General features: G+C 36.5%; 11 protein-coding genes across 28 annotated transcripts in view; 6 read left to right on the plus strand and 5 right to left on the minus strand.

Moving 5' to 3' along the window:
• Positions 1-261: 261 nt before the first annotated feature.
• Positions 262-2,884, minus strand: LOC111809793 (putative trehalose-phosphate phosphatase J). 2 transcript variants are annotated; one of them, XM_087117741.1, is made up of 11 exons: positions 2,342-2,884; positions 2,109-2,249; positions 1,957-2,028; positions 1,754-1,838; positions 1,597-1,673; positions 1,413-1,514; positions 1,211-1,288; positions 1,057-1,126; positions 899-969; positions 713-805; positions 262-584 (listed from the first exon to the last, which is right to left on the minus strand). In XM_087117741.1, the coding sequence occupies exons 1-11, from the start codon at positions 2,630-2,632 to the stop codon at positions 513-515; spliced, it is 1,152 nt and encodes a 383-aa protein (XP_086973867.1). In that variant the 5' UTR covers positions 2,633-2,884; the 3' UTR covers positions 262-512. The 2 variants fall into 2 exon arrangements, with proteins under 2 accessions (XP_086973867.1, XP_086973868.1); XM_087117742.1 differs by having other exon boundaries at positions 1,597-1,653; positions 1,743-1,838.
• A 14,772-nt stretch (positions 2,885-17,656) lies between these two features.
• Positions 17,657-23,075, plus strand: ACX2 (acyl-CoA oxidase 2). 4 transcript variants are annotated; one of them, XR_015411710.1, is made up of 9 exons: positions 17,657-18,163; positions 19,548-19,663; positions 19,743-20,626; positions 20,729-20,908; positions 20,987-21,153; positions 21,235-21,358; positions 21,439-21,635; positions 22,030-22,119; positions 22,226-23,075. XR_015411710.1 is itself a non-coding variant. In XM_023696436.2 (8 exons), exons 1-7 carry the CDS (start codon positions 17,715-17,717, stop codon positions 21,592-21,594), a joined length of 2,076 nt encoding a protein of 691 aa, XP_023552204.2. In that variant the 5' UTR covers positions 17,657-17,714; the 3' UTR covers positions 21,595-21,635; positions 22,226-23,075. The 4 variants fall into 4 exon arrangements, 3 of the variants coding, with proteins under 3 accessions (XP_023552204.2, XP_086973589.1, XP_023552203.2); XM_023696436.2 differs by lacking the exon at positions 22,030-22,119; XM_087117463.1 differs by lacking the exon at positions 22,226-23,075 and having other exon boundaries at positions 22,030-22,182.
• On the minus strand, positions 21,802-25,882 carry LOC111809946 (uncharacterized). Of its 2 annotated transcripts, none has more exons than XM_023696430.2 (6): positions 25,536-25,882; positions 23,884-25,128; positions 23,713-23,799; positions 23,415-23,617; positions 23,068-23,291; positions 21,802-22,646 (listed from the first exon to the last, which is right to left on the minus strand). In XM_023696430.2, exons 2-6 carry the CDS (start codon positions 24,854-24,856, stop codon positions 21,986-21,988), a joined length of 2,148 nt encoding a protein of 715 aa, XP_023552198.2. In that variant the 5' UTR covers positions 24,857-25,128; positions 25,536-25,882; the 3' UTR covers positions 21,802-21,985. The 2 variants fall into 2 exon arrangements, with proteins under 2 accessions (XP_023552198.2, XP_023552201.2); XM_023696433.2 differs by lacking the exon at positions 25,536-25,882 and adding an exon at positions 25,425-25,440.
• A 2,752-nt stretch (positions 25,883-28,634) lies between these two features.
• Positions 28,635-30,200, plus strand: LOC111810642 (putative ETHYLENE INSENSITIVE 3-like 4 protein). The gene has a single exon (XM_023697383.2). The coding sequence runs from the start codon at positions 28,690-28,692 to the stop codon at positions 30,049-30,051; it is 1,362 nt and encodes a 453-aa protein (XP_023553151.1). The 5' UTR covers positions 28,635-28,689; the 3' UTR covers positions 30,052-30,200.
• Positions 30,201-32,705: 2,505 nt separating this feature from the next.
• LOC111810620 (uncharacterized) lies at positions 32,706-33,375 on the minus strand. The gene has a single exon (XM_023697351.2). The coding sequence runs from the start codon at positions 33,221-33,223 to the stop codon at positions 32,795-32,797; it is 429 nt and encodes a 142-aa protein (XP_023553119.2). The 5' UTR covers positions 33,224-33,375; the 3' UTR covers positions 32,706-32,794.
• Positions 33,376-41,671: 8,296 nt separating this feature from the next.
• Positions 41,672-46,955, plus strand: LOC111810495 (uncharacterized). Of its 2 annotated transcripts, XM_023697203.2 has the most exons (10): positions 41,672-41,862; positions 41,990-42,573; positions 43,321-43,527; positions 43,632-43,871; positions 44,818-44,884; positions 44,986-45,177; positions 45,312-45,403; positions 45,747-45,929; positions 46,013-46,149; positions 46,276-46,955. In XM_023697203.2, the coding sequence occupies exons 2-10, from the start codon at positions 42,076-42,078 to the stop codon at positions 46,454-46,456; spliced, it is 1,797 nt and encodes a 598-aa protein (XP_023552971.2). In that variant the 5' UTR covers positions 41,672-41,862; positions 41,990-42,075; the 3' UTR covers positions 46,457-46,955. The 2 variants fall into 2 exon arrangements, with proteins under 2 accessions (XP_023552971.2, XP_086973832.1); XM_087117706.1 differs by lacking the exons at positions 41,672-41,862; positions 41,990-42,573 and adding an exon at positions 42,722-43,000.
• A 1,254-nt stretch (positions 46,956-48,209) lies between these two features.
• LOC111810542 (histone H3.3) lies at positions 48,210-49,704 on the plus strand. Of its 2 annotated transcripts, XM_023697252.2 has the most exons (6): positions 48,286-48,359; positions 48,583-48,635; positions 48,739-48,810; positions 48,910-48,986; positions 49,083-49,173; positions 49,275-49,704. In XM_023697252.2, the coding sequence occupies exons 3-6, from the start codon at positions 48,739-48,741 to the stop codon at positions 49,443-49,445; spliced, it is 411 nt and encodes a 136-aa protein (XP_023553020.1). In that variant the 5' UTR covers positions 48,286-48,359; positions 48,583-48,635; the 3' UTR covers positions 49,446-49,704. The 2 variants fall into 2 exon arrangements, with proteins under 2 accessions (XP_023553021.1, XP_023553020.1); XM_023697253.2 differs by lacking the exon at positions 48,583-48,635 and having other exon boundaries at positions 48,210-48,359.
• A 1,582-nt stretch (positions 49,705-51,286) lies between these two features.
• On the minus strand, positions 51,287-57,184 carry LOC111810221 (uncharacterized). 8 transcript variants are annotated; one of them, XR_015411747.1, is made up of 5 exons: positions 56,376-57,184; positions 55,997-56,107; positions 54,907-55,063; positions 54,024-54,122; positions 51,453-52,049 (listed from the first exon to the last, which is right to left on the minus strand). XR_015411747.1 is itself a non-coding variant. In XM_023696862.2 (3 exons), exons 1-3 carry the CDS (start codon positions 57,015-57,017, stop codon positions 54,980-54,982), a joined length of 831 nt encoding a protein of 276 aa, XP_023552630.2. In that variant the 5' UTR covers positions 57,018-57,184; the 3' UTR covers positions 54,166-54,979. The 8 variants fall into 8 exon arrangements, 2 of the variants coding, with proteins under 2 accessions (XP_023552630.2, XP_023552629.2); XR_002817384.2 differs by lacking the exons at positions 51,453-52,049; positions 54,024-54,122 and adding an exon at positions 51,287-51,437; XR_002817383.2 differs by lacking the exon at positions 54,024-54,122.
• LOC111810413 (uncharacterized) lies at positions 52,049-54,004 on the plus strand. Its single transcript, XM_087117597.1, has one exon. It carries the CDS (start codon positions 52,055-52,057, stop codon positions 53,891-53,893), a length of 1,839 nt encoding a protein of 612 aa, XP_086973723.1. The 5' UTR covers positions 52,049-52,054; the 3' UTR covers positions 53,894-54,004.
• A 1,450-nt stretch (positions 57,185-58,634) lies between the features above and the next one.
• On the minus strand, positions 58,635-61,648 carry LOC111810737 (polyadenylate-binding protein 2). 2 transcript variants are annotated; one of them, XR_015411611.1, is made up of 7 exons: positions 61,445-61,648; positions 61,232-61,334; positions 60,851-60,921; positions 59,409-59,600; positions 59,145-59,266; positions 58,926-59,060; positions 58,635-58,821 (listed from the first exon to the last, which is right to left on the minus strand). XR_015411611.1 is itself a non-coding variant. In XM_023697506.2 (6 exons), exons 1-6 carry the CDS (start codon positions 61,544-61,546, stop codon positions 59,012-59,014), a joined length of 639 nt encoding a protein of 212 aa, XP_023553274.1. In that variant the 5' UTR covers positions 61,547-61,648; the 3' UTR covers positions 58,635-59,011. The 2 variants fall into 2 exon arrangements, 1 of the variants encoding a protein (XP_023553274.1); XM_023697506.2 differs by having other exon boundaries at positions 58,635-59,060.
• Positions 61,649-62,631: 983 nt separating this feature from the next.
• LOC111809728 (ATP synthase subunit B) overlaps positions 62,632-67,610 on the plus strand; it is a 7,164-nt gene continuing 2,185 nt past the window's right edge. The window contains exons 1-9 of one of the 3 annotated variants that reach the window (XM_023696125.2): positions 62,633-62,870; positions 62,996-63,067; positions 63,171-63,219; positions 63,412-63,557; positions 65,549-65,650; positions 66,528-66,584; positions 66,675-66,775; positions 66,875-66,956; positions 67,041-67,133. In XM_023696125.2, coding sequence (XP_023551893.2) covers positions 62,748-62,870; positions 62,996-63,067; positions 63,171-63,219; positions 63,412-63,557; positions 65,549-65,650; positions 66,528-66,584; positions 66,675-66,775; positions 66,875-66,956; positions 67,041-67,133 — 825 coding nt within the window. In that variant the 5' untranslated portion in view covers positions 62,633-62,747. Of the gene's footprint in view, positions 62,871-62,995; positions 63,068-63,170; positions 63,220-63,411; positions 63,558-65,548; positions 65,651-66,527; positions 66,585-66,674; positions 66,776-66,874; positions 66,957-67,040; positions 67,134-67,610 lie in introns of all 3 variants that reach the window. The other 2 variants (XM_023696126.2, XM_023696127.2) reach the window with 2 other exon arrangements.

Genomic DNA, 67,610 nt, shown 5'->3' on the forward strand with positions numbered 1-67,610 from the left:
ACGCTGACCTTCAAGGGGTGGATTGTGAGATTCCAAATTGGTTGGAGAAGGAAACGAAACATTTGTTATAAGGGTGTGGAAACCTCTCCTTAATAGACTCGTTTTAAAAACCTTGAAGGGAAGCCTGAAAGTAAAAGAAAACCCAAAGATGACAATATCTACTCGCGGTGAGTTTGAGCCGTAGCTATGCTTATTTGATTGTTGAGGATGTTTAAAATGACGAGTTTAACATCGAATTATAGACCCCGAACATATTTCTCGAGAGACAAAGATTGGTACGTTACAATATATATATTTTTTTGGTCTTAAAACAAAGTTAGTTTACATATATGTGTAGTAGAAGAAGGGCACTAAGGCCAAGAAAAAAAAGTTACAATTTTTCTGGTTTTCCCCACATCCCCTTCTCCTATTTTTCTTTGGACTAATATAACCCCTACACAACAAGCAAATTACATAAGAGTTCCCCCCACCCCCACACTCAAACACAAAACATTCCCTCCAAGACTGCCCTTTCAAACCCTACAATGTCTTCTTAGCAAAGGCGGTCGCTTCCATTGCACCAAACGTTGTAAAAATTGCATAACCTGTAACAAAAACGTCCCAAAACCCATCAGAAAACACGTAACAGACCAAACCCACTACTAGCAGATATTATCCTCTTTGGGTTTTCCTTCTACACCCAAAAGTATATATATAAGTTTCGTAAACTTGCCTCGGAAGGTTCTCGTAAAGAATACGAAGCATGAGTGTCTTTAGGAACTTTAGACACTAAAATCCCAAACCCTTGAGCTCTTTCCCTTAAAACCTACCATATTCAAAAACCCATAATCATTAGCAAAATCATTGACAAAACCAACTTTACAACCTTAAACCCGACAATAACAACATAATACAATACCTTAAACGCATCCTCGTCCGTCCGATCATCTCCAATGTAAATAGGAAACACGTCAGAACAATTTGCATACCCTACATTAAAACATTTTACATTTCATAAGTTTAACAGACAAAGATCTACATTTTACATTCCATTCGAGATCATCATATTGAACCAACCTAGCGCTTCTAACAAAAACTCGAGCGCCTTGCCTTTGTCCCACTTGATGGTCGGACGGATTTCTAGTACCTGTAACGGTAGCTCGTTATAAGCTTTTCTCTCTATATATACTTGGAAGATTTGTACATAAAAGAGAGTGAGAATTGTACAAACCTTTCTTCCTTGAGTTAGTCTGAGCTTTGGGTAATCTTTAACCACTGATTTAACTTCTTGTGCTAAATTATTCCATTGCTGTAAGTATAGAATAATAAAAAAGTGTCACAATAATAATAATAATAATAATAATAATAAATTATAAATTATAATAATAATAATTATTATTATTATTATTATTATTTATTATTATTATTATTACCTTTTCATCAACACAGCGAAAATGCACTGAGATACAGAATTTATTGTTCTCTACTTTAGCCCCTGGAGTTGATTTTATTTTCTCTACCAATTTTTGATAAACCTGTAAAAATAAATAAATAAATAAATAATTTATTTTTTTTTTTAACTAAAAAAAAAAAAAAAAAAAAAAAAAAAACATGAACCTCGTCTATCATGGGAAGAAATTCGCTAGCTGGTTGGAAGAGCAGAGATTTATTATCCTGAAAAAGAACAACCTCGGATTAGTCAACAAAATTAATCGCCTAATTAACGTTAATTTTGTTTAAATTTGTTGTTGTTGTTGACTTACAGCTTTCTTGAATTTGGAGCTTTTTGTTGGGCCTTTAATGTCCATGCCATGGCTGCCGGCGTAGTAAAGCTCCGACAGTTGTATGAATCCGTACACCTGTCGTTCCGTCGCACACGGCGGAGATATCGCCGAACAAGAAGTGTGAGTTTCGTAAAAGGAAAAGGAGATGCTTTTTTTTTTTTTTTTTTAATTTATGATTGTTGTAGAAAAGTACCTTGTCTCTGCATCTGCCACTCACGATGGCGGTCGGAAAGCAGCTAGCGAGCTTTTTAACCGTCTTTCTCATCTGAAATTGAAAGAAAAAACGGTGAGAAACAAGAAATCGAAAGAATTTAAGAAATGGGTAATGAAATTGGGAGAACTTACGGCTTCCGACATGAAGGCTTTGTCGGGATCCTCAACAATTGGAGAAAGAGTTCCATCGTAATCCAAGAACATCACGATTTGTTTCCCTTTGGAAGCCTCAATTATCTGATCGAACATGTCCAGTGCGGAAGGATGATGAAGCTGAGAAACAGAGAACTTGAATTCAATCTCAAAGAAACAAAGACTTAACAAATGGGATGAAAGAAGATGATAAGAGGAGTCTCTGTTCTTACAGTCCAAGAGTTATGGTGGTGGTCGTCGGTGGCGGAGAGGGAAGAGAGAGATTTAACATGGGTGGGAGAGGAGGCTCTCATTGATTCAATCCATCCGCCATTAACATCGAGGTCTTTGAGAATCTTTGTACGGGAAATGGAGATGTAGCCACCGCCACCGCCACAACCGCCAGGAGCCGGTGGGGGTTTTTGGGCAGTGGTGGCGAAAATGGAGGAGTTAGAGACGGCGACGGTGATGGACATGTTGATGCCGGATTCCGAGTTCGAAATTACCACATTCTGGTTCGTCATCTCAATAACAATTACAGTACTCTGTTTTTATCCTTACTAAAATTGGGTTTTCTCTTTCTTCAAATTGGGATCTACAAGAACACAGAAACCGACCCAATTCTTGTCTAAGAAAGATTGAAAGTTTAAGAACGGAAATTTGGGGAATTGGTTGAGGAATTGAGGAGGAAGGGGAAAATACAGAGTAGAGAGAAGAACAGAGCAAGAACAGAGTAAGAACAGAGTAAGAACAGAGCAAGAACAGAGAGAGAGAGAGAGTTATGGTGGAGAGTGGAGAGAGAGAGGAAGATGAGTGGTGGATTTATAGTGGCGAAGGAGAAGGGGTAGTGGAGGAGATAGAATTCAGAAGAGGTGGAGTCCACAGCCGGAAATCCAGGTGGCCCACCACCCCAACCCGCCGTCTTAACTCTTTAAGCCGTCACCGTAACCGCACCTCCTCCCTCTCACCGGCGCATCTTAACAGTTCAAATCCACGTGCCCGACATTCCATGGTCTCAGTCAACTTACTGTACATTCTTGCCACGTGGATTTTAATATACGACGACACTTTTTGATTCCTTTTGGTATGTTCATACTAGCGGAGAATCCGACCAACCTGAATTACTCCATCCAAACCACATTTTTATAAGGTTACATTAACTTGTGAACGTTTAACCGTATAAATAAAGTATAATTTTAAAAAAATTAAAAACAATAACGAGACTAAAAAATAGAAGATTGGATTGGATTATGAACTCTATTCAAATTATTAATTTCGATCAACCGAGATAAATTTTGATATCTTAACCATTAAGTAATAAGACATAAGTTATCGTTTCAAATATCGAGACATGTCATTTTAATAATAAACAAACGCCCCTAGTTATTTCCAAGCAAAACAAGCTGCCCATTTGCTTCAAATTTATGCCTTCTTATGTTTCTCTCTCTTTGGAGACCTCAAAACTGGCTTCTCTCTCTTGTTTACTTTTTTAAACAACCACTTTGCACTTATTTAGAATCAATATTATTCAATTATTTGTCATTGGTCTTAAGAATGCTGGTTTTAAGAATGAGTGACTGCCCTTCTCCGACCCTTACAGCCCAATTGGATAGCAGATAGCTAATGCGTTCCACTTATTGAACAGGGTTTTATGGTCAGCCCGCGACCCCTGGATACCAAAGGCGTCCTTGGGGTGATCTCGTAGTTCCTACAGGGTAAAAACGATGGGCTCGGTCCATGGATTTTCCTTCCTTTTGCTGCACTTCGCTTGAAGGGTTGAATGGAGATAATGCATCAAACTGTTTGTAGGGGCCAACTTGATCCTCTTCCCCGAGGATCCATCTAAGAATGTTGACTAAAGGTTTATATTGATGATTTCAAGTATTTACCTTAACAGAGTAGGCAGAAGTACATCTTTTTATATAGTTCAATCTATTATATATATATAGTTTTGTTAGATGTAACCGTCTACTATATATAGCTATCTACCATATATTATCATTTGCATATTTACTATAACCATTTATACTCATAGCTTAACAGACACGTTACCATCATTGCTCGTTTGTTTTCGACATATATCTTTAGTCAAAATGTCAGACATTCAAATTTTCAACCATACACATTATTAAAATATGTCTTTGTTTAACGATGTTAACTCAAAATATGATGATCCTTATTTTCTCAATTGCTAGTCACTCAACTCAACTATTCATCATACACTCATATACTTACGATACTTAACATCTTCAGTCTCAATATTCTATATTAAATCGAGGTATTGATTTTAGTATTGTAATAGTCTACGACTACCGCTAGCAGATATTGTCCGCTTTAGCTCATTACATATCGCTTCACGATTTTAAAACGCGTCTACTAGGTAGAGGTTTCCACACCCTTATAAGCAATGTTTTGTGAGATCTCACAATCCACTCCGCTTGGCACACTACCCAGTGTCTAGTTCAAGTTCACCGCTAGCATATTTTGTTCGTTTCTCTGAACACTCGCTCATATTTTCTAAATGCACCCAGCTTAATAACCCTAAAGGACATACTTTGTGTCGAGTTCGGTAGTTAAGCCTAACTCAAATACAAATATTTGATAATGTGACAGCACAAAAGTTATTTTTTAAGCAGCATCTTCCTAGATAACTACTTTGTGTTGTGGTACGATGGTTGGCTTTATGTCGTCTCATAAAATGTATAGACAACATTAGAAGGAAAGTTGATAAAGCAAAGGAAGCAAAGTGGTTTTGGTTAAAACTTAAAAAAAGGATGAAACGACAAGTCGTCCTCCTAAAGCTTCGTTCTATTCTCTGTATCTAACCCTTTCAAACCATCTTCCTCAATCTTTATTTCTTTTAGAGCCTAAGACCCTAAGGAGAGATAGAGAGACATCACAAAAGATTCTTAAACACGTGTTCGGAGATCGGAGATGGAGAACTCGAACCTTCAATTTGAAAAACGATCATTGATGTTTTTAGTAACTGAGTTATATTCGAGTCGAATTGTTATCAGTCAATGATGAATGATTCGTATTTAGTAATTTGCATTACAACTTCAGGCTGGTGTAGTGTATATATAGATCAGTTACGGTCGAGAAAAATTAAATTTTGAGTACTCCCCTCTTCTTTTTCATTCTCTGTTTTGGACAACACGGGTTAGATTAGATTAAATCAGCATATCTAAATAAAATTTTTCGATAAAATAAAAAACCCGAAAGCAAAACAATAAAAATTTTAATAATATAGAGCGAGAGAAAGCATCGTGAATAAAATTTGAATAAAGTTATTAGATAAAAACAGTGAGTGGATAGAAATGATGGGTGGGATGACAAATAATACAAAAACAAAAGAATGGTAAGGGAAGGGCAGAGCATGGCATTTTGTTAGCCCGCCACGAATACCCTTTCTCAACAACAATACACTGTATCATTCATTCGTTCGTTCCTTTCTTCTTTCTTTCTACTTTAAACATAAGCTATCGTAGTTGTTAGAAGAACACGAGTCTCCACAATGGTATGATATTGTCCACTTTGAGTATAAGCTCTCATGGTTTTGCTTTGGGCTTCCCCAAAATGCCTCATACCAATGGAGAGAGTATTCATTGATTATAAACCCATGATAATTCCCTAGATTAACAGACGTGGACTTTCATCATCCAACTATAATTTTGCTTCAAATTTTTGTAAAAAGTAATTAAATTAGGTAACGTGGGACTCTCTCACAACACTTAAACCAGTCATAGGTCACAAGTTCCAACAAAATTGGACCAATTCCTCGATCGACTCCACCTTTATTCCGAGTCCGGGATAGTGTGAGACATGCAACCAAACACTACCTCAAAAAATAAATTATTATTATTATTATTTATTAAATAAATAAATAAATAAATAAATAAAAACACTCCGAAAGTAACCGCCATCCAACCAACTGTACAATGGAAGTTCGAGAGATAAAACTGGAAGTTTCTGTTAAGATGTAGGGCCCAATCGAGGAATAGCCACGCGTCACTTAGACAGGGTCCCACCATATTTCAAGTTGATTGGTTGGATGTGTGACACGTGTGGTACCCCACCAATCCTGATCTTTCTTCTCCTCTATGGTTCCCACGTCCACCTTAAGGTTATCGTAGGTCCTACCTTTCATTGTTAATATTTTTTTTTTCCCTTTAAAAAAATAAAATAAATTATTTTAATTCTATTTTTTCCTGCCCCACTCCACGTCCCTCTCTTGATAGTTACAAATTTTATAAAATTTCCCCTCTTTTTTAATTACTTCACATTTTTAGCCCATATACCCCTAATTTTGTCCCCATGTTAAAAATAAATAAATAAATAATATAGAGTTTTGATTAATATCTTCAATAAATATATATATTATATATGTCATAATTAATTTTTTTTTTATATGAGATTTTCTTTTTATCTAAATTATTTGAAAATTCCCTTTTATTATTCCAAAATAAAAAAGAACATCGAAGGTCATATTCTCGAGATTACAAATTCTTGATATATAGATATAAATATTATTCTTGAAGTATATGACATGCGTGCATGAATGATAAATTAATTAAATATTTCTTTTAAAGAAAAAAATTAATATTTTATGTTAATGTTGACTTTAGAAATTGGTCTACTTGACCCATTCAAAACGCTATATGTATCAAAGAATCATATGCCACAATTTGTCGAGAATATTCTAATGATACACATGATATATATATATATATATATAAATAATAAATAAATAAAGCTTAAATATTTTTCATTATTATAGTAAATCAAGTTGTTATATTAAATTTGGTAAATATAAGCATCAAAGTTTTTGAGGTGATATTCTTGATGTCTCCATATTTTTTATTTAATTAATAATACATTTTTTTTTTTTTTTTTTTTTTTAAAGATTTGATATGAATTTGGGAATTTAATCTTTGGTGCATGATATTTAAGAATGATTGACCAAAACAAATCAAATTGGGGTTCTTTTGGAATCAAATTTTCTAAATACCTTATGTCATATTAAATTAGAATGAACATTATTGTTACGTTTTAGGCACGGGAAATCCCGTTCTTCAAATTCCTTTACACTTTCACACGCAACCATTATGTAGGGCGATTTGTAGATATGAAGATTTGAAACTTCAATCTTTAGTAAACGAGTACATGTCAATTATTGTTAAGTTATACTCGTATTGGTCATAACCTTAAATTTTGATATCATATAATGTTATTTTAACTCTATGAGTTTCTGTAACATCACACCTCCATGATTCAGAGATTTGAAATGTGGATTCAATACCTGATGACATCGACATTCTCTTGTATCTCTTGCAACATGACCATGTTACCTACTTGTCTTCCTTTATTGATAAGGATCATGGTGCTCCAATTTTTCAACTGGATCTATTACACGATGCAAAACAAGAAAATTCAACAAGTATTCATTCTTTATCTACAAAATTAGATAGACTCGGTTTAACCTCTATTTCATGTGTTATAAGCTGATTTGATTGATGAGGGACCATGTGAAGGTTCGAAAGTGAATATTTGGACGGTTGAACCGGTGGATGATTGATAATTTATTTAAAAATTTTATTTATTATTTTAATTTCGTAACGGCCAAAAAGGTGGGAAGTTTTAGTGGACATGGCCACTAACTTCGCCACTAACTTCTTTTAGTAGGCTTTTGAAGAGTGGGATATAAATACTCGTAAAAAAAAACTTTTTTTTACAAATGGAGTTAAAACGTCTTTGTCATTTCTAAGTTTCAAGTAATTATTGTAATAGATTGCATCTGAGTCATTCAATCAAACTTTGATCAAGTTCGATTGTAGAGTGACTTAATTTAAAACAATGTTTCAAATCTTGCTTCTATATCTTATCAGATAATCTAATTCTAGCTTTATCTCTTGATCGATCCGAATTTTGTACAAAGCGGTGTTAATTTCTTTAATTCAACCGTTCTTACTCAACAAAAGCCTAGATCGTTGGACTAAGGATCAAAATTCTCATATCAACTACGTTTAACAGCAAACCAACATAGGTGATTGTAGCATCATTACTCATATACTATCATTTCTTAACCATCATATCTTTACGATCACTCTCGTTCACACGTATTTTCGGTTCATTAAACGTACCTTTCCTTTTGTATATAGTGGTTATATTAGGTATATATTATAAAGTTTGTTATTTAAAATTAGATAGTAAACTAATACTTAAGCATGATAATATTAAAAAAAGGGTAAAGAAAGTGCAAATAATAAGGGTTTAAAAAGGCATGATAATGTTGTAGCAAATTGGGAGCATAGTATTGGCAATGATATGTCTTTTTTTTATTATTAACCCTTTAATGTCCATTGGATTTACTCCTTTTTTTATTATCCATTATTATCTTATCTTTTCTTTTCATTATCTCCCTTTTCTAAAAAGCTTTGATAACTTATAACCTATATATCCTTCATATTTGTATAATCACAAAAATAACATATTAAGCTACCTTTTTCAATCTCGATATCCACACATAAATAGCGTGTTTATGAATAACGTCATGACATCAGTTATGTCGATAATGTAGGTAGCAAAATTGATTAGTTTGTGTCAAATGAAATGAAATGTATAAATATCAGCTTCAATAAGACTCGATATATGATAATATATGTATGCAAGAGATATTAGGGTTGCACTTAATTTGATAATAAAACGCTCTTAATTCAGCTTGGTAGAACGCGGGTCTCCAAAACTCGATTTTGTAGTTCCAAATCCTACTGAGCATGATTTGATTGTTGTCTATGTTAGTGGGCTTCCCCAAAATGCCTCGTACCAATGGAAAGAGTGTTCTTTGTTTGTAAACCCATAATCATTCCCTAAATGAGCCGATGTGAGACTTTCATCATCCAACACCTCCCCTTAATCGAGGCTCGACTCCTTTGGAGTCCTTTGTTCGACATTTGAGGATTTACCAATCTATTGACACGACTAAGTTTAGGGCATGGCTCTGATACCATGTTAGACGAACACGACTCTCCACAATGGTATGATATTGTCCACTTTGAGCATAAGCTCTTATGACTTTGTTTTGAGCTACCCCAAAATGCCTCATATCAATGGAGATAGTATTATGTGGTTTAAACCCATAATAATTCCCTAAAGTAGCTGATGTGTGACTTTCATCATCCAACCGTCTAAACGATCAAATCCCAAAAAATTAAATAAAATATTTTAAAATCCATAAAATAATGAATGCAAAGTACAATCTACTGATTAGTTGTTTAATGTTCCATGTTAATAAATGCTGGTCGGCAGATTTGATTTTGAATATTTTAAATTTTAAAATGGAGAATTATATTTTTTTAAAAAAAGTTAAATAAATATAATATTTCATCTCATAAATGCATTACATTTTTATTTAATTAATTATACAAAATTCATAACCTGTAACACATCTTCATCAATTAATTAATAATAACTGATATTTAACCTTATATTCATTTGATAATTTGAACTATTTTTATGTTTTTATTAATATGAAATAAAATAACATATTATTTAATGATATTTCAGATTATGTGTCCACCAACGTTAAGCTTGTTTATAGCTAAAGATCATGTGAGTGAAGACAAAACATGTTGAAAAAACTTGTATTAGTTTATGGGGATAGTCTTAACTCTTAACAGTGATAACTAGGTAACGCTCATCTCTAGCAGATATTGTCTGTTTTGACCTCTTACGTATCGATGTAAGTCTCACCGTTTTAAAACATGTCTGATAGGGAGAGGTTTTCACACCCTTAAAAGCAATGTTTCGTTCTCCTCTCCAACCGATACGATAATGGTATCAGAGCCAAACACCAAACAGTGTGTCAACGAGGACGCTGGATCCTACATTGGTTGGAGATGGAAACAAATCATTCCTTATAAGGGTGTGGAAACCTCTTCCTAACATACATGTTTTAAAACAGTGAGACTGACGTCCGTACGTAACGAACCAAAGCGTATAATATCTACAAACGATGGGTTTTGGATGTTACAGTAGTCATGTCGTAAAAAATGTTGGAGAATTAGGTGTCGTATCTAAAAATTTCGTGATTGTTAGGTTAAGTAAGTGTTCAAATCCCAATTTGATTTTGATATTGAATGATTATAATACTCCCAAATTTCAATCTCCCACCACCTTTCACAATTTATTATTATGGGTTAGCCAAAAAGGGGTATATAATTAGTTCAATCCATCATTTGGGTGCTATTTTATAATTAACTAATAAAAAGTTCCAAATTTTTAATCACTTTTTTAATATCTTTTCAATTTGACATATGATCATGAGCCATTTCCCATCTAAATTTGTGTCAAAATTATTGAACCAATGTCTTTCCATGCCTCTTCTCCCCTTTTCCAGCGGATCATTCTCCCAATCCTTCGTGTAATCGCATTCTTTTTTTTGTTTCCTTTTCCTTTTTCTTTCTAAATTTAATACTAAATATGAATGTTCCGGGCGGTGTGCCAGCGAGGACGCAGGACACCCAAAGGGGTAGATTTTAGCGCATAGTAAGATCCTGTGATGTCCCACATTGGTTGGGAGGAGAACAAACCACCATTTTTTTATAAGTGTGTGGAAACCTTCCCCTAGCAGACGCGTTTTAAAGCCTTGAGGGGAAGCCCAAAAGAGAAAGCTCAAAGAGGACAATATCTGCTGGTGGTGGATCTGGGTTGTTATAGATCCTATATCGGTTTGAGAGAGGAACGAAGCATTCCTTATAAGGGTATGAAAACCTCTCCCTAACATGCGTTTTAAAACCGTAAGACTAACGTTGGTACTTATGTAATGGGTCAAAGTTGACAATACATGCTAATAGTGAGCATAGGAGCTTAGGATGTTACAACTAACGTTGATACTTATGTAATGGGTCAAAGTTAACAATACATGCTAACAGTGAGCTTAGGATGTTACAACGTTGGTACGTATGTAATGGGCCAAAGTTGACAATACATGCTAACAGTGAGCTTAGGATGTTACATTAGGATGTTACAGTAGTCATGTCGTAAAGAATGCTGGACAATTAGGTGTTGTATCGATTATAATACTTCCTAATAATAACTTATAAAATATCCATCTCAAGCGTGATATTAGTCGTTTTCAGACCATGATATTTTTATATATTGAACGATTAACATTAGTCGATAAAACGTTAACGTGATTAGAAGGAGAATAATTACGTCTTGATCCATTAACTTCAACCTTATTTGAATTCATATCTCGCCCAATCTCCGATCCATTAATCCAGATAAACACGTCTCGTATAAACTAATTTTAATAAAGTTTATTTTATTTTATTTTTTTATCATTTCAAGGAGAAAAGGAATGACAAAGCTTGATTGGATATTTCAATGAATTATTAAAACAAAAAAAAAACAAAAAAAAAAAAAAAAAAAAAAAAAAAAACATGGGAGCTGAAATAGTTGGTAATTTTAAGGAAAGTGGCACATTTTCCTACTAAGGTCCAGGTAGATATAATGGACGTCCACGTTGTCCGCATCCCTGTCATCATTATTATATAATACCAATTTCAAAATTAAATATCATTTTTTAATTTATTTTCTCCTCTACTCTATTTTTTTAAAAATAAAAATTCACTTACACCGTCTTAATTCATTATTTTAAAAAATTAGCAATATTTAAATATCAATAGAGATTAATTAGAATCAAAATTCAAAGCTGAAAGATAAAATAAATAAAGGAATCTGACCTAAATTTTTATAAATAAAATAAACTAATTTGTTTTTACTATAATAAAATAAATTGAACTGTCATTATCAAAATAGCCAAAAATAATAATAATAATAATTTTAATTTTAGCAGATATTTTTAATTAATATTATTTTAAAAAGTTAACTAAATAATAATTGCATTAAAGAAAAAGCTTGCGACACTGTACCAATATCGAGTATTTTCGTAAGAATATGTGAGGTCTCACGTTGATTGGAGAGGTGAAAGAAACTTCAGTGTAAGGGTGTGGAAATCTGATTGACGGCAACACGTAACGAGTTAAAGTAGACAATATTTGTTGGCATAGGAATGTCCCGATACAATGAAACCAATGGGTTGGCAGTGATAAAGAAAGTGAAGAAAAGGAAGAGGGTTTTGGAAAAGGGTCAAGTTTATAATGACCCTTCAAAAAAGAGTTGGTGAGTTTGATTCAAGAGACAAAGAAAAGGAACACTTTGACTTGGAATTCTCTTCATGTTTTCAACTATTTTCAAATATTTTAGAACATGTTTTTGTTCATCATTCCCATGTTCTCATGCCCATAGATCTAAATCTTTTAATGACATTTCGAGATTCGATAAGCTAATGTAGGAAGCGTTTTTCGATCGGTGAATGTGTATTGGTTCAGCTCTACTTAGCTTTAGACATTTGGAAGATTACCCTAACGTTTAAAGAAGATTATTCTTATCAAATTACATATACTTTCTTGAAATATTGGAGAGAATGTGACGTTCGAGAGATACATGAATGAATCGATACCATATCTGAATAAGAGCGATCCTAAGGATACTTTTATTGTTGTTCTTTTTGGGTTTTCCATTTCGGGTTTCCCTTCAAGGTTTTTAAAATGTGTCGATTAGGGAGAGGTTTCCACACCCTTATAAAAAATGTTTTGTTCTCCTCCCTCCCTAGCCGATGTGGGAACTCACAATCCACTCTTCCCCCCTTCAGGGTCCAACATCCTCGTTGGTACTCACTCCCTTTTCAAATCGATGTGAAACCCCTAATCCACCCCCTTTGGGGCCCAACGTCCTTGTTGGTACACCGTCTCGTATCAGGACTCAGTCTCTTCGCTAGCACATCACCCGTTGTCGAGTTCTAATACCATTTGTAACGGCCCAAGCCCACCGCTAGCAAATAATGTCCTCCTTGGACTTTCCCTTTTGGGCTTCCCTTCAAAGTTTTTAAAATGCATATGCTCTTATAAATAATGTTTCGTTCTCTTTCCTAATCGATGTGAGATCTCACATTTCTTATCTGTGTCTCAGTCATAAAAATTTCAAAGTTAAGTATATTCAACTTGGAACAATCTTACCAGTAGTGAAGTTTTTTCTAAAAACATGTGAATAATGACAAAACATGCTACAAAAACCTATGTCGGTTTAAAAACACGTTAAGACGAGTAGACAATGTGGTCATGTTTTAAGAGATGCAGGAAAATGTCGAGGTCAAATTAAAAATAAAATACAAAATTTATTTAAAGAAAAAGATAACTAAATGATTAGATGAAACTGGTTAAAATGTTAGGTAAGGGTATAGTTGTAATTAGGTTTATGCTTTACAGTTGTGAGTAGTGGCATTACAGGTTTCCTTATACACCCCCTTGACTTTCCAACCAAAAGCACAAAATTACAAAATTTACCCCTCATGAGTAATCATAATAATATTATTAAATTTTTTTAGTTTGGGTCCCACAAGGGGAGTTGGCAGGAAAGTATAGTCGGTGTTGACTAGATTATGTGCCAAACCGACTCTTTATTGGACTGGAAAATTAAATGTTTTTTATTTGTTTTTAATTTGGTCAAAAAGCTAAGGTCGAAGGTCTTATTTGTAATTTCACGACCGTATGATATTGTTATCTATTCTATTGTATGCTCGTGTGGTTTTTCTTTACGTTTAATTCAAAAGATAACATTATAATAATTCAAAGGAGCAATCTGATCTAAAATATTTTTGTAGGAATAGGAACGGAGATTCATCGTGGAAAATTTGTGGAGATCGTGTCTCTGAATAATTTTTCCTCGCTTATTATATTTAAAAAATAGTTATTTTAAAGTTTTTATTTTTCAATATAATTTTTATTAAAAAAAATCTAATAAATCAATATATTTCATTATATATATAATATTCTACCCATCATTTCTAAAAATTAAAATTTTAATAGGTTTAAATGTTACAATTAAAATCTCAAAATTAATTAATTTATGTTGAAAATATATTTATATTCAGTCCGGCGAGTGTATGGACGAAGAATATAAAATATTTCTTACTCCCTATCCCGTATCCACTTTGTCCTCGTTGGGCTTTTTCCCTTTCGGGCTTCCCCTCAAGGCTTTGAAACGCGTCTACTAGGGGAAGGTTTCCACACACCCTTGTAAATGGTGGTTTGTTCTCCTCCCCAACCAATGTCGAACATCACAATCCACGCCCCTTCGGGGCCCAGCGTCCTCGCTGGCACTCTTCCCTTCCTCCAATCGATGTGGGACCGCTCCTAAATCCACCCCCCTTTGGGGCCAGCGTCCTTACTAGCACACCGCCTCGTGTCTACCCCCCCTTCAGGAAACAGCGAGAAGGCTGGCACATCGTCCAGTGTCTGACTGTGATCGCTGGCACTCTTTCGTTCCTCCAATCGATGTGGGACTGCCCCTAAGTCCACCCCCTTTGGGGCCCAATGTCCTTACTAGCACACCGCCTCATGTCTACCCCTCTTCGGGGAACAGCGAGAAGGCTGGCACATCGTCCAGTGTCTGGCTCTGATACCATTTGTAACGCCCCAGATGGTTGGCACATCGTCCAGTGTCTGGCTTTGATACCATTTGTAACACCCCAGATGGTTGGCACATCATCCAGTGTTTAACTCTGATACCATTTATAACGCCCCAGATCCACTGCTAGCAGATATTGTTCTCTTTGGGCTTTTCCTTTCGAACTTCCTCTCAAGGCTTTAAAACGTGTCTACTAGGGGAAGATTTCCACACCCTTATAAACAGTGGTTTGTTCTCCTCCCCAACCAATGTGGGACATCACACTCCCTCTCCAACAAGACTCATCTCACGAGTAAAATGGACATCTCTATCTTTTTACAGATTAATAATATTATTTTTTAACGAGGAGGACAAAATTATTACTTGCACGAAAGTTTAGAGACTAAAGGTAAACTTTCAATCTAAAATTGGTCTTTGTAGATGATATTTTTGTTTAGCTCGAGTCAGTTCGTGTCTCGGGACGATTATCGAGGGGGAAGGGCATGTTGAATGGTAGTAAATGAGAGTGGGTTAGGGTTGTGAAGTACACATCAAAGGATGGGTAATCAATGGCATTCTCATTTTTGGCCTATTTTGCCAATGTCTTATTCACTCCATCATCCTTTCTATTTTCCACAATCCAACAAATAATATTTAGTTATTTTATGCCAAAATTCATTTTCAAAAAAAAAAAAAAAAAAAACACACAAAAAATCTCTATATATTTTATTATTATTTTTTTATTCATGTCTTTGAAAAATGAGTTTGTGTTTATGATCTATTTGTCATCTTTTTCACAAATATATTTAGAATTTTTATTAAAAAAATATAGATATTTTTTTACAAAAATTATATTATTTTCTTTTTTTCCTTTTAAAATCATTCTTTTTTTTACTAATAATATTTTTAAATAACCAGCTCATTTTTTAAAATTAAGGCTTTGTCGAGGTTATTATCATAATAATAATAATAATAATAATTTAAAAACTTGCATTATTTTTTTATTATTATTATTATTTTTAGAAAAAATTTCACATAGAATAGTGTTTTGCCGAATGGTGGGCCCATCAAGCCCATATCAAATCTTGGGCCTCCTCTTGTTTATAAGTTAGAATGGGCTGAATTCCCTTTAAAAGGAAAAGGGTAAACTTGATAAAAGCCCAATTTACCCTAAACCCTAAACCCTAAACCCTAAACGTGTTAGGGCGGATCATGGGTTATAGTCTCCAAGTGACATCTAGTCTCGCAATGGTAATCTCAATTCACGTGTTCATGCATCGTAAGTTTTTCCTTGGACTATGGTTTTCTTTTTATGAAAGATACAATTCAATGTTGATCATTGCCAAGATAGATGTATTGCCATTTACGTAGTTTGGAGATAAGAAATCTCCCTATATTTACGGGTAATAACCAATCTCAATAATCTAAGTGTTTACAAAGGGTATATCTCGTACTCTTACATTACAAAGTCTCTCAACAAAGTTCCTCTAGAATGTCACCCAATAAATACAAAATGACACTCAAACTCAATCAAACTCTTTATATAGGCATAGAAGCGTCAATGTCATACATGAATTAAGATGATTCATGTATTAAAATGGAAGATGAATGAAGGTTATGAACCAAATAAATGAGAGTTATGAATTAAATAAATGTCAATATATGTATAGAAGACGCATGAACCTATTCTTTAAACAACTTACATCAATCTTTACCTTGTCAAAAGATCTCTCAAGCAGATAACTGGTTTGATAGCCACCAAGTCAACAAGCTACTTCTTCCATCTAACAATTGAATGTAACTACTTCGTGAACGGAAGTCTAAAAGTATGCTTTTATACTGTAAAATTGAACGGAAGTCCAAAATATTTTTCAGGGTGCAATCTACTTCAGCAAAATACAATGTTTTTGCTTCGATGAGCAACGTCTCGTACTGATCGACATGTCGGTAAGTATATGATTCTTTTTTCGAGTTGAGTTTTTAGTCAATTCTTCACGTGATCCATGACCTGATTCTGCAGGTGGTCTTCTGCATTGATCCCGAGTTTGAAACTGATCTAGAACATGGATCGCATCAACAGTTTGATTCTATCCTACTCTTTCTTTGAAGGTCTCACGAGAAGGTTAAGTTTTAGATAGAGAGTGTTACTAGGTGGAGGAGAGAGATCCAGATTTTCGCCATTGATGATCGCTTCACCACACAAACATAAATTAGAAATCGAAATAGTATTTGAAACGGTGATTATATTTTTTATTCTAATCATTTAGTTCATATAAATAAATAATAACTAATTATAATTAAAATTAGGCTAAATTAATAAAAATATTCACTTTTTTTTTAATATAAAAATATCCTTCCCAATATACTAAGTTTAAAATATATATATAGCATTAATACTATTAACTTTTATAAAATATATTTTTTTTAATTCTAAATATACGAATGAAAATTGTATATCAACATAGACTATTTAACCGTGTAGATCGGTACTTCATAAAGGATATTAATAAAAATTTTGAAAACACTAACTATATTTTTCAAGAATTTTTTTTAAACAACATTTTAATGATTTCTATCCAAAATTAAATATTTTTTTTTTTACTTCGCGATAAAATGCAAAATTTATTAATATTTTTATTAATTATAATTAAGATTGCATCGAATTTAGTAATATTAAATTCTATTGAACAATTTATTTGATATTAATAACTAATTAATAACAAAATAAAACAATATAACTAAAAATGATTAAAAATATAAATAGTATATGTTATTTAATATAAAAAAATATTTTTGAAAAATAATATATTTTGATTAAATTTGAATTTTCAACGAATAATTAAAAAAATATAAACAAAAGATATATTATAAAATGTCAAAAATGTCACGAATCTCATCTCTTTCTCCCATCAACCATATCCAAATTGCGTTGAGAAACGCGCCAAGTTAACTGCTACCCACGCGGCCCAATCACAACTCGACACGTAGGTTACTTAACGAACACGACCTCAGCTCCTCTTCCTCTTTTAAGTAATCGGCAAACCGACTTCCGGTGGTAGGTCTACTCTGTTTCTCTCTCTACTGGTTTGCGATTGACGGATGGCATCACCGGGAGAACCAAATCGGACGGCGGAGGATGAATCTCAAGCAGCCGCCCGGCGAATCGAACGGCTGTCTTTACACCTGACTCCGATTCCCCTTGATGATTCGCAGGGGGTGGAGATGGAAACGTGCGCGGCGGGGAAAGCGAAGGCGAAAATCGAAGTGGATATGGGGAGTTTGTCACTGTATATGAGGGGGAAACATAGGGAGATTCAAGAGCGAGTGTTTGAGTACTTCAATTCGAGGCCTGAATTGCAGACGCCGGTGGGGATCTCCATGGCCGATCATCGGGAGCTCTGTATGAAGCAATTGGTAGGTCTGGTCAGGGAAGCCGGAATTCGGCCGTTTAGGTTTGTTAATGAAGATCCTGCTAAGTATTTCGCTATTATGGAGGCTGTTGGAAGTGTGGATGTCTCTCTCGCCATTAAAATGGGCGTCCAGTTCAGGTCATTATCTTTACTTCTCTCTCGATTATCTCATTCTTACCATTGTTTCTCAAATAAATTTTAGTTTCTTCTTTTTGTTCTTCCCTATTATGACTGTTTTGGGAGGCTGAGAATGGTAATTATCGAATTAGAATCATTGAACTTGACCCAAGAATGTTTACTTTCCATTAAATATGGTTTTAGTAATCTTTGGATCGATTCTATTTTTGTCCATATGTTTAGAATTTTAATTTTAATTCCTATTTTTGGATTAGAACTTCCAAATCTTAAGAAAAAAGTTCGGTAGATCTTTAAGATAGTTGTTTTTGTCATTTTCTTAAGACAATATTAACTGGAATTTTTCTTCCGAAGCTTGAATTTAACTGGAACAAGTAGTTCCTCTCTCGGGTGGGAGACGAAAGTTAAGCTTCTGGGAAGAAAATTTGATGGCCATGAATTTAGTTCTAGTTTAGCTATAGAATGTTCATCTGTTGTTGTAACTGCTCGAGCAGTTCTGTCTCAGTTTTCCCTTCTAGACTTCCCCTCAAGGTTTTAAAATGCTCCGACCAGTACCTCGCACAGTTCGGTGACTAGCTCTAATATCATTTGTAACAGCCCGACCCCACCATTTGCCGATGTTATCCTCTGTTACAAATGGTATCAGAGCTAGACATCGAGCGGTGTGCCAGTGAGAATGCTTAGCCCCAAAGGGTGGACAACGGGCGTGTGTTAGCGAGGACGCTAGGCCCCGCAAGGAGTGGATTGTGAGATCTCTCATTGATTGGCGAGGGAAACAGTGCTAGTGAATATGCTGAGCTCCGAAGGTGGTGGATTGTGAGATCCCATATCGGTTGGAGAGCAATGAAGCATACCTTATAGCTAGCAGACGCATTTTAAGTACCTTGAGGGAAAGTCCAACAATATCTACTAGCGGTAGACTTAGGCTGTTATAGTTGTTGAGTAGGAACAACGATATTTGCGGTAGACTTAGCAGTGTGCCAGTGAGGATGCTTAGCCCCAAAGGGGTGGTCACCGGGCGTGTGTTAGCAAGGACGCTAGACCACGCAAGGAGTAGATTGTGAGATCCCTCATTGATTGGAGAGAGAAACGAGTGCTAGTGAATATGCTAAGCTCCGAAGGTGATGGATTGTGAGATCTCATATCGGTTGGAGAGCAATGAAGCATACTTTATAAGGGTGTAGAAACCTTTCCCTAGCATACGCTTTTTAAAAACCTCGAGGGAAAGTCCAACAATATCTGTTAGCAGTAGACTTAGGCCGAGTAGAAACAATGATATTTGTGGGCTTAAACAGCAGCGTTTTTCGTTGGTCGAAATTTGAATCAGACAACTCCGGCTTGACATTGAGTTCTACTTATGAAAATATTGTCATGTTTCATATTGCAGTCTATGGGGTGGCTCTGTCATCAATTTAGGAACCAAAAAGCACAGAGACAGATTCTTTGATGGTATTGACAATGTGGATTATCCTGGCTGCTTTGCTATGACTGAACTTCATCATGGTAACTCTAATTATGCAGTTCTCTTCAGTAATGTAGCTCTGCATTTTGTTCTAAAATCTCTTCCTTTAATTCTTCCAAGGCTCAAACGTTCAGGGTCTCCAAACAACAGCTACATTCGATCCGATAACAGACGAATTCATTATCAATACACCAAATGACGGAGCCATCAAATGGTGGATTGGCAATGCTGCAGTTCACGGCAAGTTCGCCACCGTTTTCGCTAAGCTCGTGTTGCCAACTCATGATTCTAGAAAGACATCTGATATGGGCGTCCATGCTTTCATCGTTCCAATAAGAGATCTCAAGTCTCATAAAACACTTCCAGGAATTGAAATCCATGATTGTGGCCACAAGGTAGGCCTCAATGGTGTCGATAATGGAGCGTTGAGATTCCGTTCAGTGAGAATTCCACGAGATAATCTCCTCGATCGATTTGGAGAGGTATCCCGGGACGGGAAGTATAAGAGTAGTCTACCATCTATCAATAAAAGATTTGCAGCAACATTAGGAGAACTTGTAGGTGGAAGAGTTGGGCTTGCATATTCTTCAGCTAGTGTTCTTAAGATTGCTTCCACAATTGCTATTCGTTATTCGCTGTTGCGCCAGCAGTTTGGCCCTCCAAAGCAGCCTGAAGTCAGTATTTTGGATTACCAGTCTCAGCAGCACAAGCTTATGCCAATGCTGGCTTCAACTTACGCCTTCCATTTCTCTACTATGCAACTTGTGGAAAAGTATGCACAGATGAAGAAGACTCATAATGATGAAGAACTAGTTGGAGATGTGCACGCGTTATCGGCAGGCCTCAAAGCTTACATTACTTCTTACACGGCGAAATCCTTGAGTACCTGCAGGGAAGCCTGCGGCGGCCATGGATACGCTGTCGTCAATCGCTTCGGTACTCTTAGGAACGATCACGACATTTTCCAGACTTTTGAAGGGGACAATACTGTTCTTCTACAACAGGTTTGGCTAACATAATCCATTGCTTGTTGGCCATTGTTTTTCCTTAGATGATGGTATATTTATACGTCAATTCATCCATTCTGGGCTCTTGATACGTTTTAGGTTGCAGCCTACCTCTTGAAGCAATACCAGGAGAAATTTCAAGGTGGGACACTTACAGTTACATGGAACTACCTGCGAGAGTCGATGAATACGTATCTGTCTCAGCCAAACCCTGTCACGGCACGGTGGGAAAGTGCAGACCATCTTCGAGATCCTAAGTTTCAGCTAGATGCCTTCCAAGTGAGTATACTGAAAATGAAAATGCTTCTAATGTTCGAACGCAAAGAATCCTTATTCTTCATGGTGTTCATGTCACAGTATCGAACGTCTCGATTACTTCAAAGTGTAGCTGTTCGTCTTCGGAAACATACTAAAAACCTTGGAAGCTTTGGTGCATGGAATAGATGCCTGAATCACCTCTTGACTCTTGCAGAATCCCACATTGAATCTGTAATCCTCGCTCAGTTTATAGAAGCTGTACAAAGGTTCATTTCATTCCAACACCTGCAGTTTACTTCATATTGTTTTCTGTTCTGAGGTTTTAACAATATTTTCGTTTGCATCAGATGTCCCAATGCCAATACACAGGCTACTCTGAAACTCGTATGCGACCTTTACGCCTTGGATCGAATCTGGAACGACATCGGAACATACCGAAATGTCGACTACGTAGCTCCCAACAAAGCAAAGGTAATTTTAGCTAGCATTACACCATCATATAACTCTTTCAGTCAAGTTGAATTCTTGTGAATTTTCCCTCTGCCCTGCAGGCTATTCATAAGCTCACTGAGTATCTATGTTTTCAAGTTAGAAACATCGCACAAGAACTGGTCGATGCATTCGATCTTCCAGATCATGTAACTCGGGCACCCATCGCAATGAAGTCGAATGCTTACTCCCAGTACACGCAGTACATCGGATTCTAATAGCCAACTAGTACAAAATTGCATTCAAACTTGGACCACTGGTGAGTGGTTAGCTACCAAAACCTCATATCAGTATTGTGATCACTGATAAGAACTATTGGCTGTGTCAATTCTATACCAATTGTCACGTTGTCTTTGTTCTTTTCTTCTCTCATGTATTGGAAAAGATCAAGATAACTAAATTGTCAATAATAAGTTACATGGATGTTTACAGGAAGAAATGAATTATCATTACTCAATACTTGCACTTAAGATGTTAAATTTTCGTTAACATGTTCATAGATTCAATAACGAGCACGATCCAACGTGCCGTTTCTAAATGACTTTCAATTAATCAACAGGACCTGCAGCCAAACTTGAGAAATATTTGTACTTCCCCATAATTACATGGTTAATATCTAACAGGCTTGTAATTCAAATATGTTGTACCTGCAGCCTCGCTTTTCTGTCTAACATCTTCATACATTTTGAGCGAAGCTTCGGAAAATTTCGTTAGCCGATCCAGAATTTTCGTTAAACTTGAATGTATGCAACTTAAGTTTGAAGAGGAAGTACTGTTGTTATCGTTGTTGTCGTTCCCTTCTGGTACTTCCCCAGTGTTTGGTTTAACAAGCTTCTGTTTCCTCTGTAGTTCGGCTTGTTCGGATATCGAACAGTTGAGTTCTTCCAAGAAGACTCTGATGGCGTTGCTAAGTTCATTAGATGGAAGGTTGTTGATTCCTGTTAACCAATCTCGACATAGGACGAAAATAGGTGGGGCAACGACACGGCGAGGAGAGAATGGCCTTCTGCTCTTCGAGCGTTCCTGTGGTTGTTGAATGCAATGTTGTAGCCAGCCATTCAAAGCTCCAACATATGATGCAAGGCTGTTGATCCAGTTTGCAAAGCTTAGGCCAAAACATTCGATCTCTTGTTGGAGTTGGACTAATATCTGCCTCTGCGCGTCTGCTCGAGGTGTACCCATGGCTGCACTCTTCGAGTGATATGCCAACGATATCGTTATGTACTGTGCGTGATGGCATTCAAGCATCGACTTCCACATCCTGATCAACCTGCACTGAAACTAAAATCATCGACGAAACAGCAAGTGAACAGCATCACATTATCGTTTGTAATAGCTAAGCCTACTGCTAATATCTGCCGCTTTGGCCTGTTACATATTGTCATCAGCCTCATGGTTTCAAAACGTGTCTACTAGGGAGAGATTTCCACACTCTTATAAGGAATGTTTCGTTCCCCTCTCCAACCGATGTGAAATCTCACAATCCACCCCCCTTGGGGGCCAGCGTCTTCGCTGACACCCTGCTCGTCGTCTGCCTCTGATACCATTTGTAACAACCCAAGCCCACCACTAGCAGCTCATTACGTATCGCTGTTAGTCTCACGATTTTAAAACGCATCTGTTAGGGAGAGGTTTCCACACCCTTTAAGGAATGTTTTTGATTGTGAAGATAAAAGTAACATTCTTCTTACCCCTGAACGAGTTCAATGAGTTGTGGTTGCATCTCTTCATCTCTCATTTTCTCAACGCGTTTCGATATCGAATCGACAGAATAAATTGCAACCCGTATTCGGGAGTGTAGATCCTTGACAACTGCCCTCGTCTTGTCGATGACTTGTGTACTGTAATCCTTCGCAAATAGATATCTAAGTTGATCACACTTACGATCGTACTCCTTCCGAATGGATTCGCTAGCCTGAAAAGACGAACAAGACTCATTCAAAATGAGGTTACCATGATCAGCTCAAGGTATCATCTTTATGAGAAACTCTACATATTTGAGTATCTATATCTGATATTTCTTCTCCACAGGACATACCTTGACTTCATCATAGAGCTTTCTCTCCCACGCGTAAAGTCGGTCCAAGGTAGACGAATGGCTTCCAGAGATCATACAGAACTCCTCTACAAATTCGCTTCCACTGTCATCAACATCATCTTTTGCAGCAAGAGGACTCCGTGACGAAGATGACCGAGACCATGTCGATCGTTTCCACGTAATCACTTTTTTCTTATGTGGCTCTGTATATTCATTAGAACTCACTTAAGAATTAGCTACAGAAAGATCAACAAGCAAATGGCTATCTCAGCATATTCAATCAAAGGGTTCAAATTACCATGAGATAAAAGGGCAGGCTTGGCAGGACAGCAAACGAGTCGTAATCGACGCAACGGGTCGAAAAAAGCAAAACCAGATACACTTCCTGCAAAAGTTGAGATACAACAATGAAACTAATGAACAACTCAAGCAAATTACACAGTTCATCGACGTTTACTCGTAAATGTACCATTTTCTTCGAGGTATCGAACTCTGATTTTATTGACCTCAAGCATTCTCGAGACCTCCCTCCCGGAATCTGAAGCTCTCTGAAACCGATTATCGATTTCCTTAATGCTGGAAAGAAAATCTTTAGCTCTATGAGTAATAAACTCTGAGGGATCTTCTTGTTCAGTGCACAAACTCTTCTCCAACTTAACCATCCCTCTTGAACCAGATTGTTCGAGCAGAACTTCGCACGACAAACTCGTCGAATTAAGCTCTTTATCGTCCCGTCTCGCCATCTCCGAAGTTCGTTCTTCAACAGGTTCAGATGAACTCAAATGGTCACCATTTTCACAAGCTTTTTGCCCTGTTTCTGGCTTTGAAATCCCTTCCTGAGATTCATCATTGGCATCTGTCATTGCTCCCTTGAATTGCTTCCACATTCTCTCATTCTCAATGTTCACATCCATCCCACCAGTCGCCAAGAAACTGAAGCTATCAATTTCATCATTGGTGTCAAAGTAATCCCAAGAAGATCCCAAATCATGAGGCGGTGGTGGCGGCGGCGGAGGCAACGGCGAAGCAACAGATTCTTCATAGACATAACTATGGCTACTCGGCTGGACTTTGACAGTAAGAGGGGTACTACCTCCGGCGACCATGTAACTAATGGTGGGTATTGGCGGCGTAACGGGGCTTTCTCGCAATGGAGACTCGGAAGCATCGGCGGTCTGCGATGGGCACGGCGATGGATAAGAGAAATGCGACGGCGTTTTGTCGAGCTCGGTGGCCGACGTAGACAGAGACGACTCAATCAACACCTCAGCCTCGGCGTATCGCCGGAGAGAAACGCCGACGTTTTTTAGGGCCTGAACGTAACAGACATGGGCGGCGGCTAGAGCGTACCTCGAATCGATAGCCTGTTTGATGAATCGCTTTCGTTCCTTACAAAGGCGTAGGGCTTCGTCATTCTCGATTTTGGAGTTCGAACCACCCATTTTTCGCCAAAAATTTCAACGACCCAGTTCATGAAATCGATGTCGGAGCCATAAAATTTTGATTATCAGAACACCCACTTCGGAATCAACGGTCTCCCACCTCGATTTCCAGAAGAAACTCTTCCGCGAAAACAGAGCAGCCTGTTCTCCACGAACAACGCGAAAAACCCCAACGTAATCAAGAACCCACCAGAGGAAAGCGTGTTCGTAGAGAAAGGAACAAGACCCACAAAATGGAATGAGCTACAGAAGTCGGAGTTACCTTCACATCACTACATTCAGAGTATGAAAAAACAGAGGATTAGCTTGTTTTCCAATGAGCAGTGACAGAGAACTCACAAAATCAAACCCATCAACGGAAAACAAAGATAACCCATCTTCAAAGATCCTCTAGAACAAAGATTTTTGCAGAGATTCAGAGGAAAATGCAGCAATGATGAAGCAAAAATGGAGATCGACCAAAAACCTAACAGAAGAAAACAAGAACAGGGCAAGAAGATCCTCGAAACATGCGTAGATTTCACCAAAAAAAAAAAAAAAAACAGAGGAAATTAGAAAACATTCATACTTCACCATTCAATTAAACAATTACAATGGCCATTCCTCCTCATGGGTACGACAAAAAAACCAGAGAAAATAATTTGTAATTAAGAACTAAAGCAAAGCAAAAACATCTCACATTACACAAAACAGAGGAAACTGGTGTCAGAAGAGAGAATAGCTGCATTTATTGGAAAAGGTGAGGAGATGACAGAATTGCCCTTGATTTTCACAAGAGAAAGTGCAACGGCTCCATAAAACCCGGTTTTTAAGGAAATGGCGTTTTGTTGTGTAGCAACCTTTGCCAGCTAACACACCATTTTTACACTAATGGAGCTCTGCAACTGCTACTGTTAGTGGAATGAAAGAGACGACCCATTTCTTCTTGCTTTGTGTTCTTCAACAAAGCTGATTTAATTTTGAACATTCTTTTTCTACTTTTGATTATTGTATGAAAAGTTCTGTTCTTCAATTGTTGTAAAGATATTTGATTAGTCTGTAAGTTCACTATAAATTGAGTAAGGCAGCGAATCTTATGGTACAGGATGACAACTTAGTGACATGTAAAGGAATAATCATCTTTCTAACTTTTTGGTACATTTTTCTTCCTTCCCGAGAATAACGAGAGTGAAGACTATTCACACGTGCCAACCCAATTTTTCATCATGTTTTATCTTCGTTCAAACCCAACACAGAACTATTTCAAACATGGAGTTCTTATAATTGAATCTCGATATCAATTCGTTTGTATAGTTAATGACTTACCATTCTTTTAAATTTTTCGTAGTTATGATATTTTCTTGTTCTCTCAATGGTTTCGGTTTATTCGTGTATCCTTCTTGGGTAAAAAATCCAAAATAAGTTAGTGAGGAAAGGCATTATTATGTTTTGCTATGCACGTGAAGAGAAAAGTAATTAGGGAACGATGCAATCTTTTTTGTACTCGTCTTTAATTACCACTTAATCTTTGTTTTACAAATATTTTATCTTCGTAATTTTTCTTTTTCACGAGTAATGTGACATTTTGACCACACCACCAACCATTTGGTTATCGAATGGAATAATTATTTTAATGAAAAAATAATGAAGTTCGTTGTCAATCTATTTGTGCTTAGAACGACTTTGAAGTCCTTCATGCCTAAGACCACTGGGGTTACTTTTAAGGACTAAACCATCTATCACTACTCGACAATCCTTTACTTTCTCCTTGGTTACCATACGTACCCTCCATTGGGTATGGCTACCGACAATATACGCCTAAGAGGATCTAACTCAATTCTCACTTGCAATATGAATGACGTGGAAATAAAAGAGCGGATGGAACCTAAGGTGATAATACGAAGGCGAAATAACCTTGGCATTATGTCTATCACCATAGAATTGGGTGCTTTTGGAAGCATCTATCTGATTAGACCATACATCTACCCCAATGTTGTTTGTCACAACCTATGTATAGGAGTTCTCCGTTGTTAACATTTATCTGTGGGCGGGATTGCTAGTTTCTTCCCTATTCCAGGCATGTCCTGATTGAGGTATATTGGGAGCGCTCATTCTATGGAGGGTCACGACGCATCTACCCGAAGTTCCTCTTTTGTTTCGATCTCGAGCATGTAACCTTCTATCCTCCAACTGTTTAGCTTCTTGCTCACTTGGCCTACTTGGGTTATGCGCTGACCATGACAGCATTGACCAAAGTTTATACGCCTCCAGCATTAAGTCAGCCGTTGAGGTTACCTCTTATGCACTCACTTTGTGGAAGGATCAGGTTTTTATAAGGACGACTAGCCTACTCCCCGTAGATATTATCTTTTTTTAATTATTAATTTTTTTTTTTTAGCTTTTCCTTAAAATTTAAAAAAATATATAGACAAGTTTTCACCCTCTCTTAACAAATGCTTTGTTCCTTTGTTGGGTCAATAGGATCTCGCAATCCACTCTCTTGGTGTCTCAGTCTCTTCGCTCGCACACTCTTCAGTGTATGGCTCTAATATCATTTATAATAATTTAAGTCCACCGTTAGCATACATATTGTCCGCTTTGGCCCGCTACATATCGTCGTCAATCTCACAATTTTAAAACGCATCTGTTAGGGAGAGGTTTCCGCACCCTTATAAGAAATGTTTCATTCCCCTCACCAACTGACGTGTGATCTCATAATCCAAGATATGGAATAGGAGATCCCGCATCGGTTAGAGAGAAGAGCGAAGCATTTCTTACAAGAGTGTGTAAACTTCTTCATAATACAAGCGTTTTAAAATCTTGAGGGTAAGCTTAGAAAGAAAGCCGAAAAAAAATAATATATGTCAGTGGTGGACTTAGGACTATTACAAATGGTATCAGAACCAGACACCGGTGTGCTAGCCAACAAGGACGTTGGACCTTAAGGGAGTGAATTGTGAGATTCTAATCAGTTGGAGAGAGAAACGAAACATAACCTCCCCTTATCAAACACATTTTAAAATTGTGATATTAACAACATACATAACACAACACCTACTGTATACACTAATAATGGGCTTGGATTGTTACAAAATTGACCTCGATCTGGCAGGTGTCGTACAAAATACATCTTAAACCAAACATTACAACAAAAAAAAGAGTTCCACCGCCTGAAAACAACCACTTAATAACGTAGCTCTTCAGTGTTGCCAACAGTTGTTCTTCTCTGCAGTACGAGCTTACAAACAAAAGGTTAACTACACAAGTTTCTTACCTCTTCAGACTCAAATGATTCAGTAGGTACACAAAAAAGAAGACGACTCCATGGAAGCTGGAAAGCTGTCCTTTTTTTTTTTTTTTTCTCGTTCTTTCCTTTTTCGTTCCTGTTCTTCGAATGAAATGAATACTTAATCCGGAAGAAAGGTAGAATTTTATAACAGAAAAAAACATGTTTTTTTTTATCATAAACAAAAGGATACGAAGTTGATGATGTAACGAAATGGTACATGTGTCCGACATGCAAGCATAACACCCAACCTCTGTTTTCCTCTGTTTTCCTCACAAACACCTCCAAAGTCAAACCTTCACTCCTCGTTAACCCAAACTTTGTCCCAAAACCCTATCTAAAACAATCATGCCCACGAACCCACCGCCATTCCCACACTTAAATTATCAAAAATGCCCTTTTAATCTCATTGGATCATAGTTAGAGTCGGTCGCAAATACAGTGTTTTGAAGGGTAAAAATGAAAACTACAATATCAGGTGTTTACTGTGGTTCAACCTATATATAATGGTTGAGACAATGACCCAATTCATCGTATCTGAAATCTTCATAAAAAGGTTCAAACAGAAATGATGGTGGAATTCCATGGAGAAATCCGAAGCTCCGGCGATGAAGACGAGCAAGACAAGGAAGAGGAACTTAGCTACGATGATCTCAAGAAACGGATGTGGAAAGATAGACAGAGGATGAAGCAGTTGAAGGAGAAGCGGGATACTGAAGAACCTGAATCCGCGGCCAGAGAAGAAGCCTCTCGCCGGAAAAAAATGGCCAGAGCTCAAGATTCGATCCTTAAGTACATGGATAAGATAATGGATGCTTGCAAGGCAAAAGGGTTTGTTTATGGGATCGTTCCGGAGAAGGGGAAACCAGTCACCGGCTCCTCGGAGAGCCTCCGTGAGTGGTGGCGGGACGACGTCCGGTTCGAACAAGATGCTCCCTTAGCCATAGCTCAATTCCTCCCGAAAGTTCTCGAAGAAACAGGGCTGGATTCAGAGTCGTTTTTGCACATGCTTCATGATTTACAGGACACAACATTGGGGTCGATTCTCTCTGCTTTGATTCAACACTGTATTCCGCCACAGAGGAAATTCCCACTTGAGAAGGGTTTAGCGCCGCCGTGGTGGCCGACGGGGAATGAGCTTTGGTGGGGTGAACAGGGCGCTGCTGGTGGACATGGCGTACCGCCGTATAAAAAGCCTCACGATCTCAAAAAGGCATGGAAAATTAGTGTCTTGGCAGCAGTGATCAAACATATGTCCCCTGATTTGGAAAATATGAGGAAATTGGTTCGACAATCGAAGAATTTACAAGCGAAAATGACGGCGAAGGAGACGCTTACTTGGGCTAAAGTCGTGAATCAAGAAGAATCCCTGTTGCAGCTAACAAAAAGAAGCCTCAAAATCACATCCGACGAAGACGAACATGACGAAAACAGAGAAGAACAGGACGCCGGTGGGATTATTACGAAACGCAAGTGTATATTCGAACAAGTAGCTGCAGCCGCAGCCGTTTCGACGCTGTACCCTTGTCAGAACCGACGTTGCCCACAGAGCGAGGCGCCGATGGGATTCACCGACAAGAACGCAAGAACAGAGCATGAGACGCAGTGCATTTACAGAGAAGCAGAGGATGAGAACGTCGACACGCATTTGAAGAGCGTGGTGGAGTGGATGAACTGGGAGCTGTCGAGGGCGGAGCCAAGCAGCGACGAGGGGAGGAGCGAAGACGCCGTAGATGGGTCCGGCAGCAGCACGGTGGAGAATTACGGGAGCAGGTACTGGAAGGGCGGCGTGGGAGAGGCGGCGGTGGATGAGGCGTTTGAGATGCATAGAGTGAGTATGGATTTGAATGCGAGTCCGGCGGCGGATTTGGGTGCGCAACAAGATGCGACTTCCGTTTGGGATTTGATATATGAATGGGCTGAAGACTAACACTTAACACCAACCAAGGTTTTCCCACATTATGGGGTTGTTCTTATGGATTTTGAAGCTTTCATGATCCAAAAAACTGTTTTCTTTTTTTTTTTTTTTTTTTTTTTTTTTCTTTCTTTCTTCTTTCTTTCTTTCTTGAGGGTAGAGAAGTGATTGGACTTGGGTTTGATTTCTTCTTTTTATGATTATAAAAATGATTATTATTTACAATTTCCTGCCCTGAATTGAGTTCTTTTACGTTCAATATACTAAATTATACTCGAGTTTTTATCTTTCAAAATTTTTTTTTAAGATTTTTTTTGAGACGTCAAGGAAGAAAGGAATAGAGAGATTGTCATAAATTTTTACAACGAGTCGGGGCTTAAAACGACAATGTTATACAGACATGAAAAATTCAGTATCATTTATTTCATAAGAAGAACGTTTCGATCTAAAGAATTAAATCGTGATTAGTTGTGACGTTGAAATATATGAAGGTTAGTGAAACCGAAAAATACCATATTGACGTGTATATGTTGAGGATTATTGGAAGTGAGTCCCACGTTCGCTAATTTAAGGAATGAACATGGGTTTGAGAATACTCTCTCCATTGTTATGAGACCTTTTGGTTGAGAGCTTATGCTCAAAGTAGACAATATCATATTATTGTGGAGAGCCGTAATTTCTAGCCCAAAGCAAATTCATGAGAGATTTCCATATCATTCATATCATTCCCTATGTGAGCATCCATGCCTCTCAATAGGCTCCAATTACATTCATTTTCTCCTGGGATATTCATTGGCTTTAGAATGTCTGGTGCTAGTCTTAACTCCTTGAGGCTATTCTGGCTCTCCGTCCTTTTATTTGAACTCAGAGAGTTTCTCATTGTCTTTAGATGTCAGGGGATAGCCTTAACTCCTTGAGGCTATTTTGGCTCTCCGCCTTTTTATTTGGACTCAGAGAGTTTCTTATGCCAAGCTGTGAATGACTGGTGTCTCTCTATGATGCGCTACCTTATGCATGGTTTTATGAGACGTAAGGGGTGAGGTGAAACCTCCCAGGTCCATAATAGTCTCCCTTCATTGGGGGCGTGACCCCTCATCCCATGCAGTTAATGGGTTATACAACGTGGGTCTCTTGTTCTCCATACAAAATGGCTAGGTTTAGTCGGGCTTTGATTAGAAACCCCTGTTCTCCCACGAAGTTGTTGACACCATTCGCACATCTAGCAGCCTAAAGTGATTCCTAAGGTGGTTCGTATGTTGTGGTCTGTTAGGCTTTTAGGGAAGATGTTAGGTCTAATGTACTGACTAATCACCCTAACCACAAATCGCTAGACTCGACATAATACTAAATCATGAAACGTAACCAAGTGTGCACACAACGTTATATAGCATCATCACATAATTCATGCAAAACAAACATTATTATTTACGCTACTTCATATTAGATTTTTTGTTGAATTCTTAAATATCAAAAACTCAAAGTTCCTTTTGAATTTCGAGTAAAATTGTGAGATCTTGACTCGGTTGGGAGGAGAACAAACCATTCTTTATAAGGGTGTAGAAATCTCTCATTTATAAACGCATTGGCGGGCTTAGATCATTACAAAAATCGTCAATCTATGCACTCTAGCCGCACCTCTTGCACCGGTTTCATTTCTTCTCATTTCATCGATGAATAAGAAAAGGAAATGAATTTTTACAAACACATATTAATAAGGTTACGACGACATGTTACAGAATATAGTTATATATGTAAGTGATGTACCTTAAACTATATCCTTTTATATATTACTATGGCCAAGAAATGTCCATTTACCTCCCGGGTTCGAGCCCTGTGCATGAACATGCTTTGAAAGAACTTGGGCCTATCTTTGGTCCACCAGCCCGTTGACGAACCCAACTCCATATCAATTATAAATTTTTACCTTTTTTTTTTTTTTTTTTTTTAACATTTTCGTACCATATTTCACTTTTATTTCATTTTACCCCAAACATTAACAAAATAATAATAATAATAATAATAATAATAATAATTAAAATCTTTGGATAAAACTTTAAGACACTTTAAAGTTTAAAAACTGTTGAATGACTTATTAAAAATTTTTAAAAGTTCAAGGACTATAAAACGGTAATCAACGTTCTAAAAAAATTAGAGTAAAATTACCAATTTAACCTCTTCGAAAATACATATAAACAAATATGTATAGAATTCTTCGTTTTATTTTAAGTAGCATCTTTTTTTTCTTTTTAATTTTAAAAAGTGTCTAATCCCTCGATAAACAAGACAAAATAATAATAATAATAATAATTTATAAAATATAAATAAATCCATATATATATATATATATATATATCTCAATTTTTAAGGATATTAATGTTTATTTTAAAAGTTAGTTGGATCATCGTAATACTTATGAATTGATTATTATTTAATTCGTGATTATTATTTAATTAATTGATTCCTAGGAGACCAAAAACCAAGTTGCAAAATTAGGTAAATTAGCATTAATAAATGTTGACTCCTTCCATTTGGTTGTTCAACTAAAAAAATCTCCAATTGGGATTAATTGTGAATTTCTTTAATTTCTTTTTTTTTTTCTTTTTTTTTTTTTTTTAGATTTGTAGAAAAATAATAATAATAAAAGCAAAATTCTGTAAATGCAATGAACATTAAAATCAAGGAAAGAAAAATACTAATTCATTTACTAAATAAAAATATTTAAAATTAAAAATTAAAAAAAAAAATGATACAGAATCTATCAACCCAAAATTTCCCTAGAAGAAACTTTGGGGTGGGAATGAAAATACAGAGCTTTGGGGCGGACCAAAAACCTGGACCAAAACCCAACTTTCTTCTTTCCTCCGCCGCCGCCGCCGCCGCCATCGGCAGAGATCCGAATAGAGCTGCTCTTCTTCACCTTGTCCCCAAACAAATCCGCCGCCATCGACCCAGTAACCAACTCGGAGGCGTTCCTCGTATGTCGGCGCCGCCATGAGGTGTTGCCGGAGAAGAAAGATTCCGAGGACTTGAGAAATGAAGAGGAAGAGGTTGAACGAGAACCGGAATAAGAAATTGATGATTGCTGTAATTGTTGAAGCCTTTCCCGGAGACAGGAAGGGCAGATTCCGGGCAACTGGTTGTGATTTTGGTGCCGCTTGCATTCTCTCGCCGATTCCGATTTCCCCATCGGCCGTGATTCTCTCTCTCTAGAATTTCTTTTTGTTTTTTTTTTGTTTTTTTTTTTTTTTTGTCTCTGTTGGCTGTGAAGATTCTTAGGGCTATGAATTGGGATATAAAAGAGGGAGAGAAACAGAGAGACAGAGTGTCGTTCGTGTGGATTGGTTGTTTTTTTTTTTTTCAACAATAAATAAATAAAAATGGTTTTTTTTTTTTAAATTAAAAAAAACAAAACAAAATGGTTAAAATTAAGTTTTTTAATGACGGACTCGTTATTCCATTTTATTTTATTTTTAATTTTATTAAATGCTGCCATTTATTAATAATAATTTCAATGTTTTGACTCCAAAATTGTTGTGAAACTGTTGAAATATCTGAAAATTAAATTCTAGTTTTTGCCTTTCATAATCATAAATTTTAATATTAAAAATAATTTTGAAGTTAAATTATTGAATTTTATTTATTTGGGTACAAAATAATCATTATAAAAATGTTATTAAATTAAAATTATTCAGATATATATAAATTACAAAATTAATAATAAAAAAAAATAAAAGTTTAATAAATTTAAAAAACAAAATAAAGTTTTAATTGACAGTAAATTAAATTAAAAAAGGAAAAAAAAACGTAGTAAGGTCGGTTTGAAGTCCGTGTGACCTACGAAATGTGGGTGAATCGAAGCATCACAGGTTTGGATTAATTTTAAATTTTATTTTTTAAAAGTCAAATTATTTTATTTATTATTATTATTATTATTTATTTTTGGTTTGAAGATGGAAATTTAATATTCCCAAGGAAATTAATTAATAAGTAAGACACGTGGAAAAGAGGGAGTGATACGAAAAACATGGGATATTGAAGCACGGAAAAAAAAAACATTAAATAATTGCGGGATTCAAGGAGGTGCGCACGTGGGGAGAACTAGGAGAGTTGGAATTAGGCTACGTATGAAAACGACGTCGGCTCATTGCTTTGGAAAAAAAATACCACGCCTTTCCAGGAAGGCGTGGGACAAAGACATTGGTTTAACACGTGGGGTGCCTTCACCCGTGCGAAAATTTATTTATTCTTTTCCTTTATTTTAATACATAAAACCGTGAAATTAACTGTTTTAATATTTTTTTTTTTGACAAAATAAATCATTTATTTTCGTAAAATATATAAAAAGATGAAAAAAAAAATTATCCACAAAGACTCGTCGCCTCATTCTAAGTCACTTAATCTTAGTTGCTCGTGTTAAACGAATACGACTCTCCACAATGAAGAAAGTATTATTTGTTTATAAACTCATATGATCATTCCCTAAATTAACCGATGTGGGACTTTCATCATCCAACACCTCCCCTCGAACAAAATACGTCTTCCCTTAATCGAGGCTCGACTCCTTTGGAGTCTTAGTCATCTTTTACTGCCTTCCCCCTTAATCGAGACTTGACTCATTTAGAGTCTTAGTCATTTTTTACTGTCTTCCCCCTTAATCGAGGTTAGACTCATTTGTAGTCTTAGTCAATTTTTACTGCCTTCCCTCTTAATTGAGGCTCGACTCCTTTGGAGTCTTAGTCATTTTTTACTGCCTTCCCCCTTAATCGAGGCTCGACTCCTTTGGAGTCTTAGTCATTTTTTACTGCCTAGTCTTAGTCATTTTTTACTGCCTTCCCCCTTAATTGAGGCTCAACTCCTTTGGAGTCTTAGTCATTTTTTACTGTCTTCCCTCTTAATCGAGGCTCGACTCCTTTGGAGTCTTAGTCATTTTTTACTGCCTTCCCTCTTAATCGAGGCTCGACTCCTTTGGAATCTTAGTCATTTTTTACTGCCTTCCCCCTCAATCGAGGCTTGACTCATTTGGAGTCTTAGTCATTTTTTACTACCTTCGAGGAGGCTCGATCCTCGACTCCTTTTCTTTTGGAGTCCTTTGTTCGACATTTGAGGATTTACCAATCTATTGGCGCAACTAAGTTTACTCTCCACAATGATATAATATTGTTCACTTTAAGCATAAACTCTCGTGGGTTTGCTTTGGACTTTCCCAGAAGGCCGCAAACCAATGGAGAGAGTATTCTTTGTTTATAAACCCATGATCATTCACTAAATGAACCGATGTGGGACTTTCATCATCGAACATATCTCGTAATTCGTCACAATCACCTTATTCTGAACCAAATTATCCCTTAGATAAATAAACTCACCGTTGTTGAAAAGTCATTAAAAGTTTGATAAATTTTCGTGGTCCGTATATATACATCAATAATTATTATTTAATATAATGCGATAAAATTAACCTCCAACAACTAAATTTAAAATTTATTTAAAGAGTATTTAGTATTATAATATTTTAAGTTTATAATTTTTAATTAGGGAAGGTGTGACTTAAACGTTAAGTTGGTTTGGCAGGGAGGGATGTCCGTGCGCGTGCAGTCGCCAGTCGCCACGCTTCCCTTCTTTTAAGGCTAATAATTTTAATAAAGAGCCAAGCCATGGGCCTATGGTCCAATGGCCCAACAAGCTAAGCCCACTACCATGAGTCAAATTATATTAAATTATTCTTTAAATTCTTTTCATTAAAATATTTTATAAGACTCATGTTTCATCGAGGCTCAGACTAATTAAGACATTTTGATATGAACCCAGAGACATCAATCATACAATATACTTCATACTTCAATGAAGATGTGAAGAGAAGGTTGTCAAAATTATCAAAAGATGTTTCAATTCATGCTACGTTGAAGAAGAATGAAGTTTGATTGTTGTAAGTTTTGGGTGAGTTACAATTTAGAGTAATTTAGAGTTATTGTATTTTAAGAATTTTTATTTAATTTTCGTTACATTTACCTAATGGCTAATTATGGTCATTAAGTATGAATGTTACAACTTTTGGAATGCCTTTAATAGTTTCACTGTGAGGCTATATAAAGCCATGTATGTTGTATTTGTAAGGTAGACTTGGAAAATATATTAAAAGAAACATTGGTGCTCTTCTTTAGCCAATGACTAAGTTTCTTTGCAATTCTATGTAGTTTAGATTGCATGTAGAATCATTCAAGCTCTACATGATCAATCTTGCTTGTGGAGTGATTCGAATCTCAAGAAAGTGTTCTTGCGTTGAGATATTTGATCAACAAGAATCATTCAAGCTAGACATGATCGATCTTGCTTGTGGAGTGATTCGAATCTCAAACAATGTTCTTGCCTTGAGATATTCGATCAACAAGGTAATCCGAATCTTATTCCCCTTGTATTGATTCCTTATCTTATCACATTTACCCTCGACCAAATATCATAGATTAAAAAAATTAGTGACTATATGCAAATTCCCCGTCTACTTGGTGGAGAACTGATAGAACGCTTAGTGACCTGTTCTTAAACTTAATTATTATGATTTTTGGTATGTTTTCGTGTATTTGTTTATTCATTTTGTAGGATTTGTAGAATTTCAACGAACGTATTTTAAACAACTATATTGAGAATCGAGCAACTAAAAGAGTGAAGCAAAATATTTGAGAGAGTAGCGTCTCGACGCTCGTAGATGTTTTCAAGCAAGAAAATCTGTAAAGGTAGTGCTCTAACAACTCAATACTCTCGTTTATAGTGTCTTAACGTTGTGCGTGGTTTCTTATAAAAATGAGGATTCATTTGCGAAGACTTTCAAGGGCAGATGAGGGAAAGTTCAAATTTTACGATTTTGACCAAAATTGCTAGTTAGTTAATCAGTTCAGTTTAGAGTAACTGGTGGTGAAATCAATGTCGGTACGATCTTTCTGTCATAGATTATTTTTTACATTAGTTTCATTTGGTTACGTACACTAATTTGTTCTTTCTTCTCAAGTGATGGAATACCGGTAGAACTCCATATATGTCTATCAAATTTTGTAAAGACGTACACACGAAAAATCTTTTGAACTAATATGAAATTAGTGACACAAGCAACCCAAATAAAGTTTACAGTACAACTCTCTACTTTCCAATTTCGTTAGGTTATCGAGTTATTCTTTTTTTATTATTATTATTTAAAAAATCATATTTATCCATAATACATTTTACGTTAATAATTAAAATCGTATAAAACTCAAATATCAAACATTCACAATTCACACTGTATCACTAATATCAGTTACAAATGTCAAATATTATTAATATTTATAATGATTTTTAAAGTAGAGTCGGAGGGTAACAAATATCGAATATTAAATATTCACATAAATTTTAGTAAATATTATCCAATCATGCCAAAAAAAAAAAAAAAAAAACATGAAACCAAACATGTCTCTTCTCCAATAATAATAACAATAATATTGAAATTTATTTGTCCAATAAAATCATTGAAGTTTTTTTTTTTTAATTATTTCATTTTAATTTTTACAATCTTAAAAAAATATCATTTTGTTCGAGTAAAATTGTTGTTTTAAAGAAGTTAAGGACTAAAATCGATATTATTAACATTTTTGGACCAAAATAAAATAAACATGAAAATTAAGGACGATGGCATTTGCAAAATTTAAGGATTAAAACTGAACAAATGTTAAAATTTAAGAACTGCGATTGATTAGTGTTGTGGTGTAAAATGAGAGATATAATAAGAACTTACTCGAGTTAATAATGGTAAGATTTTTTATACTCTACAAGCATATCTTAATCGAAGTTTTTGAAGTGTTGGTACGTCCCAATGTTGCTTTCTATAGTTGGTTGGGATCCAAAATCCACTCTAAATTCCTCCGAACACTTCATTAGAAGTTCTATAGTACGAGAAAAGATCAGCAACATCGAGATTTAATTGAAAAATGAGAAAAAATAGACCAACTCATGCAAAGTTTAGAAAACTGATTCGATTGGACCGAATTTGTGAGATCCCACGTCAGTTGGAGAGGAGACTGAAACATTCTTTATAAGGGTGTGAAAACTTCTCCCTACCAATATCTGCTAGCGATGGGCAGGGGTTGTTACAAATGGTATCAGACCTAGACATTGAGCGATGTGCCAGTGAGGAGGTTGGGCCCCGAAGGACGTTGGACCCTAAAGGGGGTGGATTGAGAGTCTCACATCGATTGGAGAAGGGAACGAATGCCAGCGAGAATGCTGGACCCTAAAGGAGGGTGGATTGTGAGTCTCTGCCTAGTAGACACGTTTTAAAAATCTTAAGGGGAAGCTTGAAAGGAAAACCCCAAAGACAACAATATCTGCTAGCAATGAGCAATCTTGAGAGGAAGTTCGAAAGAAAAACTGCAAAGAAAACAATATCTGCTAGTTGTGAGTTTTGGTCATTGTAGAATTGGTCAGTACAACCAACCAAACAAGATTGTATGAGTCCACCTGGACTAGTCATCCCTAACGTCTAACCGATCGTGCATGCGATTTCACTTGAAGTTTTTAATTATTTTCAATCGTTCATTTCAAGACTCGATAACTTTCAAACCCTCTTACAAACTTATAGATCTCTTCGAGACAAACGAATGAGCCAAAAATCAACAAAAACCATTCAAAATCAAGGGAAAATCATTAAACAACGTTCTGGATTTTCGAATCTTACCCACCAATCAAAGGATCGATATCCTTAAAATCATCCCGAGACGAGATGAAATTATACGAGCATAATAGAATTCAAACGTTCGTAAAAACATAGAGGGGAATATTATTGAGGTAAGCATGTGAAAGAGAGAATGAATTTAATTATGATGATGATTTAATATGTCACACACACAAAGGTTACATAATTTTTTTCGATAAAATTTTATTATTTAAATATTAACGGTAACACGCTGTTTAGATCAAAATGATAAAGCTTAGTTAAAACAATAAGTCAATCTGATAAAATATAAGCCGAGAAGCTAAGAAAATTGAATTAGTTTGTATTTTGCTCGTGCTCTCTCATCATATTTTTTGGACTCCACGTCTTTCTACACATTTCTCGAATATTCAAAATTCTACATTTAGTAATTTTTATGTTTATTTTGTTTTATTAAGTTGAATATTACCAATATAAACGTATAAGATATTATAATTTTAACTAAAATGACATTGTGATGTCCCACATTGGTTAGGGAGGAGAACCACCATTTATAAGGGTGTGAAAACCTTCCCGTAGCAGACACGTTTTAAAGCCTTGAGGGGAAGCCCGAAAGGGAAAGCCCAAAGAAGACAATATCTGCTAGCGGTAGATTTGGGCCGTTACAAATGGTATCAGAGCCAGACACCGGACGATGTGCTAGCCTTCTCGCTGTTCCCTAAAAGGGGTAGACACTGAGGTGGTGTGTCAGTAAGGACGCTGGTCCCCAAAATGGGTGGATTTGGGGGAAGGAAAAAGTCGAAAAGGACGCTAGGTCCTGAAGAGAACAAACCACCATTGATAATATCTGCTAGCGGTGGATCTGAGCCGGATCTGAGCCGTTACCGGTTTAAACTCGAATATTTGAACATTAATTTGTGGAGCTAAAAAAAAAATTAGTTTGAGCCCTTTTTCTTTTTAACTTTGTTGGTGGAATCTTAATGGGATGCATGATGTGAAAAAAAAAAAAAAAAAAAAAAAAAAAAAACTCATTTTTGGCTTTATTAAAAGTCAACCAATGATAATAATTAGCTTTAGTGAAAATTAAATAAATAAATAAGCAATAATTAAAAAAAATACATATTTTTTTATTAAATTAAATTACAAAAATGATGACTCCTATAACGATAAATTTGCACTGTTCAGACCTTTTAACTATTAAAGATTCATGAACCATTTAGCCAAACAGACACATCTTTATGAGTCGTTGCTTAAGAAAAGCCTTTACACAACAACTGAAAGAGAATGACCCGTCGTAGTATATTCTAAACAGAGGTTCCAGTTAGATTGGACATATGCAAACCACCATGCCTTGCAAAAGTCGGTGTACTATTGGTCTGGCATGCGAGACAACATTGTTGAGTATGTGAAGACAGCCTCGTGTGTCAACAAGACAAGATTGAGCGGAATAGACTCTTGAGTTTCTTGGAATCGTAGCCTGTGCCACAAAAACCATTTGTGAGTGTTGCCGTAAATTAATTAGACTTTTTATAAGTTGGTATTATTGTATTTTTTAAATAAAATATAAAATTTAAGAATTTTTATTTTATTTTATATTATTCAATAAATATAAGGTGTGAGATCCAACTATCAATTAAATTAATTAAATTAAGATATATAGTTAAAATGTTTTAAATTTTAGGAGGTGTTGGAAATATTTAATTTAATTTAATTTATTTTTGGCATCCAAGTCAATGCTCCCACGTGGCAGTGTCCAACGTGAACCTATCATATTTTTTTTATTTAAATTATTGAATTCTCGTCAACAACTACCAAACCATTCTGTATTATCTGCCGACCAATCAGTTGTGTTTTAATTTTATAAATAAAAGAATTAAAAAAACAAATATTCAGATTTAAAATTTGCTGTCAACCAAACAAGTCATAATCACCCACTCATACAATTAACCTATTATTTCATTTTAATATATGATCCATAATAATAATAATAATAATAATTTGAAAGAACATGAAAACGACATCGTTGTGACGCTTACCTGCATGCATGCCATGCCAGAGCCATTTTCCTGGTTTCATTAATTTATTACCCTTTTTTTTTTTTTTAATAAAATTGAATATGATTTTAATGGCTATTGGAAACATATAGTATGGATTATAATATAAGGTCTAATGTATTTCATAATAATGGTGACATACATTAATGTTGGTAATATATTAAAATTGTCCTAAGTTTGTAATTATTTGGTAGCATTAATTCCTCCCCTAACTATAGGAATGTCTACCTCTGCCACCCGAAAGGAATCCAAAGTCCTTTTAATCACATTAATTCACCTATTAATCTCGAACTATAATAAAAGCCCTTTTCACTCAGCCACTTGACACTCGTTCTTCTTTCTAATTGATGTGGACCCCACTAAATTCACCTTTGGGACTTAGTGGCCTTACTGACACACCGCCTCGTGTCTACCCTCTTAGGGAGACAGTCTGCTCGCTGGCACATAGTTAAGTGTCTAACTCTAATATCATTTAATATCATTTGTATCTTACTCTTCTTACTTTTTGGTGACTGTTTGTGATTTAAAATATTTTTTAATAATTAGATGAAATTAGGCGCATTAAAAAAATATTTTTTTAAAAAATAAATATTTTAGAGATTTATGGTATAATTTTAAAGTTTAGAATTTATTATAAAGGAGAGGAATAAAAAAGGAATAAAAAAAAGAATCGAGAAAAATTGTGAGCCTATGAAGTGAATTGACTCAAAGAGCAAAAAAAAAAAATAATAGTGACGTGGAAAATAGTAGGCCCAAAAGTCCGGTTAAGTAAGTAACCGTTGGATCAAAATCTGCATGGCATGATCAACGGCCACGATTTAAGATGACATGATATAATGGCAAGTGCAAAAAACAAAGCTCCCACACTTCTGAGTCCTTCTTTCTCCGCCATAGCCGCTATTTCCGGCCCCTCTCCGCCGCCTCTGCAACTATACTTTTGCCGGATTTCGAATCCAAATTCTGTTTCATACACGACGAAGTTAAAAGCGAAGGAGGATTCGAGGAGGAACGAGGAAGAAGAAGGATGAAAGAGAAAAAATGGTTTGATTTATGACGCCATAATAGAATCAAACTCCTCACGAGTCCCCAAGCAAAAAGGTCCAACAAATTCTCTCTCTCTCTCTCTGTTGCTCTGAATCGTATAAGGTCGTAGACATACTCGCGCGCGCGCACACTTTGTTTCTTTCTCTGAAGGAAACTCTCTTTCTTCTTTTTTCTTTGATAGTTAACTTTGAAGTTTCGGTTGTTCTGTTTTTTGTTCGATGAGAGCCGGAGATTGTGACTGCCGGTCTGGGAATTGAGACCTCCGTAATGACCGACAACGAGTCTGCAGCGAAGACCTTCCGAGCTCTGGTGGAGAGCGCTAACCGGAAGTTCGCTAGGGTCCAAGACGTCCCGGCCTACGGGCGTATGGACAGCAACCACTACTTTCATAAGGTTTTTAAGGCTTATATGCGTCTCTGGAAGCACCAGCAGGAATACCGCGCTAAGCTTGTTGAATCTGGTCTCAACCGCTGGGAAATTGGCGAGATCGCTAGCCGGATCGGTCAGCTTTACTTTGGGCATTATATGAGAACCAGTGAGGCCAGGTTTTTGATTGAAGCCTATATCTTCTATGAAGCGATTCTTAATCGAAGCTATTTTGAGGGATCGAAAAATTCGAGGAAGGATCTGGGAGCGAGGTTCAAGGAACTGAGGTTTTACGCGAGGTTTTTGATGGTTTCGTTGTTTTTGAATCGTACGGACACGCTTCAGGTTCTTGCGGAACGATTGAAGGCTCTGGTGGACGATAGCAAGGCCACTTTCCGGGTAATTTCTCATTTGCGCGATAATTATAACTTATTGTTTTCATTTCTGTTCATGATCCAGCGTAGTTTTTCTTCGTTTGGCTTCTGATTGAATGCTGTCTAGACCCTGTATAACTTAGATTGCTCGGTTATTTTCTTTCACTATCATAATTCTGAATCGTAGTTTAATTTTTCTTTTTGTCTTTTCGTTGAATTGAAGAGCACATTTATAGTTGTTCCCCTTTCATTTCATTCCTTCTCAGCTGCCCAACCCAACGTAGAAGAGGAACATTTATGATATGCTTACACTATTTATCACTTTTATGTCTCTGAAATCATTTATATCTGACAGGGTTGTATTAAGCAATTTACTCCAATTTTTCTTATCCAACAACAAAAGGGAAAAGGGAAATTTAACCAGGGTCGCAACAAATGCGAACATTGGAGGGGTAGCTTTTCTTTTACCTTCAATTATTTTGGCTGCTTTGTGGGTGGCTTTGAAATTGAACTTAGCAATATACGAAACTTGGGAGATTTCTTATTAGAATCATGGTTGATTTGCTGCATTTAAGATTTTTCCGGATCTCGTGCTTTTGGAGAACTTTCTCACATGGGTTACGTTCATACTTCACAGAGTTTCATGTGTAATCTTTGAAGAATGAGAATGGTTTTAACACCCCAGCTCGGTCCAATAATTAGCATTCTCTTTTATTTTACTTGGAACAGCTTTTGAGTTGAATAACTGAGGCATTTTAACTATTGCTTCTAGGCTACTGACTTTAAGGAATGGAGGCTAGTTGTACAAGAAATTTTCTGCTTCATGAATATAGCAACCGTCTCGATGAATGTCAGACCTTTGCGTTACTCTACTGCATTTGATTCCCATCCATCGTCCCTTCCATTTGTGGCACGTTTCCATGCCAAGAGGGTTCTTAAATTCCGAGATGCCGTTCTGACTAGCTACCACAGAAATGAGGTGGATTCATTATCTTTTTTGTTTTTTTTTTCGTCTATTGCAATTAATCTTGAATGAGAAGAATGTTGATGAATTTTACTGATTTCATGTACTATAACTTTCAGGTTAAATTTGCGGAAATTACTTTGGACACTTATAGAATGCTGCAATGTCTAGAATGGGAGCCTGGTTTCTTCTACCAAAAGCATCCAGTTGAACCCAATGAAAATGGAGCTGCCATTGATTATTCTGGGGCGTCTGGAATAATTGATATTAACTTATCTACTGATATTACTGATCCATCTTTACCTCCAAATCCAAAGAAAGCTATCCTCTATCGACCATCTGTGACGCATTTGATAGCTGTAAGTTTTAACTTATTCATGAAATTCTTACTGCTTCAGTTGCATGGTAAAGTTTCTAATTTATACAATTCTTAGCCTTTTTTGCCTCGTTTATTGAGTGGTTGATTTTCAATTTTAAGTTGAGTAATTTCGGCATTTTATTTCCCCATATGCTCTGATTTCCAGATGTTGCCTTATCACTAGTCTGAATTGGTTAAAAGTTATGCCTTACAGCTTGTCACACGTTATAGAATGCCCTGAAGCTATGAATTGCTTCCGCTTGCACTTATTAGCTTTGACTAGCTTCTCATGTGATCTAATACCGATAGGAACTGATGTATACACTACTAAACCAAAGGAGAATACAAAGGTTGATAGCATCTAGAAAGGGATCTTTCTCCCGTAGTTATGTATCCAAATATTTACCTGCCTTACTCACTTTCCTCTTCTCTTGTTCTGGCTGACAATTAAAAATCCCCTTTAACAAACGTTAAAAACTACCAACAACCATGGAATTGCCTGGTGGTCAATTAGGACCTTGTAAATAATAATGACCTTAGTGGGAATATGTTCAAAACATCATGACCACCTATTAGGATTTGATATTCCACGAGTTACCTTAATAATCAAACATAGTAGAGTTAGTCTGTTGTTCCATGAAAATAATTGAGGTGTATGCAAATTGGCGCAGACACTCATAGAATTATTAAAAAAAAAAAAATGATAATCACGATCTATCTTTTGTAGAATTGCAAAAGAAACCTTTTAATTCAAGATCATTACATTATTAGTCATTTTAAGTTATCAATGGGCCATTTCTGAATCTGGACTAGGTTTTTATTCTGAAAATTCCTGCTCCATATCATGATTGACAGGTGGAGTGGGTGGTTGCTGTACCTGCCATTTTCTTTTTGTTATTTTTTTAAATAATAAAAACTTTCGATTGAGCATCTCGTTTCATGAGCAGGTCATGGCCACAATTTGTGAGGAGCTCCTTCCAGATAGTATCATGCTGATTTATCTATCTGCAGCAGGTTAGTATCCTTCTATAATCAAATGATTCAAGTGAAAATGATTTGACTTTTTCATTCCCATTTTACTATTATTTATTGACAATCAACGATAATTTGTGCAGGGAAATGCTGTCAAAACAGTGTCCATCAAACAGCGAGCTATGGGGAATCAAGAAAATCCTTGAAAAGTAAAGTCATCGCTCAGAATTCACGAGAAAATTGTAATGCTCTACCCGAATCCTGTAAGAGTCAGAAGCCAGGATCGAGTGACCTTTATGACGAGTATTTGTGGTTTGGGCATAGGGGTAATGGAGGTACAGAGTCCTCTCATTCACTCTCGCAATGGTCTTTGCTATTGAATAATGTGGATGCTTCATCATTCCAGCTCTTTGTTGTTTCCAATTTCATTGATGACTTGGACATCATTTTTTTCTTTTTGAATTTTCAGGTCCAAACGTTTTATACCCTGGTGATATAATACCTTTTACACGTAGACCTGTTTTCTTGATAGTCGACAGTAACAACAGCCATGCATTCAAGGCAGGTTTGTCAAAACTTTTACAAATGTTGCCAGGTCATGAATGGTTTGCTTCACATTGCTATATTTAAAATTAAATTTCCTCTTGATAGGTGGATGTTTCTCATTTTTTGTTCCACTGGTCTGAATCGACACAATGCTTCAAGAAGTCATTTCAATTTGTCAATTTGTCTATGATGCATTTTGGCATGTTATGAAATTTTATTTGACAAAACCACAAGTCCTGCAGGACCATCATAGAATTCATCTCATTGAATTTTCTTACATATAAAATGCAATACTCAGTCATGTTGCAACGCTCGAGTCAATCCGACTGCTCACTTGGAATCAATATTTGATTTTCAGGCTCTACATGGGGCAGAGAGAGGAGAGACTGCCGCCATACTTCTTTCACCATTGAGGCCTGCATTCAAGAATCCCTTAAATGTTGATAAAATTCAATCAGGAAGTCAGTTTACATTTTTCTTGACTGCCCCTCTGCCTGCATTTTGCGAAATGGTTGGCCTGTCCTCAGCCAATTTGGATATAGTAAGTTCATTATAATTGTCAAAACTTTCTCGTTAAACACGTTCGGGACTTCCATTTGATTCACAACTTATTCCCATTTATAGGATGTTTACAATGATGCTGAGACCATCATCTTCTCCGCATTTTCCGAGTGGGAAATAATTCTTTGTACAACAACTAGCTTAAATATCGTTTGGGCTCAAGTTTTGTCTGATCATTTTTTACGCCGTCTCATTCTCAGGTATTTTCCCGTCAAGTTGCATGTGTTACTTATGCAATGTTATACGTACAGAAGCTTTTTTTGTTTGTACTTATGGAAGCCTGAATCATGTGGAATTCTCTCTTTCTTTTGTTCCATAATCTGCAGATTTATATTCTGTCGATCGGTGCTATCGTTCTTCGATACGAAAGAAGACGACGACCTTCCTATTTGCCTGCCTTGTCTTCCCGACTCTATCTCTTCGAATTGTGGAGTCGTCATCTCAGCAATTCGTCGTCTAGCAAATCATCTTAATGTTGCTGACTTATTTAACTTCCACGAAGCGTAATCACAATCTAGATATTGCGAAACACCGTCCGGAATCGAGTACAAAGTCTGCCTTCTCAAGGTCAGTTCACAATCGAAACATAACACCATTGATCTGTTGAGAGTTACAGTAGGATCTGGAATTGGTGTTCGTTTTGAAGCTAAACTTATGAAACACTGGTAGTGTGATGGGGGTTGCCTTCCATTTTAATGTTTATGGGCAGCCCGTTGGTTTCTTAAGTTTCTAGGTGGGTTTACTGTTTAGTTAGCTGAGTGTGTGATAATTTATTGTAGGTTTCTGTTAAGCTAGCCATGGAGATTTTTTCTTTCTTTTTGCTTATTCCTTTTCATTTCTCTGTTAAAAAAAAAAAAAAAAAAAAAAAAAAAAAAGGAAGGAAAAAAATAAGTAAATTGAAGCAGAGAAATGACACTCCTCACTCTTGTACAAAAGTGACAAATCTTGAGTTTCATGTTGTGGTTCTTTTTTTCCAATATTTTTTCAAAATTGTTTTAGATATCGATGGCTCTTTTCTCTAGTTTTTGTTAAATATTGTTCTCTTTGGAGGTGAGCAACCCATTCTTGCGGGCTCTCTTCCACTCAATTATGGCTGTTTCTCTCGTAGCAATATCGTCCCCCATAAGGACGTGTGTTGTGCACACTTTGGAGGACTCTTTGACCCAAATATTGTTCTCTTGGAGCACTCTTTGGAGGTGAGCAACCCATTCTTGCAGGCTCTCTTCCACTCAATTATGACAGTTTCTCTCGCAGCAATATCGTCTCTCATAAGGACGTGCGTTGTGCACACTTTTGGAGGACTCTTTGACCTAAATATTGTTCTCTTAGAGCACTCTTTGGAGGTGAGCAACCCATTCTTGCGGGCTCCCTTCCACTCAATTATGGCTATTTCTCTCGTAGCAATATCGTCCCCCATAAGGACGTGTGTTGTGCACACTTTGGAGGACTCTTTGACCCAAATATTGTTCTCTTGGAGCACTCTTTGGAGGTGAGCAACCCATTCTTGCAGGCTCTCTTCCACTCAATTATGACAGTTTCTCTCGCAGCAATATCGTCTCTCATAAGGACGTGCGTTGTGCACACTTTTGGAGGACTCTTTGACCTAAATATTGTTCTCTTAGAGCACTCTTTGGAGGTGAGCAACCCATTCTTGCGGGCTCTCTTCCACTCAATTATGACTCTCTCTCGCAGCAATATCGTCCCCATAAGGGCATGCGTTGTGCACAATCTGGCACTTGATCGGCGCATATCTCATTGATTATGTAAATGACTCTTTGTGAGACATAGATATGGTGATTGAAGTGCACCACCAAAATAAAAATTTATATAAATTTTATGAATTGGAATAAAACTTTTAAAATTTTAAAGGAAAAAATAAAATGGTTCATAGAAAAATATTGCAACTCCAGCCACCAAAACTGGATAAATCCTACGTGGCGCGAAATAATAGGTCCATTTATTATCCTCCAATCGAAAAATAAAAAAATAAAAGAAAAAGAAAAATAAATTGCCAATATTGACAAATTCAAAATCTAAATAGCCCTGAAAAATGGTAATCAATTCACGGTTTGATTCTCTAATTAAAAAAAAAATGCCACAGATTTATCGCAATTTCAACCAATAGGAAACGAGAATTGTATCCTCACGATCCTCGTCTAGCCGTCCATTATCACATCGCGACCGTTCATTGTACTCGAGAAAACACAACTTAAGTCCTCATTTGCCGTTAGATTCGCACACCTAAAAAACACACGGATATGCTCTCCTAACCGTCCGATCCTCAGATTCTTTCTTCATATACGACGCTATATATACGCCACAACTACATATTCGTTTGAACTTTTGGCTTCTTAGAGGGAGAAAGGGATCTGCCCGAGAGAACAGAAAAAACCCGAAGAAGCGAAATCAGGTCGGTCTTAAATTCTTTTGTTCTTTCTATTTTCTTCTGATTTTTCTGATTTCCTTACTAGGTTATAGGATTAGGGTTTTAGATTGTTTTTGAATTCTCTTCTTTTGAGTATTCGATCTTTCTGTTTTCGTCGATAATTCGTCTCATTCTTCGTTGTTCTCCGTTTTCGATTCTGTATCTAGATTTAGGTTTCGAGTTGTTACAACTTTTCGGCTTTTCCTAGGTTACAGGATTAGCAATCGTTCACAACTCTTTCCTGATAGTTGATATCATTAGGTATTCGTGTTATTTGTTCACAACTGAATTTTATAGTTGTAAATAAATGAAATTGGCTATCAGAGTTGAATGAAATTTGGAATTGGGATTTGTTTCTGTGCAGATGGCCCGTACCAAGCAAACCGCCCGTAAATCTACTGGAGGAAAGGCTCCCAGGAAGCAGCTTGCCACTAAGGTTTGTTCTTGTTTCTTGCATGAGGTTTTGTTGATGAATTTAATGTGATATTTTTTAGTTCTCTATTTGTTTACGTTTTGCATGAATTCTTGTATGTAGGCTGCTCGTAAGTCCGCTCCAACCACAGGAGGGGTGAAGAAACCCCACAGATACCGTCCTGGTACAGTTGCTCTTCGGTGAGTACAAATGGGTTTTGTTTCCTCGGTTTCCCTTCTAGGGGATTGCCATTTTGATCAAGCCATTAACTTACTCATTCCTTGTGGCTCGTGCAGTGAAATTCGTAAGTATCAGAAGAGTACTGAGCTTTTGATTAGGAAGTTGCCTTTCCAGAGGTTGGTTCGTGAAATTGCCCAGGACTTTAAGGTATGTTCTTCTATGCATTGCTATATGTTTCATTTCCTTCATTGTGGTGATATAGCTGGGTTTGTTATAGAAAATTAAGGTTGTTAATTGCTTGGGTGCAGACTGATCTGCGTTTCCAGAGCCACGCTGTTCTGGCTTTGCAAGAGGCAGCAGAGGCATACCTTGTTGGGTTGTTCGAGGACACCAATCTGTGTGCGATTCATGCCAAGCGTGTTACCATAATGCCCAAGGATATCCAGTTGGCTCGGAGAATCCGGGGCGAACGTGCTTAGAAGGTGATGTATTGTTGTTTGGTGGATGGAATTGGCTGCAAGGAGGAGGTGATCAAAGACCCAATTGATGATGGATGTTGGAAGGTTCTTATTTTTTTGTTTTAGCAGCAATGTTGGTAGATAGCCATACTAGAAAACTTGTAGTGAAATATGGTGAAAAGGCATAATGCTTTGCCTTATGGATGTTAATGTCTAGGTGTGGATGATTTGTTTCTTGTTCTTCTTTTTAAAGGATGGAGGAGCTTAATTCTGTATTTCATTGATTGTGTTTTGTTGTTGGGGTATGCAGCCAAGCTAATATTTGTTGGATTATAACCTATCACTTCTAATTTTTAGTTCAGATTTGTTAGCTTAATTCTGTATGTCATTGATTTTGTGTTCATTGTGAGATTTTCTCATCTCATCTAATGTGTAATCAATTACCCACCATAGCAGCAAGTACAACTGAACTATTAGATTGTGAGATTAGATTGTGAGATCGTGTTGAATAGGGGAACAAATATTTCATGTGTGAAATTCACTTTTAAAATGTCTGTAAAATTGTGAGGTTAGTAGGGATTTGGGTCGTTAGAAATGGTATCGGAGTCCGTTACTGAGTGGTGTGTCAGTAGCGTTTTTTGAGTTATAGCGGAGAATATTTTTGATGGGTGGGTTTGGGTTGTGTTACAAATGGTACTGGAATTTGACATTCCGTTTTATAATTGTGAGGCTAGTAGTGTTTTATAATTGTGAGGCTGACGATGATATGTAGAGAACTATAAATACTACACAATGGGTTTGGTGGGTTTGAGCTGTTACAAATGGTGACATTTTTTGTAACATTTTAAAAAACTTTGAGGTTGACGGTGATATGTAATGAGCCAAAGCAGATATCGTTTTAATGAGGTTAACAGTGATAGGTAACAAGTCAAAGTAAACAATATTTATTAGTGATAAGTTTGATTCGTGAGAGTTGAGCTTGAGCTTGGTTTAGGTAACAAGTCAAAGTAAACAATATTTATTAGTGATAAGTTTGATTCGTGAGAGTTGAGCTTGAGCTTGGTTTAGGTAACAAGTCAAAGTAAACAATATTTATTAGTGATAAGTTTGATTCGTGAGAGTTGAGCTTGAGCTTGGTTTAGGTAACAAGTCAAAGTAAACAATATTTATTAGTGATAAGTTTGATTCGTGAGAGTTGAGCTTGAGCTTGGTTTAGGTAACAAGTCAAAGTAAACAATATTTATTAGTGATAAGTTTGATTCGTGAGAGTTGAGCTTGAGCTTGGTTTAGGTAACAAGTCAAAGTAAACAATATTTATTAGTGATAAGTTTGATTCGTGAGAGTTGAGCTTGAGCTTGGTTTGGTTAGAACTTAATATTATGTAAATATACTTAATATTATGTAAATGTGCTTTTATGTTGGCCGGTCAATACTGGATTCTTGCAGATTTCATGTACCAAAAAATGTAGATTTCAAATTGGAAGTGGTGTACAACGTAGATTTGTTGTGGCTACTTGTTAATTGATTCTACAAAATCAACCAATTAAGAAACTGGAAACTAATAAAAAACCCAGCCACCGTTTGGACATAAAATGGTTTCTTTCAAAGAGGAAAATTGCTTTTGTGCAGCCTTCAAAAGTATATAATATTACCATCCTTTGATTTCATTATATAAATCAAATTCATCCCTAGATATTATATTGCATTATATATAAACCCAGCCACCATAGATTGCACCCTTGGCAACCGCGCTTTTGACTGCCCCGGGGTTATACAAAAAAGGTTATCTTGATTTCCAACCACCCCTCTATCATAAATAGTTCTAAAAAATAAATTAAAGGTTGTTTTTGGCTAAACTATCCAATACAAAATTGTTTTAATTAAACATATATATCAAGTCTTGGATTCATAACAACATTTTTAAAATTAAAAAAAAAAAAACCATATGATAGGCTAAGCAAATCAATTGGTCATGGCTCCTTCCAAGCTAGCGCAAGCTTGCTTCTCCGAGCACTGCGACAGGACATGGATCAATCACATCGAGAATTGACATTTATGCCATTGGAGCATCGATAAAAACTAAGCCTTTTAGTACCCTTTTATTGTTTTTGTTCGATATTTGACACGTCATTAAATAATAATATGTTAATGATTATAACATTACTTAAAAGGCCTAATTGGCTTCTCTAGCATTTTAATATTTTAGCAACGACAAAGATTTCAGCCCGCTGGTTGGTTTACTGGAACACCGCCAACATCGGGTTTTCCTTCATTTCCAAACCTCTCTTCTTTCTCTCTCTCCAAAATTCTTCTTCTCAATTCATCTTCTTCTCCCAAATTTACTGCAATCTCCCAATTCTCTATCGTTTTCCTTTGAATGGAATTGGCTGTTCTTTCACCTTTCACCAACTCAGGTTCGGTATGTTTCCGTTTCTTGCAGAAGTTTGCTTTGAATGATTCAGGTTTTCTGCCATTTGACCTGTTCTTCTTCTTCCTTGAATCTTCCTGTTCTTCAACTTTGATTCTTTCTTAGTTTCTTTTCATTTACTAATGAATTTTGATGTCTAGAAAATCTGGGTTTTGTTTGTTTTTCCCATTCATCAGGAGATTTGATCTGCTGAGTTTCTGAGATGCAAACAGAGGAGACAGATGATAAATCTGTAGTGGGAGAGGAAGACGAAATAGCTTTAACAGAGCTTCTAATGTTTAATGAGATACAGAAAATGGCGGACGAGGTCGATATAGAACTCATTACAGAGTTGAAATCTGTGAAGAGAGACAGAGAGTTGGCGATGGGAAAAGCTAAGGAATTGGAGCTTAAATTGGTAGAGAAGGATTCTAATTTGGCAAAGATGGCGAAGGAGCTCTCTGTTTTGAAACGCTCTGAATCACGAAGCCAAACAAGAATTGAAGAACTCGAAAAGAAGTACAAAATTTCCAAAGAATCAGAAGAGAAAACCAAGGATTTGCTATCTGCACAGACAAAACAGCTCGAACGGACGAAGATTTCGCTCGAAGAATCAAAACTAGAGATCCAATCCCTTCGTGAAAAACTTGAGAAATGTTCTTCCATCACCAATTACATCTACAATCCAAAACAGAGCATTACAACAAAAATTGAATTCGACAGGATGAAATCCGAGCTCGAATCGACAAAACACCGTCTGTTTCTGCTAAACAACGAGCTAAAATTGGCTACAGAGGCAGAGGAGAACAACAAGAAAGCCATGGATGATCTAGCAATGGCATTGAAAGAGGTAGCAACAGAAGCGAGTCATTTAAAGGGAAAATACAGCACAGTCGAAGAGGAGTTAATGCAAACAAAAGATGAAGCAGAGAATTTGAAAACAACATTGAAAAACACAGAGGAAAAGTACAAATCTTTGTTGCAAGATGCAAGAAAAGATGCAGATTTGTACAAGAGCACAGTGGACAGGCTGAGATCGGAAGCAGAGGAGTCTCTAGTGGCATGGAGTGGGAGAGAAACAAGCTTAGTGGACTGCATAAGAAGTGCTGAAGAAGACAGATACAATGCCCAGCAAGAGAATCGCCGTTTGATGGATGCCCTGAGGCTAGCAGAGCTTAAGAACATGACATCAAAAGAAGAGATTAAGAAAGTGAGGGACATTCTAAAACAGGCCTTAAATGAAGCCAGTGTGGCCAAGGAAGCTGCAGGGATTGCAATAGAAGAGAATTCACAGCTAAAAGACTGTTTGGCTGAGAAGGAAAATGCATTGGATTTTGTCAGCAGTGAGAATGAAACTCTCAAAGTCAGCCAAGCTGCATCTCTAGAGGAGATTAAGGAGCTGAAGCAGTTGCTAGAAGAGGCAAATAAGAAAGAAGAAAACAAAAGTAAAGATGAAAGCAAGAGCCAGGAGGAAAGCAAGAGCAAAGAAGAAGGCAAGAGAAAAGAAGAAGGCAAGAGCAAAGAAGAAGGCAAGAGCAAAGAAGAAGGCAAGAGCAAAGAAGAAGGCAAGGAGCAAGTGGAGATTACAAGATCGAAGCCACCATTGAGTCCATGTCCGACTCCGAATCCGAATCCGAATCCGAGTCCAAGTCCAGTGGAGAAGGAAGATACATTTGGGAGAAGGCTAGGGAAGGCTTTCAGTTTCAGTTTCTTGGATATGAGGATCATGCCAGAGAAGAAGAAGGAGGTGGAAGAAGAGAAAGAGAAAGAGAAGGAGGACGAGTCTGAAATGGAGGAGACGCTTAAAGGGTCGATTTTCGACGATGTCGACTCGCCTGGTTCACCCAGGAAACATGAAAGGAAGCACTCATTTTCTCAGTGTGGTGAAGATGGGGAGATGATGAATGATGAGGAACTTGATCAGTTGGAAGAGGGGAACCTGGATGAGATGGATGGTGATAGGAATTCAAGGAAGAAGAAGGCATTGATGAGGAGATTTGGGGATCTTTTGATGTTGAGGAGGAGGACCGTTCCGCCGAAGAAGGAACAATCACCTGAGTGAATTCTTTTCTCATCTTTTTCTGTAAAACTGTAAATTCATACCATACCAAGTAGAGCTTACCATTCTGTATTTATCAGTTTCTTTTCTGTCAAATATATCTTTATTATTGAATCACAATGCTTCAACATACCTGCTTTCAAGAATCACCTGATCGCAATTGATGTTGACAGAATGAGGCCCTTCGAGATGGGACGCGGTTCTTCGAGTGTATCTGTATGCTGAATCTAACCTATATAATTGATATCAATGGGATGCAACTGTTCAAGTAGAGATGATTACACGGGTTTATGTACCATAATTATCACATCTTAAACTCAACGAGTTAAATGACAGACCAAGTCCGAAGGTTGCATTTATCATTCTTAACACGTTCACTCAAAGATGAAAATTTCATTCAACCCGAACACATCTAGAACCTTTCCAACATGTCCCTCACCATGGAATGTTTTTTTGAGTTCAATAAGGAGTGAGAGAACTCGAACCTCTAACTTCTTGATTGAGAACGTATGTCTTAATGAGTAAAGCTATGCTCAAGTTGGCTCCACTGACTGTTCGTTCTTTTCTAATATATCATCGGTTCCTTCATTTTGCTTCTTTCACTTCCAATGTAGGTGGTTGTCTACACTTTCATGTCATGATCATCCAAGTCTCGACTCTAAATTCACTCAACTCTTAACTACGACTCTTAGACAATTCATGTTCTTCATCATGCTCTATGAATCTTCCAAATTCCACGGTCCATACCATTGCTCAAAAGGCTCAACCAAAACTTGAAAACTTGAAAACAGCAGCCACAAGAACACAATATAGAAACAATCCTTCTTATTGTGTAGATATTCCATTTCAGTGCTCTTCTACTAAACCCAAATCATAAGTTTTGCAAGCTCCTTACCTTTCTATTAATCAATTTGCTGCTTTTTTCAATTATAAATATAAGGAAGAGGCAAGTTCTAACTTAAAATCACATAAAAAAAGATTGATAATGAATGGGAAATGTTTTATGAGGATCCTACCTCAGATTTCATAAGCTTCCCGTTCTTTTGAATCCTCATTGGCAGAATTGCGTCTTTCCATTCTTGTTCGTTGTTAATCAAGTGCCTGTTTGCTTTCCATCAGCTTCCCTTTTTCTCCTATTGCAATAATCAGCTCAAGTTGCTTTTGCTGCTGCTCCTACACATGAAGTCATTGCAGAAACTCCAATAAGTTTTTAGCAAACTTCATTCTTAGAACGATATTGCGTAATCGACACACCAAACAATGAAATCTTACCAAAATCAACCTGCTTTTCTTGTAAGACTAACTTCAGAATCACAAGATGAAAAAAGATCATCTCAAGAGCATACATAATCTAATAACGAATAATGTATCGCATATATTAAATTAGTCCGAAGACAAAATTAAGGATTCCTCAAAAAGTTATAAAAGCTGGTCTATAGTTTGCCTATTGATTGTGAAATAAGTATATATAACACAACACATTGAAGCCAAGAAACCCTCGTCCAATCTCATACATCCATCCAGACGATTATTGAGAGGAGTAATCCCACGTTGGCTAATTAAGAAGAAGATCAGATCATGAGTTTATCAATAAGGAACACTATCTCCATTGGTATAAGGCCTTTTGGGGAAATCAAAAGCAAAGCCATGAGCGCTTATTCTCAAAGTGGACAATATCATACCATTGTGGAGGATCATGGTTTCTAACATGGTATCAGAGCCATGCCCTTAACTTAGTCATGTCAATATCCTCAAATGTCGAACAAAGAAGTTGTAAGCATCGAAGGTGTAGTCAAAAGTGACTCAAGTGTTGAACAAATGGTGTATTTTATTCGAGGGCTCCAGAGAAGGAGTCAAGTCTCGATTAAGGGGAGGCTGTTCTCCAGAGAAGGAGACCTCAGGGGAGGTTTGTTGAGGATTATTAAGAACCCTATCTCCATTGGTACGGGACATTTTAGGAAAATCAAAGGCAAAGCCACGAGAACTTATGCTCAAAGAGTGGACAATATCATACCATTGTGAAGGTTCGTGATTCCTAACACACCATGCAAAGAGTAATAAATGTAAACTAAGTACAGAGTTTATAATAATCATTTGAACTTTTACCTGCATGGCTAGTAAGACCTTTTGTATTTCAAGGAGTTCTTTCTCAAGAACATCTTCTTGCACAGCCGAAGTTCGAGTGTCCTCATAATTTCTTTGAGCTAAACCTGCGGTCTTTAATAGTGTACAAACAAAAACACAAAACAATCTTACAGGAAAACGGACACACTAAAACACAAAACAAAACAAAAACAAAAACAACAGCTCAATGAAAAATCTACACCATACAATAATTTCCATCCCATGAATCAAAATATATATATATGTACCCACAAGAACACTGATGCTAAACAGGTTTAACCCCAAAGAAGAATTAAGCAATTCAATTCACCAGTTATGAGTATTAACACAGATCACAAACAAAAAAGAGAGATAAGAATACCTCAACAATTGGATCCATCAGAGTTTTTTGTGTTACCCTAAACCTTATGCTCAACTTCTCAAGCTTCCTAGACAAGCCCCGAATCACAGTCGTCAAGCTCCTAAAATCCTCCTCTAATTTCTCGATCCTATCCAAGAAATCCACCTTCAACCCACCGCTCCGTTTTCCCCCACAAATTCGTCTCCATTGCCGTCTTCGAATCCACGAGTTAAGAACAGCGGTAGCCACTAGCAGAGAAAACCCCCAAATCAAACCCCTATCACCCATCAATACCCTAATCGCCCTCTTCGAACTCGAACCCACGAAATTCACAACAAAAACAACCAAGAAAACAGCGGAAGAAAAGAGAGAAAACAATTCAGAAAACAAAAGAACCGATTCTAAATCGAAATCGCCACCATCCTTGTCGTTACTCTGCGCAACGTCTTCGGATTCGAAAGCTCCAATGCCGTATTGACAATAACTCCGAAAGCGGGAGGTTGAATTGTTATGTGCATGAAGATGGAATTGATGAAGTTGATTGAAGGATCGAGAAGAAATTGGGAGAGAGAAGAAACTGTTGTTTGTAGGAAAGGAGTTGGGGAAGCAACAAAGCTTCAAATGGCTCGAACATCTGAAGAGAATCTGAGAAGGCAATGACATTTGTAGAGAAATACAGAAGGGAATTTGAGGTTGGTTGTTGAAGATGTTTAATGCTTCTTCTCAAGGAACGAAAATGGGTAGGAGCAGAGTAACCATCAATGGAGATTTTTGGTCACTCGAGTGATAACAGTGGACCTCACCAACACAGGCGTCTGAGAAGACCAGAGAGTGGCTGGCGCTGTGTCATTTTCCCCTAAATAATATTACTAAAATTTCATAAAATTTAAATATTAAAATATTTATAAATTAGTTATAAACGTTAAATATTCTTAATATTAGTAATACTCTAAAAAAAATAAGGTTAAGTTTTATTACAACCTTATTTTCAAGTGGAACGAATTAATCAAGTAAAAAAAAATGTCCGAACTAAGCTTATAATTATTATTATTATTATATATTTTTTTTTTAAGGTCAGAGAGTTGATTGAATTTTATAAATAATAATCATTAAATTAAAAGAATGCTCCAAAAACTAAATGATATATTTAACTTGTCGTTTTTATAATGATTTACTTAATTTTATTAAAAAATATTTGAACACAGTAATAGATTCATTTACTTCGTAAAAGTTCTAAAATGTTTGCATTATTCGACTCGAAAAATTATGAAATTAAAAAGAAATAAAATGACCATTTCACATATTTTAGTTAGCATGTTTACACATTTTAATCAAATTTAGTAAAATAAAAAGAATAATTTACACTCAAATTAGCCTAATTTATTGGTAGTATTAATTATATGCTCAAAGGAGTCTAATTTACTTCGGAAGGTTAAAACTTAGGTATGAAACTATCATAGGACAAAGTTATAGAAGTCTCTTATAGAGGTGTACACTCAACCCGACAACCAGACCAACCCAATTTTCGGATTGGATTAACATTTTGAGTAGGGTTGGGTGAACCCAAACTGAATCGGTTCGATTTCGAGTTCGTGAGCAAAACCTTCTGGTTGATCCGAGCCAAATTAAAATATATAAAATATGTTAAGAATTCTTCTGTGTCAATGAGTTTGCCAGCTTTTATATATATATATATATATATATATATATATATATATATATATATATATTTTAAATACTTTAATATTTTTCTAATAGTAATACGGTTAAATTTGCATATTTCAATTAAGATATTTTTATATATTTTTTATTTTTGAAAATGTCGGTATTTAGTTCCCTATACCCAAAAATAGAGAGTTGGGTTGTGAAAAGTTTCGAGTTGAGTCGGGTTACTTCAATCGCACTTTCGAAGGCAGCGGACTAGCGATTGTGCGGCACTCACTTTCCAACGACAAATGAGATAAGCCAATTTGTTCTTGCGTCGCCTACGGCCAAGCGACGTATGATCGAGCCTCTAGCCTCGGTTTTAAAAGAAGGTTTTAGAAAACGAGGAGAGAGAGATTTTAGAGAGAGAGATTTTTGAAACAAGCAAGAGAAAGATAACAACGGTTTAGCATATATAACCTTGGGTAGGGAGAAGTGGACAAGAACTATTGGATTGGGTCAAAAAAATCCCTCAACAAATGCAGACCATTTAACACCCCTCGCCCCTTACATGTCATATAAGTTTTCTGCAAACTGCCCCAACATTTGCCGATATAATCGAAAACAAAAAAAAACTTATGGGAAATATAAATCTTACCCATGTTACATTAAGTATGGTTCAATTCCAAGTTCTTCAGCACAGACAAGCATCACATGCAGTTCAGTTCAGACAATGGGCTTAACTTTTTTCCTATAAGTATTTACAAGAATCATCCTCAAACGTCGTCTAAAAGCTCTATCGACTTAAGCAGGGCAATGGATTCTGAGAGTGTCATAGAGCAAAAGCTTATTTAAACGGCAAAGTAATTGATTATTGTGAATTTCCAAGGTAGTTTAGGCAATAACAGATTGTAAATATAGACATACATCATTTCTGTGTTCTCTCAAGGATCAGAAGCAAGTACCAACAACTCGTTCAGGACCAACTTATCAAAGCTGAACAATGTTAGCATCTAATAGTAGGGCATGTACCTCATCGATCTTCGAAACCGAGGCATCTTCCTGCAATGGGGTATTGAAGGATCAAGAAATTAGCGAAATCAAGTATTTCATGGTGATGGAAGATTAAGACACTCGAAACTGTACCCGTAGCCGTAAGGTGAATAAAAATACGGAGGTGCATACGGTCTCCTAAAACCCACGTAAGGGTTATAACGACGGGGACGATATTGCTTCATGCCAGGAACATTTGTTCTCTTGGGCAAAACCTGGAATGGATCATGGCAGCAAATAATAAAGGCATGATATCTCTACATTCATACCAAACCAACGAACCAGAAAGGTTTCTCCTTCCAGAAACTTTTTCTTTTTCTTTTTTTCGGTGACGACCGAGAAAAATGAAAGACTCACCTTGAGTTGCCGTCCATGAAGCTCCGATTCATTCAGAAGGAGGGCCTCTTGAACAGCATCAGCTTCAAGAAATTCTACATAGGCAAAGCCCTTCGGCTGTCCAAATTTATCAGTTAAAATAGTCACTCTGTTGACAGTACCACAGGATTGGAAATGCTGTTGCACTTCTTCGGGTGTGCATGCATAGTCAACCTTCAAACACAAGGATTTTGATTCTTGAAACAGAGCTTTAAACATAAAATGGTAAAGTGCCATCAACAATGAATAGAAAGTTCTATGAGTTCTCTGTTCTTTACATAAATATATTAGCAATTCCTTTGAGAAAAGACCAGACAGCAAGAATTAAAGTTCGTATGCTGTTATGATTAAAAAAGTTACAAATCAAGAAGCTTTGTACAAATAAATGAAAAAAAAGGGAAGAAGAGAGAAGAACAATTTATCACACTCAATCAACAAAGTACTGGGATAAGATACACCAGAGCAACATTAAGAAGTAACAAACTTCCAATGGGCTGGGAAAAGAATCATAAACTATGCCAAGAAAAATAACTCTAACCAAATCACCGAGTCGCCACAAAGATCCAAATCATATGTTTAAATGAACATATGTAACACTGAAGTGTCATTCAATTAGAGGCATGAGAATCACATAACAGATGCATGTTTAAGAAATCCATAACAAGAAGTACAAAACAGTTCTATATTAGAAATGATTGAGAATGAGGTGTTTATTCTTCAACATAGAAGATTTCCCACATTAATCTTATAAGTCCACATAGTTTTGCAATCTAACAATGAAATAAGCATGGACTCTCTGCACGAAGATGACACGTTGAGTTTCTAACTAAAAGGAAAAGTCTTAGATTAATAAGTTAATATCTTCTTAGTTCTTTCAGAGGTTACTGGCTAAGGGAAATGCATGCATTAAAATCCTATACTTGGTCTAACTGGGTCACAAACGAAGCACAAACTCGAAAAATAATGCCACAAAAAAGCGATTATCTTACACCCTCGCCTCGTCCTTAATGGCTCATTTGCGAGACACAAATGACAATGCCTCTGCTTCCTCGGAGACATTTGAGTTGTCCCCTAGCATACTGTAGCTGAACCATCGACATCGTTATTCCACATTTAACAGTTCCAGCCTCCAGAGCGCATGCCTTTCAACCGCATAAGTTCAACTAGAAATGGTCCCCCTTCCCTAAAAGCTACAATTCACTAATGGTTTTTTTTTTTTTTCCTTCTTTCTTTTTCTCACTGATTTTTCCCGTTAAACCAGTCTTTCATCCATCATTCACAAATTTCTTCTTTCTTTCTTTCTTTCCTTCTTTTTGTATTTTTTGCAGAAATTTCTCATTTCAACAACATTTTTTCAAAGATCAAACAACTAAAAAGCTTTTCTTGAATCTAAAGAACATCGGTAGGGACATTTTTCTTCTCACATTGCCGACAAATACAGATCGTGAGTCAGTCTCCTCCTTGCCTGCTTGACTAGTTGATGTACCAGCAGGATCTGCATCAAGCATAACAATCATAATGAATTGAATAACGAAAAGCTAACGAACTTAAGGAAGATGATCGGATAACTAAATTTTGGTTTCTGTCAAAAACCACAATCATAATTTATTCATCCAAATCAGCGAAACTATGACAGGTAAATATCACCAAAATCACAATCATAATTTGTTCATCCATATCACCCAAAATCATAGTTTCTTCCATATCCCTTACAATATCACAGCAACGAAATCAATTAATTCAGAAATTCCATTACTAAAGGCTTAATAAACGAAAATAATAACACGTAATCATAAGAAAACGACCTTGGACGGCTCCCATTTCTTTTTCAACTTTGGCCTGCATTTCTCGGAGAGCCGCTGCTTCCTCCTCCATCTCCTTCAACCGCTTTTTCATCTCGTCAAGCTCCTGAAACGCATACACGATCACAATGAACAAAGAAACAAAAATCACAAGAATTATTGCTTCTGGTTTCTTTTTCCAAGCAGGAGAAACAGAAAGAGAGAACGAATGGAAACCTTGACGGCGTCGTCATCTGCAACTGACATGTCAACGTCTCCGTCCATCTCCCCTTCAACTGGGATCTCTCCACCGTATACCTCGTGCTCTTCTTCCTCCATCTCCCTTTCGCTCGCAATTCCGCCTTCGTTTCTAGAAATCTCCTCGATGCGTAGAACTGCCTGCACAGAATCGAAATCGTTGGGCCCAGAGAGTTGCTCCACCTCACGACCCAACTATATTCAGCGGCCCATTTAGGCTCTACAGAAATTTGTTGCTTCATTTGGCATTGTCTTCGCAGGTGGGTGGTTTTATTAACTCTTATTTAGTTCAAATTTATTTAATTTGTGTTATATATTTGAAAGATATTTAGTAACCATGTGGTAGAGATATATAGGGTAGATATTTGGTAAAGATTTGATAGAGATATATTTGTTAGATTATATCTATTCCGTTTAAATCTTTGGAAGTTAAATTGAAACCATATATAGGAGTGATCTCAAAAATGTATTTCTTTGTATTCTCTTTGTTCTTGTTGTACCTACTGACGTCATGAATAATAAAATCTTTAGCCAATATTCCTCATTGTATTTTCTCTCTCCTGTTCTTTGTGTTCAATGTGTGCGTTGTTGAGCGATTCTAACAATTGGTATCAGAGCTAACAATTGGTATCGATCCTAACAACAGAAACTTATCCAGCATTGTTTTGAGATATGGAGTCATTTGTATTTATCTTTAGACAATTGAGAATAACTTTATAAAAGAGACTTTGTAGTGTGAGAGAGTATGGAAAAACACTTGTAAACACTTTAATTATAGTGATTGGCTATCACCTGTGGAGGTAGAGAAATTTATTATCTCCAAACCACGTACATATTTGTGTCTCTTTATTTAATATATATTTGTGGGTCTGTAGGTGGGATTAATCTTACTTCCGCTTCAGCTACAACAATTGGGTATCAAAACATTTTTTTTTTTTGTTCGTGTGAACTAATTATTTATTTATTATTTATTATTATTATTTATTATTATTATTATTATTATTATTGCCTTTGCTTTCAATATTTAGTTAGTTTGATTTGTTTAATTATCCCTTAATTATAAGGTTGATTTATTTGATTAAAGTAGAAGGGTATTTTAGTCCAATTTATTATCTTAACGTTCGCTATTCATAATAATGGCTTGGCCGTTTATTCGCTTGCTTAAAAATAAAAAATAAAAAATTGCGCGAAGTTTCGAACTTGGGCGGCCCGCTGGGGACGTTTCAGGCTTCGCTATTGTTTTCATTTTCTGGGTGTGAAGGAACTGAGACGAGGGAAAACAATGGAAGAACTAAGGAAACTAGAACAAGTACAGAAACTCATTACGTCAATGGAGTCGCACGGAATCGTTATGACTTCTTCATCTTCCTCCAATCAATTCATTGCTAATTTCGTTCTCCTTTTGGTACGTTCTTCGTTGAGATAATCCCTGCTTTACGATCTTAAAGTTCCTTGTCGAAAATTTGAATAAAGGTTTTGATGAATTTCCATATTGATGTGAGTTTGTTTGATAATTGAATTGTATGTTAGGTGAAACCTTGTGGAGAGCTTGACTTTGAAGATAAATTCAATTTGGTTTCTGAATACATGCCGAAGGTGAGTGTAAGCAACGCCACTGACGACTTTGATTGAGCTTATTAGTGTCTGTAATTGTTGGAAGGACTTTGCATCTACACTTGCCATCAACTTTTCTTTTGTTCCACAGTTTTCAGAAGAGTTTCTTGGTGAGGCATCATTGCTGCTTGGCGATGGAGGTACTCTATTCTTATGGTCTAAATAATCAGAAGATGTAGGTCAACAAACTAAGAAAAGTTGTAGAATGATTTTTTTCATTGCAGTTTGTTAGGGTATATATTGATGTTTACTCTTGGAGAAAGATTTTATTTATCTGTTGTGGATCTAGTGGCCTTGCTATTGATTGTTTTTCATGGCTCGATTTGTTTTAGGCTATAGGCGAAAGGAGATGGAAACCACTTTGCAGCCTTATAGTGACAATAAGCTGGATTTTGGTTCTTCCATGAACTATTGTGGGGAAATGGCTATGGTTGGCTTGGATGCAATGCAGCGTGCAAATTCTACGCTCGAAGATTTTGTAAGTGTGTGGTTTAAGTTTTTTCTTTTTGTTGAATGTAAAAAAATTGACATCGTGTGCCACATTGATGCTACTAATATATAAAGAAATCAGAATCCAATCTTTAAATTGTACTACTTTTCTATTGTTAAGGTGCAGTAACTACAAAATTCTATTTCCTTCTTTTCTTTAATTAATTTTTAACCATGTAGTTCCCCTTTGATTGTCATGACCTTCTGTGCTTGATTTACATTTTGCTAAAACGTTACCAAGCTCATCGTTTGTTACAAATGTCGTATAGAAGGAAAAAAGAACGCATGAGATGATAATTTTAGTGAGGTCATAGAGCACTTCTTCCCTGCATCAAGTATATCTACCCTTAACTTTTTCCCTTTTACATTGGAGCATTGCAAATTCATGTTATCCAGTGTGGAAGTGTGTGGTAGCATAAGGTTTTGAGCATTGAGGTTGTTGCTATATTCGGGGAAAAGTGGAATCAAAATTTTGGAGGGTGGCCATAAAAACTATGTTTCCTTTTCTTCAGAACATGCTTTTACTTGTTGATGGAAGTTGTGAAGGAGGTGCTTTTTCATGAGGAAATTTAAGTTATTTAAAAAATCTCAGAACTCTCGTTGTGTGCCTTGGTTTGAAATGACCTTAAATGAAAGAGGCTCCTCTTGTAAATACTGAAGTCAGAAAACAGTGGCAGGAAAGATGGAACCTTGATTCCAACTGGTGGAAGTCTTTCTTGTCTCTGATTAACGACTATTCCAATAGGAAACTTCCTAAGAGAAATGATTGAAGTCCGATCTCTTCTTGTTCCTCTGTTGGCGTTCTTGAAAGATGTTCTAATGAAATGCATCTTCCAATGGCCAGAATCTTGTAGCCCTAGTGGGTAAAATTCCTTGGCAGAGTCAAGAAGATACTCACTTCAGTAATGGCTTTCTTTCTTCAATGGGATGGGGTGGCTTGTGAGAGAGGTTGCCGTTAGTGATGTGGGCTATGTTTTTCTTTACTTGTTCCTGCAGTCTCGACATTGGCAGCTTAAACCCAAAAAAATCTTGCTTTCTTAGCTCAACGTGTTTGGAGACTTAGTTGGAATATGCCTCTTATGGAATATGGGCATATTTACATATATGGAGTAGACGAGTTGGGTTGGTTCAGTTCTTCCTTGCTGTCCCCACATTATTCCAAAGCTTAGGGGTTTCAGCCTTCTTTCTTCCAAAGCTAAGTGGTTTAAAATTAGCTGAGTGCAGGACCCTTTATGAAAATATTTCCTTTGTAATCAGTTATGGAGAAGGGTTAGGGTTTTCAAAGGTTAATTGATCTGAGGGACTTGGAGATGGACTTGGAGGTGCTCACCTAAGAATTCATTCTTGCTGATTTTGCAAAAAACTGCTGGCGTTCCATCTCCACACATTGGAATCTCAGGTTTAGAAGATGGTTACATGGAGTGGAAATTGAGAAGTAGGAGAATGTGTTGAATTATTGATGTCTGGATCGGTGAGATTTGAAAACATGGTCTTCAAAGAGGTTAATTTGTCCAGTTGATGTACTTTCTTTTCAATGATTTTTTTTCCTCCTTTTTTTTTATGATCTAAACTGGGAAGGTGTTATTTATTTATTTATTGTTGTAAGTCATAATGTGGGCCTGGGAGATGTCTATCACCTCTCCCAATTTTGTAACCTTTGTTCTTGTTTAATTCAGGTATCAAGGCAAACGATTGCTATAATGCTATTTTTGTTTGGGCATTTAGTCTTTTTCCTTAAAAACAATTCTGTATTGTCTAGAATCTTTTGCTATAATGCTTCTTTTGTTTGGGCATTTAGTCTTTTTACTTGAAAATAATTCTGTTATGTCTAGAATCTTTTGCTATAATGCTTTTTTTGTTCGGGCGTTTAGTCTTTTTCCTTAAAAATAATTCTTTTATGTCTATAATCTTTTGCATTAGCAAACCTAGGCTATGACAATTCTGCCATACAACAAGCTGACATTTAAATACATTTTGCAGTTCAGATCTTATTTCATGTTTCACGGAATGGATGTAAACAACCCTCAATGTGTATTCAAATACTTTCCCATTCTTTCATTTACTGAAAGTTACATATATCAGGTGATGTCCTACTCTGTTCTTCAAAATTAATTGTTTTTGGTGGAAAATTAGCTGTGCATAAACTTCCAAGGATAATGTTGCAGTAGGAAAGAAAAAACTCTTCAATGATTAATACGACTGTAGGAGGATGTTTAACTCTTCTACCAGATGCATGCAGCACCTATGTGATTCATATTTTGTCTAGTTTCTTAAACTGTTTTTTGTGTAGAAATAGTATTATGGTGTCAGAAAATGAAAACTTTCAGCTTCTGGAAGAACAAAAACCCTGAGAGCCATATGTGATAAACCCAAAGCTGAAATTAAAATCTCATCGTCATACACATTGAATTGTTAGAACCAAGAAATGAGAGAAACAACCTGACTTTTTAATCCATAGAAAGACGTTACAGTATATCAGAACAAGATCTGACACAGTGCATGAGATAGAGCTTCCTCATGTTAGAAAAGAAGAAGAAAAAGAAAGAAAAGAAGAAGATAAACAAGATAAGTAGAGAAGAAAGGAGGAGAGAGAGGGAGAAACGGAGAAAGGAGACGTTAGAATAGGAATTTTTTTTTAATTAATTTCTTTTAATAATTATAATTGTCTCCCCAATGAGCTGTTGCAGCAGTGCTGCACGCTGTTACAATTTTTTTTTTAACCTTCGGTTGATTTGAGCCCTTATTGGGCTCACTAACAGGTCAGTTTTGCTAACCTATTGACAGGTATCCTTAAGCCGACCAACTGAAGTCTGTTTGGCCAGTTTTGATTGGTTGGCTCGGTTTTTTTGGTTTCTGATGGCCACCCCTATCTTTGTTACCCAGTCTTGTCTTTACTATGATCTCAATGACCTTGGGTTCTGTTTTGTTTGTGCTTAGTGATTTTATCTACATGCTGCAGCTGGACACTTTGAACGAGAAGATAGCTTTGGGTGGATCCACTTTTGGAGAATCTCAGGTGTTAATACTGGATAGTGTAAAACATGGCATTTACGTACTCGAATATAGCTGACAAACTTTCACATTCGATACTGACACTGAGATTTAGGAAGCAAATGAAAGGAGCTCTAGGATTCTAAGTGCTATCAAATCTGATCCATTTCAACCTCTTATTAATCTCCATAAATCGCATGGCTTATTGACAGAAAGGTTTGATGATTTGCTCCAATCCATGGTCTCTTCCACGAGAGAAATTGGGACATACTTCGAATGATAGTTAACTGACTTTTATGTTTGTTTCATGCCAAGATTGATCCATGAACTAAGAAGTGGAGAGGAGTATTGGGCATTGGAAAGGCACCTATGCGGTGCATTGGCGAGCAAAGGGAAGGTAGTTGTTGTAGTCTTAATTTATTATTATTTATTCATGTAGGGACTGCTTGTGCTCATGATTGATCCCAACTATTTTGTTTAGGTCTCTGTTGAAGATGTAATCCGGGCTATTCATCTGAAATCATTTGATTATAGAGTGTTGAATCTTCTTTTGTATCAGTTGAGAGGAGAAAAGGTAATTATCTATCCAACTTGAATGCGGTTGTTATCTCATGTAATCCTTCATTTTAGAAGCTTAATAATCTACTTTTCTTGAAGTACTTGAGGTAATTGTAAAGGCCCAAGCCCCTGCTAGCAGATTTTGTCCTCTTTGGGCTTTTCTTTTCGGGCTTCCCCTCAAGCTTTTTAAAACGCGTTTGCTAGGGAGAGGTTTCAACACCCTTAGGTTGTTTTGTTCTCCTCCCCAAACAATGTGGTATCTCACAATCCACCACTCTTCAGGGTCCAGCGTCCTCGCTTGCACTTGTTCCTTTCTCTAATTGACGTGGGACCCCCACCAATTTCACCTCCCTTCGGGGCCCAACGTCCTTACTGGCACACTGCCTCGTGTCTATCCTCCTTCGGGGAACAGCCTCCTCGCTGGCACATCGTCCGGTGTTTGGCTCTGATACCATTTGTAATGGCCAAGCCCACCGCTAGCAGATATTGTCCT

Source organism: Cucurbita pepo, chromosome 14 (assembly GCF_057944985.1).
Source record: "Cucurbita pepo subsp. pepo isolate OVF chromosome 14, ASM5794498v1, whole genome shotgun sequence".
Taxonomy (NCBI): Eukaryota; Viridiplantae; Streptophyta; class Magnoliopsida; order Cucurbitales; family Cucurbitaceae; genus Cucurbita; species Cucurbita pepo.

Coding starts and splice junctions, on each gene's coding strand:
- LOC111809793 (XM_087117741.1), bottom strand. CDS start 2,632: ATGACGAACCAGAATGTGGTAATTTCGAACTCGGAATCCGGCATCAAC. Junction 1,515..1,596: donor TTCTTCCCATGATAGACGAG/GTTCATGTTTTT, acceptor TTATTTTTACAG/GTTTATCAAAAATTGGTAGA. Junction 806..898: donor CGGACGAGGATGCGTTTAAG/GTATTGTATTAT, acceptor TGAATATGGTAG/GTTTTAAGGGAAAGAGCTCA.
- ACX2 (XM_023696436.2), top strand. CDS start 17,715: ATGGCATCACCGGGAGAACCAAATCGGACGGCGGAGGATGAATCTCAA. Junction 18,164..19,547: donor AAAATGGGCGTCCAGTTCAG/GTCATTATCTTT, acceptor TTCATATTGCAG/TCTATGGGGTGGCTCTGTCA. Junction 20,909..20,986: donor TTCAGCTAGATGCCTTCCAA/GTGAGTATACTG, acceptor TTCATGTCACAG/TATCGAACGTCTCGATTACT.
- LOC111809946 (XM_023696430.2), bottom strand. CDS start 24,856: ATGGGTGGTTCGAACTCCAAAATCGAGAATGACGAAGCCCTACGCCTT. Junction 23,618..23,712: donor GCCTGCCCTTTTATCTCATG/GTAATTTGAACC, acceptor ATGAATATACAG/AGCCACATAAGAAAAAAGTG. Junction 22,647..23,067: donor CTCATTGAACTCGTTCAGGG/GTAAGAAGAATG, acceptor GTTTCAGTGCAG/GTTGATCAGGATGTGGAAGT.
- LOC111810642 (XM_023697383.2), top strand. CDS start 28,690: ATGATGGTGGAATTCCATGGAGAAATCCGAAGCTCCGGCGATGAAGAC.
- LOC111810620 (XM_023697351.2), bottom strand. CDS start 33,223: ATGGGGAAATCGGAATCGGCGAGAGAATGCAAGCGGCACCAAAATCAC.
- LOC111810495 (XM_023697203.2), top strand. CDS start 42,076: ATGACCGACAACGAGTCTGCAGCGAAGACCTTCCGAGCTCTGGTGGAG. Junction 45,930..46,012: donor CCTCAGCCAATTTGGATATA/GTAAGTTCATTA, acceptor TCCCATTTATAG/GATGTTTACAATGATGCTGA. Junction 46,150..46,275: donor TTACGCCGTCTCATTCTCAG/GTATTTTCCCGT, acceptor CATAATCTGCAG/ATTTATATTCTGTCGATCGG.
- LOC111810542 (XM_023697253.2), top strand. CDS start 48,739: ATGGCCCGTACCAAGCAAACCGCCCGTAAATCTACTGGAGGAAAGGCT. Junction 48,811..48,909: donor GGAAGCAGCTTGCCACTAAG/GTTTGTTCTTGT, acceptor TCTTGTATGTAG/GCTGCTCGTAAGTCCGCTCC. Junction 48,987..49,082: donor CCTGGTACAGTTGCTCTTCG/GTGAGTACAAAT, acceptor TGGCTCGTGCAG/TGAAATTCGTAAGTATCAGA.
- LOC111810413 (XM_087117597.1), top strand. CDS start 52,055: ATGCAAACAGAGGAGACAGATGATAAATCTGTAGTGGGAGAGGAAGAC.
- LOC111810221 (XM_023696861.2), bottom strand. CDS start 57,017: ATGTCATTGCCTTCTCAGATTCTCTTCAGATGTTCGAGCCATTTGAAG. Junction 56,108..56,375: donor TGATGGATCCAATTGTTGAG/GTATTCTTATCT, acceptor ACACTATTAAAG/ACCGCAGGTTTAGCTCAAAG. Junction 55,064..55,996: donor AGGTCTTACTAGCCATGCAG/GTAAAAGTTCAA, acceptor CTTCATGTGTAG/GAGCAGCAGCAAAAGCAACT.
- LOC111810737 (XM_023697506.2), bottom strand. CDS start 61,546: ATGGAGGAAGAAGAGCACGAGGTATACGGTGGAGAGATCCCAGTTGAA. Junction 60,922..61,231: donor AGAAATGGGAGCCGTCCAAG/GTCGTTTTCTTA, acceptor TGCTTGATGCAG/ATCCTGCTGGTACATCAACT. Junction 59,061..59,144: donor TATTCACCTTACGGCTACGG/GTACAGTTTCGA, acceptor ACCCCATTGCAG/GAAGATGCCTCGGTTTCGAA.